Source organism: Mus musculus, chromosome 3 (assembly GCF_000001635.26).
Source record: "Mus musculus strain C57BL/6J chromosome 3, GRCm38.p6 C57BL/6J".
Lineage (NCBI taxonomy): Eukaryota > Metazoa > Chordata > Mammalia > Rodentia > Muridae > Mus > Mus musculus.
Window position 1 is genome coordinate 124,007,025 of NC_000069.6, and position 72,089 is coordinate 124,079,113.

A 72,089-nucleotide genomic window follows, 5' to 3' on the forward strand; every position below is an offset into this window, starting at 1 on the left:
AGGTACATAGCTAACTGGCAACCATTTCCAGAGTGCTAATACACTAAAATGCAGTTAAATAGCTAATGTCAGTAATAACTATCTATAAAGTTCTGGCCATGTTTACTAATTACAAAGTACAATTTAACAGCAGTAACAGCAGCAGCAGCAGCAGCAGCAACAGCAACAGCAACAACAACAACAACAACAACAACAACAACAACAACAACAACAACAACAAAAGCTATCTTTACCCATTTGTGGGGAAAGAAAAAGCTTAACTATCTAAGAATCTCTATGAGGGATTGGTGTGGGAACAGTAATCTATATCCACAAGTCACTTCTCACAGACCCTCACTCCTCTCAGTGCCCTTTGCTGTCTAACTTCTCATTAGGGTTCTTGCTCCCACTGCCCTGGAATAGCACCCATGTCCTCATTGAGGAGCAGGTTTGAAGAACTTAAGACTGTGAGGATTGCTTCAAAGATGTTGAAGACATGATACCCTGTGTCCATGATATCCTTGGTTAGTATCAAGACTTGGAGCCTTAGTCTTTTGCACTGGCCATTGCTTCTGCCCCATTTTGCCCTTAACCTTATTATCCATGCTGAAAAATAGTGTTTTGCTACATATTTGTTGATTAGTTCATGATACCATCAAATTTTTGTGTTAGTGGAGACTTGAAGCAATCTTTAGCAGTTTATATTTTCTCATTTCACCAATGACAAAATGAGGTCTTAAAGAAGACAGCTTGCCCACCTTAAAGAGGGGTGCAAGACTCCTTACTAAAATAACATTTATTTAAAATTATTTAAAATTTTATACAATGAAGAAAACATCCAGAACATTTGATGGCCATGAAAAACACAACATATGGTTTTAAGAGATGAGTTACAGAGTTATAGTTTCCACTTCTAAGACAAGATAAATGGACATATATAATGTTTATTCCATATTTAACTTGAGATGGAGTGTCATCTGTTTTGTGGATGGAACATAACACAGGAATGAATGTTCACCTGAGTGGCATGAGATTCTCTCGAAGATCCAACTTAGATTTTATTATCTTGTTGATTTTTTCTCAATATGCTATCTATACTTCATTTGTATGTCCTCAGAGTAGAGTAATTTTATGAATCTCAGAAAAATTCAGATATGTATTTTATATAATTAATTTTATTTTATAGATTAATATACCAAAATCATATTATATGAAGTTAAAATCCAGATAATTAGATACTATTTATTGTTAAAACACTGTTTTGTTAGGTCTTATGTAGCCCATGCTGGCCTTGAAATTATTATGAAACTGAATTTTGCATAAGCTTGTGTTTCTGAATCTCTTTCCCCTTTCCTCAAAGTGTATACTGAGGTTGGGTGACACTACTCATCCTAACAGTGTCTCCAGCCTATTAGTAATTGTAAAGCTATAACAGCTAATTTTAAGGCTTTGGGGGAATGTATTCTGAATGAGCACATGGAATTGTTAAAAAAAAAAAAGTTACGAACTGTGGTCAGAAGTTTAGAAATTGGACAATGCTCTATAAAGAGATTATAAACGTTAGAAATGATAATATATATATTTTTTAAAAAGCCAAGAACCTGAATTTCTGTGTTAGTTGAGCCTTGAAGAACTCTTCAGCAGAGTCTACATTTCCTCATTTTACCAAGGACAACATGAGGTCCTAAAGGAGACAGAGAAGGGGGAGAAGAGAGAGAGAAGGAGAGGGGGAGGGAGGGAGATAGAGATAGAGAGAGATAGAGAGTATCTTTTTCTATATATTTTGCATCTAGGTACACCTACATGGAATGTTACTCAGCTATAGATGAATCGTTTCTCAGCTGTAAAGAATGCTGCCAGACCACTGGGAATTCATAAGTGCCACTGAATGTGTCCCAAGGATGGTTTACCTGTTATCCTTCAACACACACTCTCTTAAAATTGTTCTTTCTGTTTATAGCTAGGGAAGACTGATAATTCATTTTTCCTCATGGAAGTGCGAAGAGTACGACATTCCCGCACTATGACAGGTAGGCATTACAAAAGAAGAGTCCAGATAAGTACAACCTTAATTTCTCCATGTTTAATGCCTGGACACTGTGGTGTCTCTGGCAATAGGGTCTTAATCTCAAGTTATGGAGGAGACCTGTGTTACCTATTTTACCTCATTTTATGTCAACTTGATGCAAGTTAGAGTCATCTGAGAGGAGACAACCTCAACCGAGAAACTGTTTCTACAAGATTGGACTGTATGCTTGTATTTAGGACCTCTCATAAGCAGTGACTGATGTGAAGGAAACAGTCCATGGTGGGTGGTCACACCTCTGAGAAAGTCATGAGTAGCAAGTTGGCATGCAGCACAAGTCTGTGGCCTCTGCATCAGCTCCTTCCTCCAGGTTCCTGACCTGCTTAAGTTCCTGTCATGAGTTCTTTCAGTGAAAAAGAGTGATATAAAAATCCAAGCAAATGAAAACTTTCCTCCTCCAATTGCTTTTGTTCAGAATGTTACATCACTGCAATGATAGCACTAATAAATTATGCAGTAGCATAAAAAATAGCCTGTAGATTTTGGATGTCTGAGGTACCTCGCTAGCCAATAGTGAAAAAAGGGGTAACCTATACCAAGCACTGGGCTTTTTATGTCATAACCTGTGGTGTCTTCTATGGGTGTACTCACACTTTTATAGAGGGACTTCATTTAGATCAGGTTATTTTCATATTATTGCGTATGAGTATGTGTATGCATGTGTATATTTGTATGTACACATATTTGCATACATATGTATATGTGTGTATATGTATATTGATGTATATGTGCATGTGCATATATGTATATATAAGTTTTAGGAACCTTCTACAGCATTATGTCTTTATCTTACTTTTTCAAAATGTCTTTAGTGTTAGTTATATTCCTGAGATTAGCTTCTTTAAGCTTCTTTAATAATTCCTGTCCCATTATTCCTCTTTCCCCTACTCCCATAGCCATTACAAATTTCCTGACATCTATCACTATTTTATATTCAACTAAGACATGTGTTAAGATTCAAATATAACATCCATATATCATAGAAAACATGCATTTGCCTTTCTGTGTCTGGTTGGTTACCTTTCTCGGGATGATTGCTTACAGTCCATCTATTTACTGCGGATTCCATTATCTACTCACAATTTTCAGACATCTTGGCTGTTTCAATTTCTTTACTGTCACATAGAGCACTAATAAACATGGAGGAGTGAATATCTCAGTAGTAGAATATGTATTCTTTTGTGGTTTTGGCCCAAAGTGGACTCATCATTTTGCAGTTTTGTTTTTAGCTTTTGAGGGACATCACACCAATTTCCAAAGTGGCTGCACCAGGGTTCTCTCCAGAATTTTCATTCTCGTCTTTCACTAGATTCACACCTCTTTGGTTATTTTTTAAATCTTAGCTGTTCTGACTTCAACCAGTATTTTAAAGTCTTCATTTCTCTTATTAACACGTGCTAACTACTTTAGGCCATCAATCTAAGAATAAACAGAGCACAGTAAAGCAATGTACACAGAATCATCTTTTTATGTGGGTCTATGAATACATGGCTATAAAAATTGTGTGGTGGTTTGAATAGGAATGGCCCCTATAGGCTCATATACTTGCTTGCTTGGTCATTAGGGAGCGGTGTTACTTGATAGGGATTAGGAGTTGTGGCCTTGTTGGGATATGTCTGGGCTTGTAGAGGAAATATGTCTCTGAGGGTGGGCTTTGGGATTTCAAATGCTCAAGCCAGATTCAGTGTCTCTGTCTCTCTTCTCATCGTGCTGCCTGTGGATTCAGATGTAGAACTCTCAGCTACCTTTCCAGTACCCTGTCTGCCCTCATGCTACCATGCTCCTTGTAATGAGGATAACAGACTAACTCTCTAAACTAAAAGCTAGCCCCAGTTAAATGTTTTCCATGAAAAGAAATGCCAATAATCCAGCCCCAGTTAAATGTTTTCTGTTAACAGAATTGCCATGGTCATGGTGTCTCTTCCCAGAAATAAAACACTGATTAATAGACACAGTATCCATTTACTAAATCAACACACACACACACACACACACACACACACACACACACACACACACACAACTGCTTCATCGGGTTGAAACCCTAAACATATTTTCTACTAAAGGTACTGTAGTCAACTGAAGAAAGGTGGTAGGAGGAAAGGTGGTTCACTCCAAGGAAGAATACACCAATCAGTGGTCCAGTGCCAATAGTCAGACCATTTATTTCCCTTACTGGGAGACACAGAACATGTTGGATTAAGTGTTGCTTTACATTTTAGTGTAGAATGCTTCTTTTTAGTCTCAGCAAGTGTCTTTGGGTAATTCACTCTATTAATCCTTTGATAAGACCTCTGAATCATATCTGTCTCTTTCTTCTTAAGGCATCTGGGTTCCTATTCTACCCTGCTCAGTGGTACTAAGGCACTCCTATTTCTGTGAGGTTTTCCCATTTCCATAGAGCTGCATCTTCAATGTGGTTGTGGCTCATGACTACCAAGCTGTGGATTAGATTCTTGTCCCCTCTCAGAGCCTAATTCCCTGGGTAGGGTATGGTGTGGTTTGCTTTTGGGGGAAAATAACCGCTTTCAGAAAGTGGGTAAACTCCTATTTGCTGATCAAACACTACTCATACCCTTGGTGACTTACAGATTTTATTTTATCTATCTTTAACTCTTAGTTGATACCTGCATTTTTACTATTCTCCCTTGTCTTCAGTTGGAGCATCCTGTTGCTGCCAGCACTGCTCTTGTCTCTCCCTAGGGATTTGCTTTACATCTTCACTCCTTAGGTAAGCACTACAGACCACTTGGGGATTTCTGACACACTTTGCAGCTTGTTATTGGAGGGCATAGGGGGTTAGGTGAACACAGTTGATTTAATTGGGTGAGCTCTTTGGGGACATTGATTTTCTGACAAGGACCCTTGGGGACTAAGCAGACTCCTTGCAGGGTTGACTCTTGGAAGTAGTGACAGCAACCGCTAACACTGAGTAAAGCTGATGGCCTTAGTTGCCATGGAGAGAGTAGAGGAGGAGGTGAAAGGCCTTAGAATGGTAAATGCAGATGCTACAAAGAATGTACAAAGCTCTTCAGGGAGTTGTGTTGAGGTAGGGCTCCAGCGCATGTTACTCAATGAAGAATATTCAGAATGTGCTATTTCCCAGGCTCATTAATGACACTTAGGTACTTCATGGTGACTCTCCTCAGGCCTTGGGAGCAGAGCTGACAGAATCAGGCAAAGGGATGATATGGTCCTGACATGACAGAGATCAGAAAGACACCCCTCAGTGAAAGAAGCAGAGTATAGCTGTGGGAAGAGGATGGAATACTGGCAGCTTTTATGGTTACTGAAATCTTGGCATGCATTTGTTATAGCATCTGTCATACTCAGAAATCAGCGCCCTAAAGGGTGCTGAGTTCTCCCAATTCTCAAACCTGAGCCTGAAGAGAAAGGTGGTTGATAGAAACTCACAGGAGGGGCACCAACTTTGAATGCAGGTGCCAGGTGGCAACAAAATGCAAAATTCCCACGAACTTTTTTCAGTTCTGAAAACCAAATGCCTTTAAAGTAGAAACTAACCATGAAGCCATGCATTATTTAAAAGCGAAAATTGCAATGAATATTTAGAATTACCGGCTACCTACCTAAAATGTCAAAAGAAAAATAAAAACTATATAGGGATGCACATACTTGTATAGTATACAGACATCTTGCTGTGTTTAGTCAGAATTTTAACCTGTTACTTTTCCTGTTAACTGAAGCTCACTTGCCTGTGATATGCACCCACTTTACTACACTCTGTGTGGAGTCTGCCCTGCCCTGTTTACTTACACTTCTGACATTCTATTGGTTATGCCTAGAATGGATGTTGAAACTTGCCTGACCATGATAATTGGTTGTTAATTAAAATATTGTACTGAGTTTTGAGAATATGGAAGTATATTGTATGTGTTTTCACTGAAAATATGAGCTTAAAATAGATACACCTGTTTGATACAGCTGAGAGATATACTGGCTAAGTTTGCATATTGAAAAAAAAAAGCTCTGCTGTCTTGAGAAACATTTGCTTGAGAAATATTTCCCAAGATCACTTTTATAAATAGCCTGGGATAAACAGCTGTATGTTCTACTTATGCACCGAGAGACAAAGGACAGTGTATTTAAATGTCTGTGAGTCTGGAGAACTATCAGAGTCAGGGGTACTAGTTGAAGTAAACTAAGAGAAATAAGAGATGGTTAACTGAGATGCTTTAAACTTCAAAGTGTTAGTTAACTAACTATACTAGCTTCAAATCCATAAGAAACCATTCCTACTCCTTCACCTGGAGGATGCAGATGGCAGAGGTGTATCAGAATCTGAGGTAGTGAAGTGACAGACAAGATTGATGGCTCTCTTGAACTTTGTCTCATTTGATCCCTTTGAGGGTAATGTCTAATGTCAAGGAGCTTGAAGGAAGTCTCTCTTAATTCTTTAGGGTTTGAACTTTACTGTACCATGACTTAGAAATGTGTTGTATTGCCACAATCTGCCTAAGTATTACTGAGCCATGTTGGCCACACTTTTGCATTTTGCTTGCAGGAAACATTGTTCCACCATGGTTTATTTATTTTCACTTCTACATACCTTCTCTTTGTCTCCAAGTGGATGTGATAGATTGTGTTGGGTCTTTTGCTTGTTAACATAATTTTTATGACTTTTGGATCCCTGTGTGTTGGTGTGATTTTTATAAATGTATTCATCAGAAAATAATGGGTTTCATCGCAATATTTACCCACAATGTCCTTTGATAATGTTCATCTCGTTCTCTTCCTCTTTCCCATTTTCTTCTCAACACTTTTCCATTCCCTACTCACCTACCACAGACATGCTCTACCAATGTGAGCATTTCCATGCCTTCTAAACTAGTTTCTACACAAAATACTTGTTAAGATATTTCATTCAGGTCCATAGTTCTCTCTTCCTCTGTCATTGCTTGCAAATGATATCATTTTATTTTTTCCTTATAGATGAATGACTTTCATATATATAGTGTGTGTTGTACATATATATTCAGATATGTATGCATATATGTACTACATAATATATTAATCACATATGTACTCTATATAAATTATATATGTACACACACACACACACGTGTTATGTTTTCTTTCTCCTCTCTCACCGATGTTTTTTGAGGGACAGATCTTACCTTTCTACCCAACTGTGAGTTTGTCTTACATTATTTTCTTGAGATATGTTAACCTAAAAAGTTTTCATCATATAGCAGAGTGGGACTTTTCAAATGATTTCTCTGCATCTGTTAAGACCATAATACACTCCCCCCCCCTTTCTGGTAATGTGGTACCATAGCAGCTTACTCATTTAGTGAATCCTCTACATCTACATGTCCCCAGAATGAACGCCCATGTTCAGGGGGTACTACCTTTTAAATTGTTATGTAATTTGCTTTATGGCTCATTTTCTTAAATAATGTACATGTTGTTCTTGGGGGATGTTGTCTGGTTCTTTTATTCTTGACAGGGTTTGGTATCACAGTAGTGGGAACTGTGTAAAGCATGTTTGGAAACATCCTCTCAACTTCAGTGTCTGGCATTAATTTGAGAAAGGCAAGTGTTAATGTAATTAGCTGTGAAGGTAACGGGTCATGGAATTATCCTAGGAAGAGACTGCTCACTGGTGATTCTATTTTCTCGTCCTTCTCAGATTCCTTTACAACTCAGTCTTTGTGGCTTATGTGTTTTTAGAGGGTTTTTAATTTCTGTTTGGCTATGTGATTATCTTGAATACAGTTTGGTGGTAGATTCCCACTAATTTTTTATGTATCTCTTCTGTATCAATTATGTTGCTTCCTCTTCTATTTCTGGTTTCATTTGAGTTCATTTTCATTGTTCTTTGCCATTGCAAAGATGTGCCAATTTGTATTTAAAACAGTTTTAGTAATGTTTTCATTATTTCATAAACTCAATTACATTTAATTTTTGCTCAGTTCTTTCTTATTTAATTTGTATTTGGAGCTTAATTTTCTCCTTTCCTAGACTGTTGAGATACAACATCAGGTAGTTTATTTGCTCATTTCAAGAACTTCCCCTCTTAATACAAGTTTAGCTGCATCCTGCAAAGCTTGGTATGTGTGTGCTCATTCCCATTTATATCAATGTCATTGTTTGTAACCCTCTTGATATTCTTCTTCAGCCTATTATTTGCTCAAGAATTCTGTTTTGGTTTTCATGATTGTGAATTTTCCAAATTTCTTCGAGTTACCAATTTGTATGTCAGTTTTTAAAAAAGATTCCCATGATCTGATGTAAGCTTTAATTATCAATTATCTGTTAGTGCTTCAAATGAATATATATTCTGTGAATGTCTGTATCGTGAGGCCAATTTAGTGTTAGCTAGAGCTCGGGGGTTGAGCAGACTATCTCCCTAACATGTGCAACATTCTGTGTTAAACCCCAACACTGAATAAAGAAAGAAGGAAGTGAAAAGGTAGGAAGGAAGAAAGAAAGGAAGGACAGAAGGACAGATGGAAGGAAGATAACACTGGAGTAGACGTTTCTTTTCCACTTGGATTATTTGTCCATTGTTTGAAGAATGGCATTCAATATACTGCTGGAACCGTACATCTTGTTTTTCTCCTGCAGATGAATTAGCATTTGCTTCGTGCATTGATGTGCTCTGATGCTGAATGTACATGTATATCCTCATAGTTGCCATATCTTCTTGATGATACTTCTACAACACAATTACCTCATTCATTTCTAGGGTTTCATAATTTTGAACCTAAAGTCTATTTTATTTACACAGCTGTAACAACACTGTTTTGATTTCTCACATAGAGAATATTTTGCCATGGCCAATACATCCATGAATATCACAGGGCTCTTGCACATGTTAGGTAAGATATTCTCCTCACCTATTTCTTTATAAGTTGTCTTAGACAAGGTGTTTTGTCATGGCAACAGAAAAGAAATTAATCTTTTAATTAAGCAGAAAACTATAGCATGAGATAAAGCCAAGGAGGATTATCTTCTGGGTCAAAATAAAGCCACAAGGACAGGGAAATACAGAAGAAATAACTTAAATAAGAGGCCAAAGAGACTATTTGTTCAGGCTCTTCTTGCAGTGCATCACTAGTACCTCACAAAACAATATATTAATAATGATGAAGGAAAATGTTCATCCTTGAAGTGAACCCATAATCTTTTGTCTCTATTTTGGTCCATAATGGCCCAGGAGCCTGACAACAGGCAGGAGTCGCTGCAGCAGGAACAGAAGGCTGAGACCTGACATGATTTATCAGAAGTACAAAGCCGAGAACAAAATGGAGGTGGTGAAGGGTTTTCATCTCATAGCTCACCCAAGTCACATACTTTGTCCTGTATGCTTACCAAGTCACAGCTATGCGGTATCTGTTACCTTTCTGATTATTCAGGAGTATATAACTTATTCTTTCCTTCTTTCTCTTTGATAAGCATGCTCCAACATTTTGTGGTTCCTTCTTCTTTCTCTAGGGCCTTGCCCCTGCCTTCTGGCTGCTTGTCAACCATGTGTCTGACCACCATCTTGGCCAGTTTGAGTGGCATAGGTTTTCCTTCTTATCTCTCTGCTCCTCTTCTGAGCAGCTGCTTAGGTTTACACTTGTTTATCCTGTAGATTTTTCTTTTAAATGCCAATAAAATTGTCCTTTATCTTCTGTTTGAGTTCATTCATAATTTCTTTTTATCAATGATACTATGATCCCCCAAAGAAAATCTTGATTTTCCCCACATTATCTGGAAATCCAAATTGGATCCTAAAATTCCAGTAGTATTTTTGGTGGCCTTCACAAGGATATTACTGAAAAGCCTCTGAAGACAAAAGCCATAAAGTCCTTTATCTATATTGCTGTACGTCTCTAAGCTGCTTGCAGGATGCTCTGTCTTCCTGGGAAGAGAAAGGCTCATTTCTTGCAATGCCTCTCTGTTAGTGTTGTTGTTGTTGTTGTTTCATTTGTTTGTTTGTTTTGTCCAAATATTTGTGACTGAATTATGACCACATGATGGGAGGTAAATAGTTGTAAGTTTAGCTGTCTATGTTTCCCTCTCCCCCTCCCTCTCCCTCCCTCTCTCCCTCTGTCTCCCTCTGTCTCCCTCCCCCTCCCTCCCCTCCCCCCCTCTTTCCCTCTCTCTCAGCTTAAGATTTTCTTCTTTTCCTACATACCATTATCACAAAGAGCTTTGGTGGCTTTGGAGGGTACCGTAAGGACAGGAAGAAAACAGAAAGCTGCTTTTTGTGTTCCAGTCTGGGAATTTCTTAGACCCCGAGATCCTCAGTCAGTTGCTTTACTCAGTGGATAAAAGTATCACATATGGACACTAAGGTTTTAAACCAGGATTAGCTGTTTTCACAAGTTCGTTTCTCAGGAATTTAAACTTCAGTCAATATGGAGGATCACATATCTGCCTATTTTCAGACGGTGTCAGGGCCACTCTCTTCTTCCCAGTTTTTCCATATTCATTAAGATCAGCAGCACTATGTATAAAGTTGGACATACCTTCATGCTTTTCCAGTTTTTTCTTAGTTTCCTTTTTCTTCAACAGATATCACTTGGTGTTCATAATTACAGTTTGTGGTAAGAAATGCATATTCCCTGTACTTGAGTTGAAACCACAGAATTTCTTCTAGCTTTTGTGCATTGCTTCTCAGGCCTACATGTTTAGGTCATCTGCACTGTCTCCTTCTACATCCATGATAACAGAACTCATGTGTCTTTTTAAAGAACAGGGTGGGGTTGCTATTTCCAGGCACATGCGCCCTGAAGAAAAATATGGCTCCTTTATCATGGGGTTGAGCTCACCACAGCCAGAAAGTGACAATGTGGCTTTTTCAATGTCTTGGTTGGTGACTTCACCAGCATGGAGGCAACCACCTTTGCTGATCAATGGCATCACCAATTACTTAAAATAAAACAGTAACACCAATACATTTTCTAGTACCACTGAGCCCTCAGAAGATCACCATACCCCTAGACTTTCCTGTGACCCAGGGATTTAATAATGAATCCCAAGCCTCACAAGTTTTCAGGTTCATAGATGCCTAACAGGAAACCAAGAAGACACTCCATTGAAGCCCTGTTGCCATGCAATAAGATTTATATATCTTTATAAACAAACTAAGTAGATAATACCAGACAGTGCTTTTCTTTGAACATTTATTTAGAAACTCATTGAATTAGCTACTGTTCAGTTGGTGTGATAAGTTACCATAATCATAATGACTGTGACCAATTTTCCTAAGCAACTATGGAAGGATAAGTTTATTTTGGCTGGTAGTTCCAGAGGGATTAGTGTCCCTTTAAGTAGGGAGGCATGGCATCAAGCAGCAGGCCTGAGGGCAGAGTGGCAGGCTGACAGATAACATGTCCATTCTCATAAGAAAGAGTGACCTGGAAGCACGGTGTGGTTATATGCACCCAAAGCTTTCACCACCCCTTAAATGTCCCAAAGCTCCCATCAAACAGTGACACTAAGTGTGAACAAAGTGGTCAAATATGAGCCTAGAATTCTTGTTCAACTCAGCATATTCACAGTTATATTTATGCTTTTAAAGATACTTATTTCATAATTCTGATAAGTCAGTTTTGGAGACCCAATTTTGATGTCAAAATATAAAGATTAAGAAAGATAGTCCCCTATGTCTCATTCTATAGGAGTGTGGGGATCTAGCTTTGATGAACACTGGATAACAAACACAGATGGCGTAATCAATGAAAAAAAAGCCTGCAAATTTATGCACAACCCAGTGTGTCTGACACATCCCACTGATCAACCTACTCTCCAACAGGCTTATGCTTTTCATCTAGCTTGCCCCAATACTGTAGAGCACACTGGACCTTTCTTTCAGCAAATCTAAGTTCTGTCTTTCTCCCCTATTGCAACTACCTTAAACAAACCTTCTTCAAAGAACTCTGTTCTTTGTTATTATTTTGTTTCATAAAATTTAGGATAATTACTGTACTTATTGTCTGTCCCAGTGGTGGGAGGATCATAGACCACATCATTCCTATTAAGAAAGATACCCATCATCCCCATAAAATGTCACCTGTATACACACAGGCACACTCACACGCACACACACACACACACACACACACACACACACACACACACGCACTTCTCTGGAAGACAGCACTGTTTCTATGTTCCCCTCTAGTCTTATTTCCAATCTCATTTTTGTAATTGGACAAGTTATACATTGTTGTCAAGTCTTATAGAATATATAATCTTTTTTAATTAGGTATTTCCTTCATTTACATTTCCAATGCTATCTCCCAAAAGTCCCCCATACCCTCCCCCCTACTCCCCTACTCACCCACTCCCACTTCTTGGCCCTGGCATTCCCCTGTACTGAGGCATATAAAGTTTGCAAAACTGATGGGCCTCTCTTTCCAATGATGGCCAACTAGGCCATCTTCTGATACATATGCAGCTAGAGACACGAGCTCTGGGGGGTACTGGTTAGTTCATATTGTTGTTCCATCTATAGGGTTGCAGACCCCTTTAGCTCCTTGGGTACTTTCTCTAGCTCCTCCATTGGGGGCCCTGTGATCCATCCAATAGCTGACTGTGAGCATCCACTTCTGTGTTTGCTAGGCCCCGGCATAGCCTCACAAGAGATAGCTATATCTGGGTCCTTTCAGCAAAATCTTGCTGGCGTATGCAATGGTGTCAGTGTTTGGAGGCTAATTATGGGATGGATTCCTGGGTATGGCAGTCTCTAGATGGTCCATCCTTTCATAATCTTTTAAGGACATAAAGTTACTAATAGTTACAGATAACCTGAAAGTCTATTGCACAAATGATTTTCCATTTCGCAATACCTTTCTCTCAACATCGCCTGTGAAGGAATTCATCTGGTAAAATGAGCTTTATGTTTTTGGTTCTCTGTGTACATGGTAGCATACATTCTTGCCCTTTTCCTTCTGGCATGTCTTAGACATATGTATTTCTGATATAGTGTAACACAGATAGTTATGAGGTCTTTGAATGTCATAAATCCCTGGCAATGCTGGTCAAATCCAAGCACTCATAAATTTATAAAACATTACACATGTAGCCATTAAATTCACAAAGAGGAACAGTTCAAATGTAAAGCAAATGGAGTAATGATTTCTCTCAAGGGATTATGATCATTCAGGTTGCGTGCAGTCTTCAATGTGGAGGGATACTTCAGTTTTAGTGTTCACTCAGAAACTGTGTATAGAGTGATTTTGCTAAACTATAGGTGAATTTTTTTGAAAATAAGATGGCAGATTTAAGAAATCAATCATAATGACAAGCTTTTCAATATGACAAATTGGTCAAAATGAATATTACTGATCATAGCTTTTCAACTATTTGCAATTTTGTGCTTTGTGGGGATGATTTTGCAATTTTCATGTACTTTAAATATTTTCAACCTTTTATCCTAAATTTATGAAAAGGCCTGACTATTTTTTGTGGAGTCTAGGAAGACTCAGAAAATTTGTACCTCTTTCTTAGCATTTTGTTTCAATTTTTCTTCTCTAAACATGTCAATGAATGCACATTATTATTGCACATATTTCCTTCTGGTTTCAATTCTAAAAGCAGGAGTTGCCTGAAACGGCAATGGTGTAACAACATGAAAGGATAAAAATTATGCTTTTAAGATGCTTCAGAAAAGCTCAGCACAATAGCGTAGCACATGAACAGCCCAAACAATACAAACATGATTAAGATGATTAAGTAGAAATCACAGGCAGAATATGGATTAAGTCTCTAAGCAGAAATCATTAGAAGAGACAGAAAAGGATATTCAAATGGTGTTTAAAACTCTGGGGTGCCTTCTGAAAAGCCACCTGAAGGCAAAAAGCAAAATATAAAACAATATGCACACACATAAAAATACCCACTATTGCTAAAGGTGAATGAAAATAAAATTCAGAAATGTAAAGGGCACAAACTTCAGTCATCTACATGCACACAAATTTTTCAATGGATGTAAACAAATTGCGACTGTCTGGAAAGACATTTCCCTTTTTCCAAATTCGTTTATTTCTAATGTTTGTTTTGTTTTCTTTTTTAGTCACTTAATATCACTAATGTTCACATGTAACTTAACTCTGTTGGCTTTTCATGAATAAATAATAAAATTTACTGTAGTGAAAATTAAATGATGTAAATGAAAATCTCCATAATAGCAAAGTGGCTACATTTGGTATACTGCTTCAGTAGAATACATAGAATATATTTTATTTGTGGCTTTATATATGGAGCTGTATCATCACAGACGAACTTACATATCCAGTAAAATGGGCTAACGTTATGTTTACTGGACATCTGTGTTTTCAGTCACTAATGGACATCTATTACTCACATGTCTGTTTTGTCAGGGGTAACTGCTTCAAGGAGGGTAAGCACAGCACAGAACAGACACATGGCTGATGATAAACTATGCTAGCCAGTGCTATCATTGGGGAACAAACTACAATTTACAATGGGTGTTGCTGTCAGACACAGAAAAAATTCCAGTTCAACCTTGGAGAAAATGAAATGATCCCTTAATGTTTTAGAGAGCAGTAAAGAAACAGTATTCTCAAAAACTAATTACACAAATAAGACAGTTTAATTCCCCATAGATCATCAATGAGTAGTATCTTGAGTATTTAAAAATTACCTCATAGAAACCAATCATTTCATAGAAAGTGCATGAACAAGAATGGTATGATTTTATTTAACTTACCTATCCTAGCTAGATTCAGATTTCCACTTGACACGGCCCAGAGATACCTGAGGAAGTTTCAGTTGGGAAATTTCTTAGATTGGATTAGCCTATGGATATGCCTCTAAGGAATTTTCACTTTTATTGTTTTTAGATTTTATCTTCAATTATTTTTATACAATATATATTGATCAGGTTTTCTCCTCTCTCAATCCCCCCCACACACTCTCAAATTTCCAAAAAACAAAAGTGAAAATCGAAACAAATGAAAAAAACAATAAGATACCAATACCAAAAGACTTTGGTGTTGGTTAACTACTCCTGGTGAAGGGATCTGCATTGTATCACGATTGATAGACACAGTGACACTCCAGTGGAGAAAAGGGAATGAATTTTTTCCTTCCTAGCAAATTCTTTTTCTTTTTTTTTATTTAGGGAGGAAAGGGTTTATTTTGCATTACAATGGATCATAAACATCATACAACATCATAAACAAACATAATAAACACCATAAAGGGAAGTCAGAGCAGGACCTCAAGCTGGGTACCTGGAAGCAAGGACTGAGGCAGAGACCATAGATGGAGGAATGATATTTTTCTCTGTGGTTTGCTCAGTTCTCCAAGGGTGACATGGTTCACAAAGGGCTATGACCTTCCTAGCAAATATTAATTGCAAATAGTTTCTGGGTTAGGAGTAGGACTTTGCATCCAATTACCCTATTCATTTTTGGGATTGGTCTAGATTGCAGAACTTGTATGTTGCCACAGTCTTTGAGAGTTTGTTTCTTATGCATCAATTCTGTTTTGTCTGGAAGACATGCTTTCTGGATCCACATACCACTTATGGCTCTTACAACATTTATGCCTTCCATGCTCTACGGTTGAGGAGGGGTTCAATGGAGACATCCCACTTAGGACTGAGTGCTTTGAAGTCTTTCATTCTCTTCACATCATTCCAGTTGTGGGTCTCTCATGATATTTGTGCATCAGTTGCACAGACACTGCATCAGTATATCTGAAGTCAGGTCATTATTATAAGTGCAGGGTTTGTAGCTGTGTGATTGCTACTTCTTTCCTACTGTAGTGTGAAGAGTACCTTCCAACACTGTGAATAGTTAATAGAGGTGAAACTTCTAGTTGGGCACCCAACAACTTTTTCTTATATGATGACATAAGTAGGTATTGTCTTTAGCAGTACAGCCTTGTATCAGATTGCAGAAAACAACCAATACCGTTGACAATAGCTTGTGATGTTTGTATGTCTGGGGGTGGTGGTTACCTTGGCAATAGCCTGTGGTGTCTGTATATGTGGGGGTGGTAGTAACTTTGGCAATAGCCTGTGATGTTTTTCTGTGTGGGGGTTGGTGGTGGTCCATGGGACAACTTTGGCCAGTGACTCAACAAAATGCAACCAATTCCTAGCATGAGAGTTTTACCTGATGCATAAGATATCTAGTTCAGGCATTGTCTTCCCCATTATATGGTGGCTCAATTTAAATTCCTTTTATAAATGTATTTATTGTAGGAAGCTTCTGTGATAGTAGATTTCTACACGAATCTTCAAAAGACCTTTAGTAACAGCTGTCCCTCTACACATTTCCTCCTTTACTCTGCTCTTCAATCTATTCTACTTTCAACTCTCTTATTCTAGTTTCCTTTTTATCTCTCCATAATACTATATTCTATTTCTCCTCCCTTGGCATATTCCCTTCTCCCAACCCTTGTTACTTACTAGGCACCTCTGCATTCATTTGTATTGTAATACATATATCCAAAGCTCAAAAACTAACATCCACATGTAAAGGAAAAATGTATAATATTAGTTTTGGGGGGTCTGGATTATCATCATTCAGGATGAGGCTACCAGATCCACCCATTTATTTGTAAGTAAATGATTTCATTTCTCTAACATCTGAATAGTATTCCCTAATGGAAATGTGCCACATTTTTATTATCTATATATCAGTGGGTGGACAGCTAGTCTGTTTCCAACCTCAGGCTGTTAAGCATAGAGCAGCAATGGGCATCAGAGTTGATGTGGGAGGGGCCAGCCTACTATGGGCAGCACCATGCCTATAAAGGTAGGTCTGGGCAGAGGAAGAAAGCAAGCAGAGTGATTTGGAGAGTAAGCCAGTAAGTAACCTTCCTTCATGGCTCTTTCTTCAGTTTCTGGCTTGAGTTTCTGTCCTGGCTTCACTCAGCGATACATTGTTACCTGGATGTATAAGATGGACTAAACCCTTTCCTCCCATAAGTCACCCTTGATGATTGTGTTTATAATAGAACAGAAAGCCATTTGTAAGATCAAATAATTTATTAATTTTTATAGTTATATATAATTCCCAAAGATAGACCCTGTTCTACTTTTATTATTTTTTTCCTTTTCTTACTTTTAATTCAGGGCTAAATTAGATACTTAAACATAAATTAATTCTTTTCTCCCAGGTATATTCTGTATGCTTCAGATTAGAATTATTTACTATTTCTTAGCTAATATGGTTTGATTTACCTGGTCACAATGTGGTTGTATCTTAATAATGCAAATGATATGGGCACATATAAAATACCAAGTTTTAATTTAATTATTTTATATTGTAAATTAAAACATAATTACATCAATCACCCTTTCCTTTTCCTCCCCCCCTGTCCTTCTCCATTTCCTTCACTAAGCCCTCCCATGTCCCCACTCTCAGTAAACTGACACCCTTTTTTTCTTTGATTGTTTCTGTTATACTCCCACACATAAATAATAAACAAAACAAAAAAAGAGCCAAAAAAAAAACATGCTTGAGGCCATTTTTATTGTCTCTGTATATGGTTTCAGGTCTGCCCACTTCATATTGCATAACCAATTAAGACACTCATCCTTTAAAGAGGCTGATCCTCCCACTTTCAGTCAATAGTTGCCTGTAATTCTTTGTCTGGGGTTGCAGCCACGTACAATTTTCCCCTTCCAGTTTATCATGTTTATAGATGTTATCATACAAACACCACTGGATTGTGTTTATGGAATCATTTCTAAGAGAAGGGTTCACACAGCCCACCTACTGGCATCCTGGTTCTTATAATATCCCTACTGCTTCTTCTAGGATGCTTCTTGAGCTCCTATTTATCCACTGGGGTTAGACCTCCCCACAAGACAGTCCATTGATCTGTGCACTGAGTTCAGGTATGGATTTCTGTAATGGATTTCTCTTCATTTTCTGTAGAGACTTTCTTTGATGTAGGGTGATAGTTATACTTATCTGTGGAGATAAGGATAAGATTTAGAATGTGGTTAAGGAATGATTGGTCTAGCTCTTCTGAAGTTCATGACCTCACTAGCCCCATGTACTTGCCTAGGTTTCTATTACCAGGAATGTCTTTCTTTTTGGGGAGTGGGCCTTAAATATTGATTGCCACCAACATCTGAGTACCACTATTGCTCCTTTATGGTTATCCTGCTATGCTGGTCTTTGTTGTTTCTAGCTGAGACAGCTGGGTAGGACTACTAGTTGCTTGGCAGGCTACTTCATACTTTCTGGTACAATTGAAGCTGTAGAGTAGGAAGAAGATTAGATCCAGATCAAGTAGCCTGAGTCTTATGTCTTATGTGTGCAGTGCCTTCAGCAGTAGGGGCTTACCTTCAAGCTCTGAGATGCATCCAAGTAAATTTGCATTACCAAGAGCAAGCACATAAAAGAAGGTTTCTCATGACTGGAAATGGATATTTTGTTAACTTACGATTCTATCTTTGTTTAAGATGTGTGTGTGTGTGTATGTGTGCATGTGTGTGAAATATGGATTTAGATAATGAAAATTCAAGTATGGGAAAATGGGCAATTAAAGTAAAACATTAATTTAAAAAAAGAGAGAGAAAACATGTCAGAGAAAAAGAAATATTGTTAGTAGTTGCTCTGGTTTTTGAATACAGTGCAGCTCCTGATTTGGGTTAGGTATAAAATTGCCCAGAATATTGACAACATGTCTCCAACTCTTTGAAATAACTTCTTGTCTTATGACAGAATATTGGTTACTTACATGTTAAATGGTCATGTTTTATAAATATTCTAGAAGCCTTTCTGTACAAGCCAGTAAACAGACAAGAAAGCCTTCACCCTGAATTTCTTTACCCCTTAAGCATGCTGGCTTCCCCATGGTCATTTTCTTCAACAACAGGGATGAAGAGTCATATCAGGGATGACTGGACAGGGCATTGGGCAGAACTTTGATCCCTAGGAGAGCTTACAGGCATTTTTTTTTAATTTTAGATTTGTGAAAGCAAAGAAAACCCTTCTTTTCTTACAAAATTATCGCAAGATAGCACAGAAAAAAACTCTATAGCTGAAAAACACAGTATTATTTTGCAAAAGAAAATTGTGTCAAAATTGAGTTCCAGTTCTTCTACCTATCCAAGTGTGCTCCTCACTCTCAGATAAAGGAAGAGATTATGAGGTAAAAGGCCCTTTCAATTATAACTGCTGCGGTGGGAGCATTCATTTTAAAACTTTTTCCTATTGACAGAAAATTCAAACGCAATGCTTTAATTGTCATTTAAAATGGAATAATCATTGCCTTTCTTTATATAGATTATACATTTGAAAGCTGAATGACAAAGATTAAATGGAACCTAAATTCACTGTGTGATTGACGGCTAATCTGTGGTTCAGACGCACAAATCAGCAGTGCTTTGATTAATCTTATTCAATTCACTCAGGACAGAACATGGGGGGAGGAGGCAAAGAAGAGAAATAGAGAAATGGGGTGGGGGGATGGAGAGGAGGAGGGGAGGATGAAAAAGAGGAGGAGGAGGATGGAAAAGAGGAGGGGGAAGATGGATAGGAGGAGGGGGAGGATGGATAGGAGGGGGGGAGGAAGGAGAGGAGGAGGGGGAGGAAGGACAGGAGGAGGGGGATAAGCATACAACCGCTGCAAATGGCTTCAAATAGTAGCTGATTGGGTGATTGTGTTGAGATGTATTATTAAAAGTTAGCATTTCTTTTCATTTCAGTGCTATGTTACTATTTTTATTTGTATCAAATAAAAAGTATCAAACAAAGGTGCACTGGGAAGACAATAATAGTTCAGAATAATTTGACTTCTAACCTAGCAATGGAGTTAGACGCAGTCCCTGACTGGCAGACAAATAGGGCCATGACTTGATAACAAAAGTGGCAAACTTCCAAGATGCCTGGTTTCTTCTTTACCCTCCTGACCCGAGACAAATCCTGGTGCTTAAAAACAACTAACCTGGATCTTCGAAATCTCTCAGACACTGAGCCACCAACCAGGAAGCAGACACCAGCTGATAGGCGGTTCCAACACATATACAGCAGAGGACTGCCTGGTCTGGTCTTAGTGAGAGAAGATGCAGCTAATCCTTGAGAAACTTGAGGTCCCACGGAGTGGGGAGGTTTGGGGTCAGTGGGGAGGGTGGGAACATCCTCTTGGGGACCCAGTGGAGGTATAGGATGGGGAACAGTTAGAGCGTGGACCAGGATGGGGATAACAACTGGACTGTAAAAAAGATTAAAGAATAATAAATAATAAAAAACAAAAAACCAAAAACAAAACAAAAACCAAAAACCAACAAAACCCAAAAATCAAAGGCCTCTTGGGCCTCCTGCTGTAGGGCTTTGCTTATTGTTATGGTTAAATAGGGTCAGAGTATGTTTACACAATAACCGAAGGCCAGCACCACTAATAGTCTGAACTAAATTTTACGCCAAAGATACACCCATCTTATTAAAAGATTCTGCAAGGATGACTAACTTGTTAGAGCTGTGAATCTGAACAGCTAGAAAACCTGAATGTTGCTCTCTAGGGATTTTGACTGAGCTCACTTTATCAGTTAAAGAATTAAAAGGAGAGAAAAATAAAATCAAGTGTTGCAGGTCGCAGCAGAGAAATCTAGAAACCAGCAAACAGGAGCAGACAGAGCCAGCAGTTGAACAAAGGCTTTTGCTAGGTGTGAGGGAAAGCAAACATTCAGTGAACACAGACAGAAAGTCTCTCTGCAAAGCCAAGTGGGGACTCACGAAGCCAAAGCCAGGGCTTTTCAAGGCTTTTAAGGTCTTCCTGACTTAATTTAGGGTTGGTCAGCTTGAAGAAAGACACTAGTTGATTGGTGAACAGGTACTGTGTAACAAGTCCTGACCTACTTGAATTCGTTGAGCCAGTCCATCAGCAGGGGGCCTACTGGAGCATCTACAGCAGGAACAGCTCAAGAGGCCTTTATTTAAAGGTGACAGGCTTAAAGTCAGGAGGGTAAGGAAGAAGTCTGGAGTCTTGGAAGTTTACCATCTTTGTTACCTAGTTATGGTCCTATCTGCCTAACAGAGAGTTTTTCTAATTCTTTCAGTAGGTTAGAAGCGAAATTATTTTTAACTATTTATGTGTCTTCCCAGCCTACCATAGTGTTTGACCTAACACTGTGTTATTATCTGGTGAAATTATTGAGTTGAGACAACTCAACTCTACTGCCAGAAGGCTTAGAATACCATTGGATATTATCCGAAGCTGAGGTTTCCCTCTTTGAATATAACCTGAAATTACCACTAAGGAGTTTGAATGGCTCCTCAGGTTACTCCATTCTTGTTCTGTTGACATTACAAACAAACAAACAAAAAAACCATACCAGCATCAGCATTTAGGAGCAATGTACTTGGTGTAGTTAAATCTGTGCTCCCGGGGCAATGGACTCCAGCATTCTGCTCCAGAATAAACTGTCACCTGTTCTCCTCAACGATGAGAGCTGAGCTTTTGTATCAACAAGGACTTGGGAAAGTCAGAATAGGATCCACACAGATGTGACATTGAACGAAAGTAAAGGGAAATAGAAAAAGAAAAAAGAAAAAAGAAAAACTCTATGGAGGGTTATTGTATTTAGTTCTTTATTACACTGTCTATCTTTGAACTTCCTTGAATATCAGTACAATGGAAGCAGTATCTCCCAGTCTTGTGATCTGTACATAAATGTAGTGAGCATGGACTACTTTAATCCAGATTAAACTCACCTGTCTCTTTCTTAGGACATTAATGGTAGAAGCCTGATATGACTATCCAGAGGAAGGAGCTCGCATCCAACCATTGAACTGAGCTTGGGGTCCCCAATGGAGAAGGGACTGAAGGCGCTGAGGGGGTTTGCAGTCCCATGGAGGGAGCAACAGTGTCAACAGAGCTCCTAGGAACTGGATCACCAACTAAAGAATACACATGGAGCGACCCATGGCGAATGCAAAATATGTGACAGAAGATGGCCTTGTTGGACATCAGTGGGAGGAGAGACCTTCAGGTCCAGGGGTGTACAATGCCCCAGTGTAGGGGAATTCCAGGTCAGGAGGATGGGAGTGAGTGGGTAGGGGGTAAGCACCCTCATAGAGGCAGGGCAAGGGGGGATGGGACAGGAGGTTTCCATAGGGGAGACCTGGAAAGGGGAAAACATTTGAAACATAAAGTATCCAAGAAAAAAAAAAGGTTAATGGTTTAATACTGATAAACACATGACTTATTTTTTTCATTTCAACTTTCAAATGGCAGGCTCTAGTTACGAATGGACAGTTATTTCTAAATCATATACTTTCCTGGCTTGCTTATAAACTTCTGATTTTTGTCCCTCATCCCTCTTCTCTTTCACAGACATAAACAAACAGTATTTTCAAGAAATTTCTGTCTATGCCCATACACTAAAATTCAGTCTTCTGTCAGTAATTTAGTGTAGACAGCTAAAATATGTTTTCTTTCTTTCTTTCTTTCTTTCTTTCTTTCTTTCTTTCTTTCTTTCTTTCTTTCTTTCTTTCTTTCTTTCTTTTCTTTTCTTTTCTTTTCTTTCTTTTTTTTTTTTTTTTTTTTTTGGAGACAGGGTTTCTCTGTCTCTGCCTCCCAAGTGCTGGGATTAAAGGCGTGCACCACCACGCCCGGCACGTTTTACTTCTTATATAAGGATGGCAAATCAAAGGAGTGGATTTGTGATTGAAATCCCCCATGTGTGGGGCTAGGATGCTGGACTCATTGCTGCTGTGGTGCTGCCTATTCTCTCGACACCATCATTTTCTATCCTTGCTTCCTTCTACACATTTTCCTTATCTGTCTCTTTGTGTTTTCCTTCTCTCGCTTTCTCTTCCCCATCATCATCACCACCACCACCATCATCTCCTTTCTCTCTCTGTCTCTCTCCCTCCCTCCTTCCCTCTCTCCTTCCCTCCCTCCCTTCCTCCCTCCCTCCCTCCCTCCCTCCACCCTTCTTCTCTCTCTTTCTCTCTGCCTTTTTATCCTCCTGTTTCCCCACCCCATGGTCTCTCAATTCCCTTTCCCCATTCTTCTCATTCCCATTCTTCCCATGCCTTTCCCAGACAACTGGTTTTAAAGAGGAGAATGGTTAGGATTATTTAACTACAGCCAGATTGGCTTTGCCATTTTCTGTAAATTAATATTGATTGATGCTAACAACTCGCTTTTTCCCCTTTTCTTTTTCTCTTCCTTAGAAATACAAATTGCAGCATGATTATTTCACAGATGGAGCACTGTGAGATGGAGATTAGGAAATAGAAATAGGATGGAGGATGTCATAACACCCAAAGCATTTTCTGTAAAACATTCGTTATTATAACCCTAAGTATATTTTGGTATGAAATCCTTGCATTTGCAGTTATTCATTTCATAAGGTTTCCTCTTGGGTCTAGATGTGCATTTTGCTTCTTAGCTCCAGGCAACTGCTGCATTTTCTGAAACATATTGATACATATTTTTCCTAATTTTTTCCTTGTTGCTTTTTTATAAGTTTGCAGCCTAATGATCATTCTACTTTTTCTGAATTTGAATAAATGCAACTCCCTCTCCCTCTCCCTCCCCCCCCCTCTCTCTCTCTCTCCCCTCCTCCTCCTCCTCTTCCTCCTCCTCCTTCTTCTTCCATGGTATAAATCTGTTTTGAAGAAGAAGAAGAAGAACAACAAAAGCCATTGATGTCTAATGTTTTCTTTCAGCAGCTGTTATAAAATGATAGCATGTTGAAAAACATGTTAAACATCCTTTAGAAAAGTCTTATCTGAATCATGAATATTAACTATGAGCACAAATCATCAGGTCAGAAAAGACAAGGGGTCAGTTGCTACCAGGAGGAGTTGAAACTTGATCACTGGTGTGCCGGCTCATGTGCCCTCTGCATCATTTGGCTCTTCACATGTCTATTAAATGCCAGAGCCAATTCTTCCTCTAAATTTGCAAGTGTGGAGGGCAGATTCAATAGACTTGCATTTCAAAACATGATAAAATACTCTCCAGGTTTATTTTAGACATGGAGTCTGAGAAACTAAACACTCTCTGTGGAGGGCTTCAGCCAACACTCCAGCTGTTACTGCAGTTCAGCCAGTCATGCTTCCTCATATTCCTGGTTTTCAGATCGTCCAGATAATGTGCCTCCTCATTCAAACAGTCACCACCTGACAGTGTCTCAGTGAGATCCCTGAGCTCTGATTTTAAGGAAAACGATATAGCTTTCCTTTAATGCAAGTTTGGCAATGTCATGCTAAATGTCTCCACAATGACATACCATGGCATACTTCTTAAACCCTTTCAACTGCTTTTTAGGCAAATCGGAGTTACCTTGAGATATTTGTCACTTACAATGGATATATACTTGATATTTTTGCTACAAAATTGGTATCATGGACCTTCAAATCTGGAAATTGAAGTTTAGTCATGATTTGATGAAATAATAATCTGACTGTTATAGAGAAATTAAAGAAGTATTGCTCATGACCATTTCAAATAGTGTAACATGAATAATTTCATTAAAATAAGTGGTAGATGGTATAGAATAAGATGTGTTTTGAATGAACTATGGGCTTGTCAGTGAATGATAAAGCTTGAGAGAACAAGTCACATGCTTAGGACCTACTTGGTTCTGGGTATGTCGGAGACTGAGATAATTTCTACAACCTATTTAACAGTAGGTGTTTGTGTCAGATGTGCTGACATTTACCTTTAAGAGGCAGACATATCTATGTGAGTTTGAGGCCAACCTAGTTTACAGTGAGTTCTAGGTCAGCTAGATCTACATAGTGAGATGTTATCCCAAAAAGCAAGCAAGCAAGCAAGCAAGCAAGCAAGCAAGCAAGCAAGCAACAAACCAAACCAAACCAAACCAAACCAAGCCAAACCAAACCAAACCAAACCAAACCAAACCAAACCAAACCAAATCAAACCAAACCAAAACAAACCAAACAGAACCAAACCAAACCAAAACAGTGTGTTCTGTTTGAAATCTCATAGCTCATGTACCTAAAAGCAACCATATGGTTTAGCTGATTTCTAAAATACCAGATAAGTTCAAGCAGTCGTATGTTCAGTATGTTCTCCTATGCAGAGGTTGGATCAGTTCTTCAGGAAGGAGAAATGGTCTTCATCAATCAGCATAAGCTCTGACTTTTCTGTGTACTTCTACTGACAGCAGGAAGTACCCTATATCACCATGGCTGTCAACCTGTGTTCACAATCCCTTTTAAAAATCTCTATCGGCCCTTCCGCTCGACTCGAGACTCGAGCCCCGGGCTACCTCGCCAGCAGAGTCTTGCCCAACACCCGCAAGGGTCCACACGGGACTCCCCACGGGACCCTAAGACCTCTGGTGAGTGGATCACAGTGCCTGCCCCAATCCAATCGCGCGGAACTTGAGACTGCGGTACATAGGGAAGCAGGCTACCCGGGCCTGATCTGGGGCACAAGTCCCTTCCGCTCGACTCGAGACTCGAGCCCCGGGCTACCTTGCCAGCAGAGTCTTGCCCAACACCCGCAAGGGTCCACACGGGACTCCCCACGGGACCCTAAGACCTCTGGTGAGTGGACCACAGTGCCTGCCCCAATCCAATCGCGCGGAACTTGAGACTGCGGTACATAGGGAAGCAGGCTACCCGGGCCTGATCTGGGGCACAAGTCCCTTCCACTCGACTCGAGACTCGAGCCCCGGGCTACCTCGCCAGCAGAGTCTTGCCCAACACCCGCAAGGGTCCACACGGGACTCCCCACGGGACCCTAAGACCTCTGGTGAGTGGATCACAGTGCCTGCCCCAATCCAATCACGCGGAACTTGAGACTGCGGTACATAGGGAAGCAGGCTACCCGGGCCTGATCTGGTGCACAAGTCCCTTCCGCTCGACTCGAGACTCGAGCCCTGGGCTACCTTGCCAGCAGAGTCTTGCCCAACACCCGCAAGGGTCCACACGGGACTCCCCACGGGACCCTAAGACCTCTGGTGAGTGGACCACAGTGCCTGCCCCAATCCAATCGCGTGGAACTTGAGACTGCGGTACATAGGGAAGCAGGCTACCCGGGCCTGATCTGGGGCACAAGTCCCTTCCGCTCAACTCGAGACTCGAGCCCCGGGCTACCTTGCCAGCAGAGTCTTGCCCAACATCCGCAAGGGCCCACACGGGACTCCCCACGGGACCCTAAGACCTCTGGTGAGTGGAACACAGCGCCTACCCCAATCCAATCGCGTGGAACTTGAGACTGCGGTACATAGGGAAGCAGGCTACCCGGGCTTGATCTGGGGCACAAACCCCTTCCACTCCACTCGAGCCCCGGCTACCTTGCCAGCTGAGTCGCCTGACACCCGCAAGGGCCCACACAGGATTCCACACGTGATCCTAAGACCTCTAGTGAGTGGAACACAACTTCTGCCAGGAGTCTGGTTCGAACACCAGATATCTGGGTACCTGCCTTGCAAGAAGAGAGCTTGCCTGCAGAGAATACTCTGCCCACTGAAACTAAGGAGAGTGCTACCCTCCAGGTCTGCTCATAGAGGCTAACAGAGTCACCTGAAGAACAAGCTCTTAACAGTGACAACTAAAACAGCTAGCTTCAGAGATTACCAGATGGCGAAAGGCAAACGTAAGAATCCTACTAACAGAAATCAAGACCACTCACCATCATCAGAACGCAGCACTCCCACCCCACCTAGTCCTGGGCACCCCAACACAACCGAAAATCTAGACCCAGATTTAAAAACATTTCTCATGATGATGATAGAGGACATCAAGAAGGACTTTCATAAGTCACTTAAAGATTTACAGGAGAGCACTGCTAAAGAGTTACAGGCTCTTAAAGAAAAGCAGGAAAACACAGCCAAACAGGTGATGGAAATGAACAAAACCATACTAGAACTAAAAGGGGAAGTAGACACAATAAAGAAAACCCAAAGCGAGGCAACGCTGGAGATAGAAACCCTAGGAAAGAGATCTGGAACCATAGATGCGAGCATCAGCAACAGAATACAAGAAATGGAAGAGAGAATCTCAGGTGCAGAAGATTCCATAGAGAACATTGATACAACAGTCAAAGAAAATACAAAATGCAAAAGGATCCTAACTCAAAACATCCAGGTAATCCAGGACACAATGAGAAGACCAAACCTACGGATAATAGGAATTGATGAGAATGAAGATTTTCAACTTAAAGGGCCAGCTAATATCTTCAACAAAATAATAGAAGAAAACTTCCCAAACATAAAAAAAGAGATGCCCATGATCATACAAGAAGCATACAGAACTCCAAATAGACTGGACCAGAAAAGAAATTCCTCCCGACACATAATAATCAGAACAACAAATGCACTAAATAAAGATAGAATATTAAAAGCAGTAAGGGAGAAAGGTCAAGTAACATATAAAGGAAGGCCTATCAGAATTACACCAGACTTTTCACCAGAGACTATGAAAGCCAGAAGAGCCTGGACAGATGTTATACAGACACTAAGAGAACACAAATGCCAGCCCAGGATACTATACCCGGCCAAACTCTCAATTACCATAGATGGAGAAACCAAAGTATTCCACAACAAAACCAAGTTCACACAATATCTTTCCACGAATCCAGCCCTTCAAAGGATAATAACAGAAAAGAAGCAATACAAGGACGGAAATCACGCCCTAGAACAACCAAGAAAGTAATCATTCAACAAACCAAAAAGAAGACAGCCACAAGAACAGAATGCCAACTCTAACAACAAAAATAAAAGGGAGCAACAATTACTTTTCCTTAATATCTCTTAATATCAATGGACTCAATTCCCCAATAAAAAGACATAGACTAACAGACTGGCTACACAAACAGGACCCAACATTCTGCTGCTTACAGGAAACCCATCTCAGGGAAAAAGACAGACACTACCTCAGAGGGAAAGGCTGGAAAACAATTTTCCAAGCAAATGGACTGAAGAAACAAGCTGGAGTAGCCATTTTAATATCGGATAAAATCGACTTCCAACCCAAAGTTATCAAAAAAGACAAGGAGGGACACTTCATACTCATCAAAGGTAAAATCCTCCAAGAGGAACTCTCAATTCTGAATATCTACGCACCAAATGCAAGGGCAGCCACATTCATTAGAGACACTTTAGTAAAGCTCAAAGCATACATTGCACCTCACACAATAATAGTGGGAGACTTCAACACACCACTTTCTTCAAAGGACAGATCGTGGAAACAGAAACTAAACAGGGACACAGTGAAACTAACAGAAGTTATGAAACAAATGGACCTGACAGATATCTACAGAACATTTTATCCTAAAACAAAAGGATATACCTTCTTCTCAGCACCTCACGGGACCTTCTCCAAAATTGACCATATAATTGGTCACAAAACAGGCCTCAATAGATACAAAAATATTGAAATTGTCCCATGTATCCTATCAGACCACCATGGCCTAAGACTGATCTTCAATAACAACATAAATAATGGAAAGCCAACATTCACGTGGAAACTGAATAACACTCTTCTCAATGATACCTTGGTCAAGGAAGGAATAAAGAAAGAAATTAAAGACTTTTTAGAGTTTAATGAAAATGAAGCCACAACGTACCCAAACCTATGGGACACAATGAAAGCATTTCTAAGAGGGAAACTCATAGCGCTGAGTGCCTCCAAGAAGAAACGGGAGACAGCACATACTAGCAGCTTGACAACACATCTAAAAGCCCTAGAAAAAAAGGAAGCAAATTCACCCAAGAGGAGTAGACGGCAGGAAATAATCAAACTCAGGGGTGAAATCAACCAAGTGGAAACAAGAAGAACTATTCAAAGAATTAACCAAACGAGGAGTTGGTTCTTTGAGAAAATCAACAAGATAGATAAACCCTTAGCTAGACTCACTAAAGGGCACAGGGACAAAATCCTAATTAACAAAATCAGAAATGAAAAGGGAGACATAACAACAGATCCTGAAGAAATCCAAAACACCATCAGATCCTTCTACAAAAGGCTATACTCAACAAAACTGGAAAACCTGGACGAAATGGACAAATTTCTGGACAGATACCAGGTACCAAAGTTGAATCAGGATCAAGTTGACCATCTAAACAGTCCCATATCACCTAAAGAAATAGAAGCAGTTATTAATAGTCTCCCAACCAAAAAAAGCCCAGGACCAGATGGGTTTAGTGCAGAGTTCTATCAGACCTTCAAAGAAGATCTAATTCCATTTCTGCACAAACTATTTCACAAAATAGAAGTAGAAGGTACTCTACCCAACTCATTTTATGAAGCCACTATTACTCTGATACCTAAACCACAGAAAGATCCAACAAAGATAGAGAACTTCAGACCAATTTCTCTTATGAATATCGATGCAAAAATCCTCAATAAAATTCTCGCTAACCGAATCCAAGAACACATTAAAGCAATCATCCATCCTGACCAAGTAGGTTTTATTCCAGGGATGCAGGGATGGTTTAATATACGAAAATCCATCAATGTAATCCATTATATAAACAAACTCAAAGACAAAAACCACATGATCATCTCGTTAGATGCAGAAAAAGCATTTGACAAGATCCAACACCCATTCATGATAAAAGTGTTGGAAAGATCAGGAATTCAAGGCCCATACCTAAACATGATAAAAGCAATCTACAGCAAACCAGTAGCCAACATCAAAGTAAATGGAGAGAAGCTGGAAGCAATCCCACTAAAATCAGGGACTAGACAAGGCTGCCCACTTTCTCCCTACCTTTTCAACATAGTACTTGAAGTATTAGCCAGAGCAATTCGACAACAAAAGGAGATCAAGGGGATACAAATTGGAAAAGAGGAAGTCAAAATATCACTTTTTGCAGATGATATGATAGTATATATAAGTGACCCTAAAAATTCTACCAGAGAACTCCTAAACCTGATAAACAGCTTCGGTGAAGTAGCTGGATATAAAATAAACTCAAACAAGTCAATGGCCTTTCTCTATACAAAGAATAAACAGGCTGAGAAAGAAATTAGGGAAACAACACCCTTCTCAATAGTCACAAATAATATAAAATATCTTGGCGTGACTCTAACTAAGGAGGTGAAAGATCTGTATGATAAAAACTTCAAATCTCTGAAGAAAGAAATTAAAGAAGATCTCAGAAGATGGAAAGATCTCCCATGCTCATGGATTGGCAGGATCAACATTGTAAAAATGGCTATCTTGCCAAAAGCAATCTACAGATTCAATGCAATCCCCATCAAAATTCCAACTCAATTCTTCAACGAATTGGAAGGAGCAATTTGCAAATTTGTCTGGAATAACAAAAAACCTAGGATAGCAAAAAGTCTTCTCAAGGATAAAAGAACTTCTGGCGGAATCACCATGCCAGACCTAAAGCTTTACTACAGAGCAATTGTGATAAAAACTGCATGGTACTGGTATAGAGAAAGACAAGTAGACCAATGGAATAGAATTGAAGATCCAGAAATGAACCCACACACCTATGGTCACTTGATCTTCGACAAGGGAGCTAAAACCATCCAGTGGAAGAAAGACAGCATTTTCAACAATTGGTGCTGGCACAACTGGTTGTTATCGTGTAGAAGAATGCGAATCGATCCATACTTATCTCCTTGTACTAAGGTCAAATCTAAGTGGATCAAGGAACTTCACATAAAACCAGAGACACTGAAACTTATAGAGGAGAAAGTGGGGAAAAGCCTTGAAGATATGGGCACAGGGGAAAAATTCCTGAACAGAACAGCAATGGCTTGTGCTGTAAGACCGAAAATTGACAAATGGGACCTAATGAAACTCCAAAGTTTCTGCAAGGCAAAAGACACCGTCAATAAGACAAAAAGACCACCAACAGATTGGGAAAGGATCTTTACCTATCCTAAATCAGATAGGGGACTAATATCCAACATATATAAAGAACTCAAGAAGGTGGACTTCAGAAAATCAAATAACCCCATTAAATAATGGGGCTCAGACCACCTCACACCAGTCAGAATGGCTAAGATCAAAAATTCAGGTGACAGCAGATGCTGGCGAGGATGTGGAGAAAGAGGAACACTCCTCCATTGTTGGTGGGAGTGCAGGCTTGTACAACCACTCTGGAAATCAGTCTGGCGGTTCCTCAGAAAACTGGACATAGTACTACCGGAGGATCCAGCAATACCTCTCCTGGGCATATATCCAGAAGATGCCCCAACAGGTAAGAAGGACACATGCTCCACTATGTTCATAGCAGCCTTATTTATAATAGCCAGAAGCTGGAAAGAACCTAGATGCCCCTCAACAGAGGAATGGATACAGAAAATGTGGTACATCTACACAATGGAGTACTACTCAGCTATTAAAAAGAATGAATTTATGAAATTCCTAGCCAAATGGATGGACCTGGAGGGCATCATCCTGAGTGAGGTAACACATTCACAAAGAAACTCACACAATATGTATTCACTGATAAGTGGATATTAGCCCCAAACCTAGGATACCCAAGATATAAGATATAATTTGCTAAACACATGAAACTCAAGGAGAATGAAGACTGAAGTGTGGACACTATGCCCCTCCTTAGATTTGGGAACAAAACACCCATGGAAGGAGTTACAGAGACGGAGTTTGGAGCTGAGATGAAAGGATGGACCATGTAGAGACTGCCATAGCCAGGGATCCACCCCATAATCAGCATCCAAACGCTGACACCATTGCATACACTAGCAAGATTTTATTGAAAGGACGCAGATGTAGCTGTCTCTTGTGAGACTATGCCGGGGCCCAGCAAACACAGAAGTGGATGCTCACAGTCAGCTAATGGATGGATCATAGGGCTCCCAATGGAGGAGCTAGAGAAAGTAGCCAAGGAGCTAAAGGGATCTGCAACCCTATAGGTGGAACAACATTATGAGCTAACCAGTACCCCGGAGCTCTTAACTCTAGCTGCATATATATCAAAAGATGGCCTAGTCAGCCATCACTGGAAAGAGAGGCCCATTGGACTTGCAAACTTTATATGCCCCAGTACAGGGGAATACCAGGGCCAAAAAGGGGGAGTGGGTGGGCAGGGGAGTGGGGGTGGGTGGATATGGGGGACTTTTGGTATAGCATTGGAAATGTAAATGAGTTAAATACCTAATAAAAAATGGAAAAAAAAAAGAAAAAAAAAAAAAAAAAGAAAAGAAAATATCACTTAAAAAAAAAAAAAAATCTCTATCGGCCAGCAGAGTCTTGCCCAACACCCGCAAGGGCCCACACGGGACCCCCCACGGGATCCTAAGACCTCTGGTGAGTGGAACACAGCGCCTGCCCCAATCCAATCGCGCGGAACCTGAGACTGCAGTACATAGGGAAGCAGGCTACCCGGACCTGATCTGGGGCACAAGTCCCTTCCACTCGACTCGAGCCCCGGGCTACCTTGCCAGCAGAGTCTTGCCCAACACCCGCAAGGGCCCACACGGGACTCCCTACAGGATCCTAAGACCTCTGGTGAGTGGAACACAGCGCCTGCCCCAATCCAATCTTGCGGAACCTGAGACTGCGGTACATAAGGAAGCAGGCTACCCGGGCCTGATCTGGGGCACGATTCCCTTCTGCTCAACTCGAGCCCCGGGCTACCTTGCCAGCAGAGTCTTGCCCAACACCAGCAAGGGCCCACACGGGACTCCCCACAGGAACCTAAGACCTCTGGTGAGTGGAACATAGCGCCTGCCCCAATCCAATCTTGCTGAACCTGAGACTGCTGTACATAGGGAAGCAGGCTACCCGGGCTTGATCTGGAGCACAAACCCCTTCCGCTCCACTCGAGCCCCGGGCTACCCTGCCAGCGGAGTCGCCTGACACCCGCAAGGGCCCACACAGGATTCCAGAGGAGATCCTAAGACCTCTAGTGAGTGGAACACAACTTCTGCCAGGAGTCTGGTTCAAACAACAGATATCTGGGTACCTGCCCTGCAAGAAGAGAGCTTGCCTGCAGAGAATACTCTGCCCACTGAAACTAAGGAGAGTGCTACCCTCCAGGTCTGCTTATAGAGGCTAACAGAGTCACCTGAAGAACAAGCTCTTAACAGTGACAACTAAAACAGCTAGCTTCAGAGATTACCAGATGGCGAAAGGCAAACGTAAGAATCCTACTAACAGAAATCAAGACCACTCACCATCATCAGAACGCAGCACTCCCACCCCACCTAGTCCTGGGCACCCCAACACAACCGAAAATCTAGACCCAGATTTAAAAACATTTCTCATGATGATGATAGAGGACATCAAGAAGGACTTTCATAAGTCACTTAAAGAATTACAGGAGAGCACTGCTAAAGAGTTACAGGCCCTTAAAGAAAAGCAGGAAAACAGAGCCAAACAGGTAGAAATCATTAAAGAAAAACAGGAAAACACATCCAAACAGGTGATGGAAATGAACAAAACCATACTAGAACTAAAAGGGGAAGTAGACACAATAAAGAAAACCCAAAGCGAGGCAACACTGGAGATAGAAACCCTAGGAAAGAGATCTGGAACCATAGATACGAGCATCAGCAACAGAATACAAGAAATGGAAGAGAGAATCTCAGGTGCAGAAGATTCCATAGAGAACATCGACACAACAGTCAAAGAAAATACAAAATGCAAAAGGATCCTAACTCAAAACATCCAGGTAATGCAGGTCACAATGAGAAGACAAAACCTACAGATAATAGGAATTGATGAGAATGAAGATTTTCAACTTAAAGGGCCAGCTAATATCTTCAACAAAATAATAGAAGAAAACTTCCCAAACATAAAAAAAGAGATGCCCATGATCATACAAGAAGCATACAGAACTCCAAATAGACTGGACCAGAAAAGAAATTCCTCCCGACACATAATAATCAGAACAACAAATGCACTAAATAAAGATAGAATATTAAAAGCAGTAAGGGAGAAAGGTCAAGTAACATGTAAAGGAAGGCCTATCAGAATTACACCAGACTTTTCACCAGAGACTATGAAAGCCAGAAGAGCCTGGACAGATGTTATACAGACACTAAGAGAACACAAATGCCAGCCCAGGCTACTATACCCGGCCAAACTCTCAATTACCATAGATGGAGAAACCAAAGTATTCCACGACAAAAACAAATTCAAACAATATCTTTCCACGAATCCAGCCCTTCAAAGGATAATAACAGAAAAGAAGCAATACAAGGACGGAAATCACGCCCTAGAACAACCAAGAAAGTAATCATTCAACAAACCAAAAGGAAGACAACCACAAGAACAGAATGCCAACTCTAACAACAAAAATAAAAGGAAGCAACAATTACTTTTCCTTAATATCTCTTAATATTAATGGACTCAATTCCCCAATAAAAAGACATAAACTAACAGACTGGCTACACAAACAGGACCCAACATTCTGCTGCTTACAGGAAACCCATCTCAGGGAAAAAGACAGACACTACCTCAGAGTGAAAGGCTGGAAAACAATTTTCCAAGCAAATGGACTGAAGAAACAAGCTGGAGTAGCCATTTTAATATCGGATAAAATCGACTTCCAACCCAAAGTTATCAAAAAAGACAAGGAGGGACACTTCATACTCATCAAAGGTAAAATCCTCCAAGAGGAACTCTCAATTCTGAATATCTACGCACCAAATGCAAGGGCAGCCACATTCATTAAAGACACTTTAGTAAACCTCAAAGCACACATTGCACCTCACACAATAATAGTGGGAGACTTCAACACACCACTTTCATCAATGGACAGATCGTGGAAACAGAAACTAAACAGGGACACAGTGAAACTAACAGAAGTTATGAAGCAAATGGACCTGACAGATATCTACAGAACATTTTATCCTAAAACAAAAGGATATACCTTCTTCTCAGCACCTCACGGGACCTTCTCCAAAATTGACCATATAATTGGTCACAAAACAGGCCTCAATAGATACAAAAATATTGAAATTGTCCCATGTATCCTATCAGACCACCATGGCCTAAGACTGATCTTCAATAACAACATAAATAATGGAAAGCCAACATTCACGTGGAAACTGAATAACACTCTTCTCAATGATACCTTGGTCAAGGAAGGAATAAAGAAAGAAATTAAAGACTTTTTAGAGTTTAATGAAAATGAAGCCACAACGTACCCAAACCTATGGGACACAATGAAAGCATTTCTAAGAGGGAAACTCATAGCGCTGAGTGCCTCCAAGAAGAAACGGGAGACAGCACATACTAGCAGCTTGACAACACATCTAAAAGCCCTAGAAAAAAAGGAAGCAAATTCACCCAAGAGGAGTAGACGGCAGGAAATAATCAAACTCAGGGGTGAAATCAACCAAGTGGAAACAAGAAGAACTATTCAAAGAATTAACCAAACGAGGAGTTGGTACTTTGAGAAAATCAACAAGATAGATAAACCCTTAGCTAGACTCACTAAAGGGCACAGGGACAAAATCCTAATTAACAAAATCAGAAATGAAAAGGGAGACATAACAACAGATCCTGAAGAAATCCAAATCACCATCAGATCCTTCTACAAAAGGCTATACTCAACAAAACTGGAAAACCTGGACGAAATGGACAAATTTCTGGACAGATACCAGGTACCAAAGTTGAATCAGGATCAAGTTGACCATCTAAACAGTCCCATATCACCTAAAGAAATAGAAGCAGTTATTAATAGTCTCCCAACCAAAAAAAGCCCAGGACCAGATGGGTTTAGTGCAGAGTTCTATCAGACCTTCAAAGAAGATCTAATTCCAGTTCTGCACAAACTATTTCACAAAATAGAAGTAGAAGGTACTCTACCCAACTCATTTTATGAAGCCACTATTACTCTGATACCTAAACCACAGAAAGACCCAACAAAGATAGAGAACTTCAGACCAATTTCTCTTATGAATATCGATGCAAAAATCCTCAATTAAATTCTCGCTAACCGAATCCAAGAACACATTAAAGCAATCATCCATCCTGACCAAGTAGGTTTTATTCCAGGGATGCAGGGATGGTTTAATATACGAAAATCCATCAATGTAATCCATTATATAAACAAACTCAAAGACAAAAACCACATGATCATCTCGTTAGATGCAGAAAAAGCATTTGACAAGATCCAACACCCATTCATGATAAAAGTGTTGGAAAGATCAGGAATTCAAGGCCCATACCTAAACATGATAAAAGCAATCTACAGCAAACCAGTAGCCAACATCAAAGTAAATGGAGAGAAGCTGGAAGCAATCCCACTAAAATCAGGGACTAGACAAGGCTGCCCACTTTCTCCCTACCTTTTCAACATAGTACTTGAAGTATTAGCCAGAGCAATTCGACAACAAAAGGAGATCAAGGGGATACAAATTGGAAAAGAGGAAGTCAAAATATCACTTTTTGCAGATGATATGATAGTATATATAAGTGACCCTAAAAATTCTACCAGAGAACTCCTAAACCTGATAAACAGCTTCGGTGAAGTAGCTGGATATAAAATAAACTCAAACAAGTCAATGGCCTTTCTCTATACAAAGAATAAACAGGCTGAGAAAGAAATTAGGGAAACAACACCCTTCTCAATAGTCACAAATAATATAAAATATCTTGGCGTGACTCTAACTAAGGAAGTGAAAGATCTGTATGATAAAAACTTCAAATCTCTGAAGAAAGAAATTAAGGAAGATCTCAGAAGATGGAAAGATCTCCCATGCTCATGGATTGGCAGGATCAACATTGTAAAAATGGCTATCTTGCCAAAAGCAATCTACAGATTCAATGCAATCCCCATCAAAATTCCAACTCAATTCTTCAACGAATTGGAAGGAGCAATTTGCAAATTTGTCTGGAATAACAAAAAACCTAGGATAGCAAAAAATCTTCTCAAGGATAAAAGAACTTCTGGCGGAATCACCATGCCAGACCTAAAGCTTTACTACAGAGCAATTGTGATAAAAACTGCATGGTACTGGTATAGAGAAAGACAAGTAGACCAATGGAATAGAATTGAAGACCCAGAAATGAACCCACACACCTATGGTCACTTGATCTTCGACAAGGGAGCTAAAACCATCCAGTGGAAGAAAGACAGCATTTTCAACAATTGGTGCTGGCACAACTGGTTGTTATCGTGTAGAAGAATGCGAATTGATCCATACTTATCTCCTTGTACTAAGGTCAAATCTAAGTGGATCAAGGAACTTCACATAAAACCAGAGACACTGAAACTTATAGAGGAGAAAGTGGGGAAAAGCCTTGAAGATATGGGCACAGGGGAAAAATTCCTGAACAGAACAGCAATGGCTTGTGCTGTAAGACCGAAAATTGACAAATGGGACCTAATGAAACTCCAAAGTTTCTTCAAGGCAAAAGACACCGTCAATAAGACAAAAAGACCACCAACAGATTGGGAAAGGATCTTTACCTATCCTAAATCAGATAGGGGACTAATATCCAACATATATAAAGAACTCAAGAAGGTGGACTTCAGAAAATCAAATAACCCCATTAAAAATGGGGCTCAGAACTGAACAAAGAATTCTCACCTGAGGAATACCGAATGGCAGAGAAACACCTGAAAAAATGTTCAACATCCTTAATCATCAGGGAAATGCAAATCAAAACAACCCTGAGATTCCACCTCACACCAGTCAGAATGGCTAAGATCAAAAATTCAGGTGACAGCAGATGCTGGTGTGGATGTGAAGAAAGAGGAACACTCCTCCTTTGTTGGTGGGAGTGCAGGCTTGTACAACCACTCTGGAAATCAGTCTGGCGGTTCCTCAGAAAATTGGACATAGTACTACCGGAGGATCCAGCAATACCTCTCCTGGGCATATATCCAGAAGATGCCCCAACTGGTAAGAAGGACACATGCTCCACTATGTTCATAGCAGCCTTATTTATAATAGCCAGAAGCTGGAAAGAACCTAGATGCCCCTCAACAGAGGAATGGATACAGAAAATGTGGTACATCTACACAATGGAGTACTACTCAGCTATTAAAAAGAATGAATTTATGAAATTCTTAGCCAAATGGATGGACCTGGAGGGCATCATCCTGAGTGAGGTAACACATTCACAAAGGAACTCACACAATATGTACTCACTGATAAGTGGATATTAGCCCCAAACCTAGGATACCCAAGACATAAGATATAATTTTCTAAACACATGAAACTCAAGAAGAATGAAGACTGAAGTGTGGACACTATGCCCCTCCTTAGAATTGGGAACAAAACACCCATGGAAGGAGTTACAGAGACAAAGTTTGGAGCTGAGATGAAAGGATGGACCATGTAGAGACTGCCATAGCCAGGGATCCACCCCATAATCAGCATCCAAACGCTGACACCATTGCATACACTAGCAAGATTTTATTGAAAGGACCCAGATGTAGCTGTCTCTTGTGAGACTATGCCGGGGCCTAGCAAACACAGAAGTGGATGCTCAGGGTCAGCTAATGGATGGATCACAGGGCTCCCAATGGAGGAGGTAGAGAAAGTACCCAAGGAGCTAAAGGGATCTGCAACCCTATAGGTGGAACAACATTATGAACTAACCAGTACCCCGGAGCTCTTGACTCTAGCTGCATATATATCAAATGATGGCCTAGTCGGCCATCACTGGAAAGAGAGGCCCATTGGACTTGCAAACTTTATATGCCCCAGTACAGGTGAACACCAGGGCCAAAAAGGGGGAGTGGGTGGGCAGGGGAGTGGGGGTGGTTGGATATGGGGGACTTTTGGTATAGCATTGGAAATGTAAATGAGCTAAATACCTAATAAAAATGGAAAAAATCTCTATCTTCAAAAATTATTTATATTACCATTCATAGCAGTAGTAAAATTACAGTAATGAAAGACCAATGAAATGATCTTTATGGTTGGGGGTCACCACACAATGAGACCTGTAATAAAGGGCTTCAGAATTAGCAAGGAAGATAACCACTGACCTATGATATAAGTATGATCCTATTTTCTACAGGAGATATCATAATCACAATAATTTTCCACCTTGCGAAGCATTGCCAGTTATGATTCTCGGCTTCTCCAGCAAGGTATTACTTCTCTTTTCATTATTTTATGAAGAACCTCATCTGACCCATGGTGTTAACACAAGCTCAAGCCTGGGACATAAATGATGATCATATCAGTGGACCTTGATATTACTTTATATTAGTTATTTTAGGAAATAAATATGGGGGTTAAATTTTGTGGAACTAGATGTTAAAGGGGAGGAAGGAAGACTTACCAGTGACTCTGCTTCAGTGCACAAAATTGAACATCTGGGAACTGGATGATTCCCATGGATGTAGAAGATAACCCTGGACTAAATAATGGCTGAAAGAGTGGAGATAAGCTATTCTTAGAGGGAGTTGATATAAAAGTACTCAATTAATCAAACAGAGGGAAGAAATGGGACAGATTCATAAATATCTTTCAGAAACATATCTGAAATGTGACCTCACCAGACATTCCCAATGACCTCTTTCTCAAGGCTGTGAGAGCCTAAGATGAAAGGAAGGAATTTTGTCCTGTAAGAGGGAATGGAATTAGTGAGGAATGGTGGGTTCATGAAAGGTAGCTTAGGACACACTTTGAACTTCATGTTTTCCTTTTGTAAAATTCATATGATACTTACACAATATATAAAATGTAAACATCTACAAGTCATAAAATCTCAGATCCTATGTATTTATCAGTATTTTATTGTACATAGTCACTATTAAATATTATCACATCATTTAGAATATAATAATAAGTTATTTTTAATTTCTCCATGATGTAATTAGTTATACAAATAAACTGAATGAGCATTGATTTTTGAAATATAGTTTAAAATCTTAAAATGTTCTCCTATGTCAAAGCAGAAAATATCTGTCACAGGTACAGTGCAGTATTCAGGAGTTTCAGTAATGGCAGCTTAGTGTTCATCTATGATCTTAGAAGTTTGTAGAGAAATTATGTCTACATCAGGCAAATAAAAATTCAATGGAAGTGAGAGCTACAGTGTGAGAAGAGTTCACTTTTAATGCTATCTACTAAAATTCAACTCATATTCAAAGGATCTGGCCTTAGAGTTCCTGTAATTGTCTATTTCTTTGTTTTAGCATAACTACAAGAAATCCCAGGTTTTGTCAAGGAAGAGGAGAAGCAACAACTGTTGGTTCCAGCATCTCCTTTGCCCTGTAAATTCAAAGCCAGCAGGTGTAGTCAATGCCCTTGCTGCAAGAGCAAAGAGAGCAATCATTGGAAACTCACCTCTCTCATAGCAATTTCCAAATTCAGGTGTTGTGTAAGTGTGTGAACCCATGGAGCATGAATGCTAGTCACAAAAGTATCTTTACCGCACCCGGGTTTGTGGTGCCAGATGGTGCACCACAAGTGAGCCACATGAGACACAGGCTAAAACACACAGCTCAGGAGTCCTTCTGGACCCACATATTCCTTCCATACATTTGTCTATAAGGGGAAGAATCAGTTTTCATTTATATCAATTGTATCTCATACCTTTTCATAAATGGAAGATAAGATTTCTTCCAGAGGCTTTATTCTCCATTGATGAGTATTTTCTCCTTGTTCTCCATCCATTTAAATCACTGGCCTGTCTTGATAACTTATAAGGCATGGCACAAATCACAAACTAAAACAATACTGTGTCAGTTACATATTATGTGGCGTGTACACTATACACATGGTGGGCACTATACTAAGCAGTGCAACTAAATAAGAATTCTATTGTTTTATATTATACAATGAAAGTGAGCTGAAAAAGAGATAAAGCAGACAGAAGAAAAAAGGCAGGGGTATAGACAAAAAGAAGGAGAAGAGAGGAGAGAGAGAGAGAGAGAGAGAGAGAGAGAGAGAGAGAGAGAGAGAGAGAGAGAGAGAGAGAGAGAGAGAAGCAAATGCATGACTCTTAGGCTCCTGGAAAATTGTTTCTTGTTTCTGCATCTAGTCAGGAGTCTGGCTGCTATTTATACCTCTCTTTATCTGGTACAGGAAGATTTTCTTTTCTTCAGGTTCTTTTACTTGGTGAAGTGAACAAAATATTTTCTTTTCTGAAAGGTTAGCCCTACCAAGCATAATCTCACCAACCTTATAGGAGTTTCTACCCTTACAACCAGTTATATATAACAATTCATGTATGACAAATTATGCCATGTACATGACTTTAAGGATGCTTTTTAGTGGAGTCATGGAAAACTACTATTTTTAACTCATTTCAGTCGAAACTGACTTTCATCCTACCTTTCTCCATAGAAGCAATTTGTACTACTGTTCTTTAGTGCCTCTGTGGGTCCCCAAGCCAGCGTCTAAACAGCAAAGTCAAATGATACTTATTTCCATATTCCAAGTTTCCAGCCATGGCTGTGCAACATCTTGTCTCCTTTAAATAGTGATCAAGAGGAAACTTTTTCTATCTGTTTCTAAAGTTGTCTCAGCCTTCTAACAACTGTCTCTAGCTCCTCAAAGGCCCTGAGATTTGTGACCTCACAGAGGCTTGCGATTAGGTACCTGGCAAAGAGCATTATGATGGCCGTCGGGCAGGTTCTGAAGAAGTTGAATTGTATCATAACTTGAATTAAATCTGCCTTAGGAGACCATGTAACTATGCAGTTACCAAGATCTCCGTTTTCAGTTGCTTATTCTGGATTGTTTGGAAGAGCAACTATGCCAGCCTTTCTTTTATCAATTAAATATTTTTGCCCAGTTCTACATCAATTTTAATAACATCATTAAAATTAGGACTCCAATTCAATGATGGTTTGCCCTGATCTATTACTGCTAACCTTCTGAAATTCACTGATATCTTAAGTATATATATTTATACAATAGAAGTAATTCTTTAAATTATTGAAATGAGAAGATAATTTGCAATAGGACACTGAAAACTTATTTCCTTTGTAATATAATGCTTATTTATGAGTGTCTTCAAACTATCTCATATTTGACTTTTTATAGAAATCAAAGAAAAATTCATGATCCAGTTGGATCATCTATTGCTCTCTCTCTCTCTCTCTCTCTCTCTCTCTCTGTGTGTGTGTGTGTGTGTGTGAGAGAGAGAGAGAGAGAGAGAGGGAGAGAGAGAGAGAGAGAGAGAGAGAGAGAGAGAGAGAGAGAGAGAGAGAGAGAGCTGTGAAACTTATTAACTCAACTTACACTGAAATAATACCAAGTTGTTTCACACCTGGCAGGCTGAGAAGGATAAGCAAAAAGTGCAACTCATCTTTCTCTCAGTCTCAGTGGCTGTTGGCCATGAGCTCAGGATTCCTCTGATGGCAGGACAGTGTGTTGTCTTCTTCTTTTCCTTTGCCCCTTCTCTGCAGGACTAACAGATACACTGACTGCCATTCTTAGAATATCTTGGAAATGGAGTTACTCCTCAGAATTCAGTCCTTTGCCATGCACACACAGCCTACTTTATCAGCATCCCTTGTTTTGATCACACTTTTCCTTCCTTCCTTCCTTCCTTCCTTCCTTCCTTCCTTCCTTCCTTCCTCCCTCCCTCCCTCCCTCCCTCCCTCCCTCCCTTCCTTCCTTCCTTCCTTCCTCCCTTCCTTCTTATATGGATAACTACCAGAAGGTGACACACACACTTGGGGGGAGTCTTCCCACAAAAATTTTGGCAATCAGGACACTGTCTCAGTTGAGTCACTACTCTTTTTTTTTTTTTAATTTATGGACAATTGACATAAAAATCAGCTATCACAAACCTACTGTGGTTTAGCAATTTATATACAATTGTATTGTTATGGTTAACTGGTTAATCTCAATAGCTATTTCTGTAAACATTCAGCAGACATCTCTTACGGATATAAGTCTAGATAAGTCTGTCTTCATAGAAGAGATTTCATACACAGATTTAAAAATATCATACAGAATGCTAGTTTAAATAATCAGCTTTGCCTACTATAATTTTTATTCTTTTATGGTAATAGATGTTGACACTTTATGACACTGGAAAATACAATAGTAATCAAGATTTGTGTGTACCTCTGTAGTAACTTCTTAGGGCTTATCAGAAACTGACAATAAGAATGGATTGAAGGTTTATGGGAGCTCTCTAAAAACCACAGCCCTTTCTTTTCTGCTCATGACAATTTGAATACGGCCTTACCAATGTGTACAATTAGCTGTTGACTCTTAAAGTAGTTTGATTCATGAAACTATATAGACAGTTATCTCCTGTCCCCTATGATAGTAATCCACATAGTTCTTCCTATCTATGTTTCACCATCAAATAGTTATTTTCCCTTTTTGTGAAATATAGTTCATTTCTAAAATCATCTCATGTGCATCTCCTTATTTCTTGTATATTCCTATAATAAAATAAAAATGTGAGAAATATTAGCCTCAAATAGAATTTTCCCATTTAGTAAGAAACTTGTTTTGTATAGATGTGACCAGCACAGATATGATATAGACATAGGGAAATATAGGGGAAAGAAAATCAGGGATTTTATACAGAACATAATAGTTCTCATGTGAAATAGTTCAGTGATATAAAGAGCAGAGGCATCCAGACACTAGTGGTACCTTAGGAGCACATAAAACATAGTACACAATGTAAAATTATTTAATTGTAACTTATAAATAAAATCATACCTTGAACAATTGGAAATGAAAAAATATATGGCAGAAACAAAGCTACTTAACAATGAACATGCAGACAATGTATGTGTGTGTTTAGCCATCTCTAAAACAAGGATATATATGAGAGATATTTGCTTTTTTAAAATTGAAGCATAAACAACTGTGGGTATGCTCTTATAGAATAAAATCTTGATATAATAGTATAAAACTCTAGAAATAATAAGAATTGAAAATTGAAAAAAAACATATACTATTACGTTTCTGGTTTTTAAACTTATTGGAAACCTGCTATGAACAACGGATCAATCATCTAAGAAGTCTGTACTACATTTTAGATTGGCTTTGTTTGTGTAACGTGATATGGTGTGGCACATCTGTGGAGGGCTGAGGACACCTTATGGTGGTGTGCCTTTTCTCTTTTCCTATCAGGTGTCTCTGGGAACGGAACTCAATCTTGGTTTTCTGCCATCAGCAACATCTTTTTGATAACTGTTTCATAAGGATGTCCCCAGGAATTCTGCTTGTCTTTAATCTTAGTACTTGAGATGCACAGGCAGGTGCATCTCTATGCGTTTGAGGCCAGCTTGGTTCACAGGGTGAGTTCTAGGCCAGTCAGGGCTATAGAGTATGACTATGTCTCAATAATATAAAAATGAAAATATCACGATGACATATATTATGCTACATACTGTGAACTAGTAAATATAGTGATTTCATGAGGAAGGACATTTTTTATCACATTTTAAAAGAATTACATATAGTTAAAGAGGTATGGTTAAATGTACTCTAACTAGGGGTTCCTATCAATAGACTATTTCTCTTTTTAAGAGGCTGACAGGAGAGAGTAAAATTGAACCAATCGATTCAGTTAGTGGAGAAAATAATTACTTGGTGGAGCAGTTACGTGAATCCCCTAGACCAAGGGAATGGTTATCCTCCACATTTCCATTTAAAAATTCATGCATTCCGTGTGAAAAACAAACATGTTAGACAAATCTGACATTATTATAAATTCAGATATTTTACTCTGTTTACAATTAAACATTAATGCTACAGAGACAATATTAATGCCACAAGCAATCTCCTGGCAAAATCCAAACTTTCAATAGTTTGTAATTGAAACACCATTGAGGAGTTTTAAATTTAACTTCAGAGGGGGAAATGCTGCTATAACTCCTTGAGAGGAAGCATCTCTGCATGATCTAAAGGGGCCTGTAGTGGGCTGTGTGTTGTGTTGTGCAGTGGGCTGTGCAGCGTGCTGTGCTGAATGCAAGAAGATACACACAGAAGAACAAGCACCCAGACACTCCACACAGGGGAATCACCTATGTGGGAGAAAGAGAATATGGTTGCCGGTTTATGAATTGATCACTCACCATGCAATAAGAAGTTTCTCTGCCCAAGCGTGTCAGCACAAATTGATGTACATAATTATAAATATATAGAGGCAGTCTGACAATTTGAGTGTTTAGCAAAACATCAATAGGTGTCCTTGCCCTCCGGGTCTTATGATAGTCATAGCCATGGGTTTTCCATATCTATAAAGTAACAGGCATGAATTTCCTCATATAATTGCAGGCCTGGAATCTAATCAAGAGAGCAATCAGTTATGCCCCCCAAAATCTTGCAACTGTTGCACCAGTTGGCACTGCTGAATGGGATCGTTACTCATTGCCCTTTTCTCACGCAGAAGCCTGCATAGTGCCTTTCAACACCATGAAAGCTAGGCAACAGGGAGAGGGCTTTCTGGTCAGTCTGTCTTGATTTCTACAATCAAAGTGTGTTGTGTCCTCAGCAATAGAGACTTTCCATCTAATTATTGTGAGTGAGCATTGGCAATGTGTTGTCTTAAGTCCCTTTAAGCCCCCCTCCCACCAGCTGATAACTTGCAGGGAGATGATACAACATGATCTACTAGAGTGGTACCTCTCTTTGAACTCCTGATTTTACTTACATTTTCAATGAAAGGACAAACTAGTGGCATTCACATTCCCCACCTATCTGGCTTTATTCTACTTAAACCTTTGGTTCCTAGTATCTCTATGTTGTTTATGTTGTTGTATTTTTTGTTTTATTTTGTTTTGTTTTGCTTTGTTTTGTTTTGTTTTTACATTGGCTGTAAGAAAATGGGTCATTGTGTAGCTTTTTCAAACACATTATTTTAATTAATGCTTTCGCTATTCCCATTGCTTCGTACCCTGCTCAAACCTGTCTTCAGTTCTCTCTACTTTGATTTCACCTATCCATGCTCCCTAAATGCATCCTTCTTGGCCTGTTAGTTCCTGGGCTTTGACATGTACTCCAGGTTAAACACACACACACACACACACACACACACACACACACACACCTGAAACATGAACCCATATTTGAGACAGAAGATGCAGCATTTTCTTCTGAGGACCTCAGCAGATGTGACATTTCACGAGTTAATTTTCAAAATCCTATTATCCTAACATTACACCTGAGTATGTCTTAACAATCCTCTGAGGGGAAGAGGTCTTTGTACAGTAAGGTATTTGCATGTCAATCCCAGTACACCTCATCGGTTTGCTTCAGTGTTTCCTGGATATTTATTAAGACAGTGAATGCTGCTGATTTGATTGTTTTGGTCTATTATGTTGCAATTAATTGCCACTTTTTTCTTTTTTTAATTAGGTATTTTCTTCATTTACATTTCCAATGCTATCCCTAAAGTCTCCCCATACCCTTCCTCCTATTCCCCTCCACCTCCACTCCCACTTCTTGGCCCTGGAGTTCCCCTGTACTGGGGTATATAAAGTTTGCAAGACCAATGGGCCTCTCTTTCCAATGATGGCCGACTAGGCCATCTTCTGATACATTTTTCTACAGCAAATTGACTCTAGCATACCTTTCCTTGACTTCCTTTCTAAGTGTGCCTGACCCTCAGGGGTGATTGGCTGTTGTAAATGGCAGCTTTATGTTTGTTCATTGCTGTAAAATTTAGGGGAGATTTGCTCCATTTTCTTAAGTACATCATTTCTTTTTCATTTTTTATTAGATATTTTCTTCACTTACATTTCAAATGTTATCCCAAAAGTTCTTATTACCACCCCCCCCCCCGGCCCAGCTCCCCAATCCACGCACTCCCTTTCCTGGCCCTGGCATTCCCCTGTACTGGGGCATATGATCTTCCCAAGAGCAAGGGCCTCTCCTCCCATTGGTGGCCAGCTAGGCCATCCTCTGCTACATATGCAACTAGAGACACAGTTCTGTGAGGTACTGGTTAGTTCGTACTGTTGATCCTCCTATAGGGGTGCTGACCCCTTTAGCTCCTTGGTTACTTTCTCTAGCTCCTTTAAGGGCCCTGTGTTCCATCTAATAGATGACTGTGAGCATCCACTTCTGTATTTTCCAGTACATCATTTTATACAAGGATTTCTCTCTCTTGGTGCTCTGATTTCACAGAAGGTCAGCTGCTTGACAGTACTCCTTAGTCTAACACTGCTTACCTGTCCTTTTGTCTCTGGGTTTTCTTGTTGCTTTCTCCCCCACCCCACCCCAGAGGCTTCTATTAGAAAGTGTATAATGAATTCTCCTCAACTTGACTGATTCTGATTCTCCAATGTTAAATTTACTTTGATGTTTATATAATATACTCGGCTTACCTATATCTAGTTAAATTTTAATACTTAAACTCCTACTTATTTTTAAAATTTCCATTTCTGGCAAGAGTAAGACATTGCCTGTTAAAATTTATTTGTAACCATGGCTATGGAGATAACACCGGTGTGGTTTTGTATCAAGCGCCATCTTCTCTCTTAACAACATGCCACATTCTTCTGCTAGGCTACATTAGTACAGCCAGATTGTCTGTTGTACAGCATCACATTGACAAGGTATAAGGCCTTTTGAGGAAAATGGTTTCAAACAAGTCTATATAGGGGTGTGATTTAAAGAAGATTCAAACTCCAGGAACCTAATTATGCTGGTTTGAATGACAATGGCCCCATAGGCTCATGCAGTTGCACGCTTAGTCCACATTTGGTAAATTGGAAGAACGAGGAGGTATAGCCTGAAGTAGGCGAGGACTTGTTAAAGTGAGATGTGTCACTGAGGACAGGCACAGCAGATCAGATTGTAAATCTCTCAGTTACTGTATCAATGTGATACCTGTCTGCATGCTGCCATGATAATAATATACTACTAACCCACTGAATCTGTAAGCAAGCCTCCAATTAACTGCTTTCTCTTTAGAATTGCCTTGGTCAAGGCATCGCTTCACAGTAATAGAACAGTAACCAAGACAATAATCAAATGATAATTTTAAAACAAGGAAATAGACAAATGGCATAGAATCCACTCTAATACAGGTGAAGTTAACTGGAGCTGAAGTCTGTGGGTGAAAAATCAGAGACATGTGTGATATCTTGGTATTTTTGTCACTATTTTCTTGTAGAAAAAGTCACCAGGGGTTTATATATATATTAATATATACTATAACATACAAACTTAGAGAAATCATGACATAGAATAATGTATATGGTGAATAAGGGAGCTTAACATATGCAGAGTCAGAGAACATTATGGTCCTGAATCTGAGAGCTATAAATTCTATAAATTTAAGGAGAATATCTATATTGTAGCATGGGACAGATTTTTTTTTTTGGAGACCCTTATTTTTTTTCTGTCAAAGTCTCAATTTAACCCACATTAAGATGCATAATTAGTTTTTACGAAAGTCAATTAACTGAAATTACTAATCATCACTGAAAAATACTATTGTAGCAACATCTAGTCTGTTATTTGACCAAGCAACTGACATTTGTAATCTGGAAACATTGACACATATAAGTAACCAGTCCAGCTACAGAGTCAATTTGAATTGTACAGCAGGAGTAGCATCCAACAAGAAGAGGGAAGTGATGAATTTGTAAGTGGCTTTCATGATGCCATCATGAGGAATAATCACATAGTATGAAGGTTGTGACACATGGAATTTAGTACAGTGGGGCTCCATAATGCCAGCACGCAGCATTGTGATGCATAAATCAGCATTGCGATGTCAGAGCATAGCCTTGAGATGGCACAAGCTGGCAATGTGACCTCAGGCTTCACGTTTGTAATGTTATAATTTAGAAGTGGGACATCACAGATCAGTATAGATATGAGATAGTGGAGCACTGCCATATCTGGATGGAGTGCTATCATAGCACAAGGTACACTGTCATGGCACAATGAATCATGGTGATGTGCAATAGCACACTATTATGTCACAACTAACCAGTATATTGATGAATATTTTAACTTTGTTGTTTTTTTCTTGAGAATTTCATACATGTACCTAGCCAACCTTCTACTGAACCATGGTAACCTCTCCAATTTGCTTCTGGTCATTGTGTTTAATCATAGCAATAGAAAGTCTAACTATGGCACCTGCCTTCCATCCCATATTCCCAAGGTCCTTTCTGCTTAAGCCTTTCCATCCTGAGTATTCAGTCTCCTCATTCCCATATTATCTATTGTCTACTTAGTCCCCTTCCTTAAAGTACCCTGCCACAGCCATTTTCAAATTCCTTGACTTCTACTTGAACTCCAAGTTAAATATACAAAATGAAAGATTTCAAGGAATTATCCATATATGGGAGAAAATACGGAATTTGTGTTTGTGGGTCTTGGTCATACTTTCCAATCAGAAGACTGGCCAACATATAAAGTAGTGAAGAATATATGTATACAAAACTGTCAAAGAAGAAAATCAACAAAAGTGATTTCAACAGTAGTTACATGAATAAATCACATTACTTAACTTTAGTTTTTGTTTCCCTTTGTGTGTGGTTATTGCGGTTTTACAAAATATTTGAACATTTTCTTTATAGACCCACTCAGAAATTATAATAGCGTGTATCTGGCAGTGATAGTTGTGATTTTTACTCTATCAATTCTAGGCAGCACTAGTACCCACATTATTGAGCATGTATAACTTTTCAGCATTGTTCTAAGTCTTGTTTGATACCCTTATGACTATATGATTTTCATTAGCCTCCTTTGACTTTCGTTCTACATTATTAAATGTTTTCATCTCCACATTAAGACAAGTATTTTTCCAGAGTTTAATTTTTATATAGCTCAAGGACAGCTAGGTTAGTTTTTTTTTGAGATTTAATTTTTTAAAAATTAATTTATTTTTTATATTCCATATTTTATTCCTCCCCACACACCTGATCTACGCTCTGACTGTTCCACATCCCATACCACCTCCCCACCCCTTGTCTCCACATGGATGTCCCCACCCTCCACTCTACCTGACCTCTAAACTCCCTGGGGCCTCCAGTCTCTTGAGGGTTAGGTGCATCATGTCTGAATGAACACAGACCCAGAAGTCCTCTACTGTATTGTGTTGGGGGCCTCATATTAGCTGGTGAATGCTGTTTGGTGGTCCGGTGTTTGAAAGATTTCAGGGGTCCAAATTAATTGAGACTGCTGGTCCTCTTATAGGATTACCCTTCTCCTCAGCTTCTGTCAGCCTTCCCTGATTGAACAACAGGGGTCAGCTGCTTCTGTCCATTGTTTGGGTACAAATATCTGCATCTGATTCTTTCAGCTGCTTGTTGGGTCTTTCGGGGAGCAGTCATGATAGGTTCCTTTTTGTGAGCCCTCCATAGCCTCAGTAATAGTGTCAGGCCTTGGGACCTCCCCTTGAGCTGGATCCCACTTTTGGCTTGTCACTGGACATTCTTTTCCACAGGCCCCTCTCCATTTCCATCCTTTGTCTGCAAAACTCAGGATATCTTCATTCTTAATAACTGAGTAGCATTCCAATGTGGAAGTTTTAAAGATATAACTTCCTGGTCTTCTTCATTTGCAACTGCACAATGAGAAATATTCTGAGTATTTCAAATTACTAGATCAATGTTTTCTGCCGAACCATGTGTAAGTAGATATGTTCTTCCTAAAAGCCCATTCACCTACAGTTTAGAATAGAACAATAACAATCATTCCTAGTCGTCAGCTTTATGGTTATCAAAATTATACGACAAAGTGACAGTCTTCTTCATATCTGTACCATGAATTTCTTGTTTTATAATCATGCAGTAATTAAAAATAATCTTACTACCTTTCCCTTAACCATAGAAGACACCCTCTATTTCTTTGTTGAAATACACTGTTTTCAATATTACAGTTTTAATCACAAGTAGTAGGCAGGTGTCTTCCTTTTTAAATAATTGATTTTTTTGAACACATTTAAATGTTGAAAGTCAACCAGGTACATCAAAGCTGTTTTTAGAGATCCCTTGTGGTAATGTCTAGAATTTGATACATTTTGTAAGTTTGACAAAATACAATTTTCATTGACATAAGATTTTTTAGAAGATGTCCATAGAGATAGTGTATCATTATAACTGAATAAATATTGCTACATATATCAGAAAAATATTGCTTGCATTTTCTTTTTAAAGACAGGGTCTAATATATCCAAGGCAGTTCTCATATTTTTCCATGCTAAAAATAATCGTGAACTTCTAGTCTCTGTGTTTGGGATTACAGGTGGAGGTGTATAGCAGCAAACCTTCTTAATGTGGTGCTCCAGATTAAACGCGGGGCTTTCTGCTTGTGAGGCATTAATTCTACCAAGTGAGCTTTGTTCTCAGCCCTACGGGTACATTTTTGATAGCTGACTTTTAAATGCTTTTTTTCTACAATGACACAACTTAATTTCTGTCTTTCAGTCTTACAAATTGAATTAACAATGGTGAAGAAATCTGTGACAGATGGCAGTACAAGTGCTGTCAGCACAAAATATTCTTCCTAAGATTTCATTTCTGTCCAAGATTTCCTTTTTGATTGTATATATTATTTTTTGAGATTCTAATGTAATTACATCATTCCTTACTTCCCTCTCTTTTCTCCAAACCCTTACTTTTTTCAAAAAAATTGGCACTGCCTATTCATGGCATCATGAATATATACATATAAGAACAATACATACACATACATAAATAATTTTAGGTATACACACACACACACATAAAACATATATATACCTAAATACAATCTGCTCAATCTGTATAATGTTACTTGTGTGGATTTTTTCAGAGCTGATAATTTGATATTGAATAACCAGGTGTTGTGTTCTTCTCTATGGAAGACTGTTTCTCATTCTCTCAGCATTCTTAGTTGCTTGCAGTTCTTTGTGTAGTGTTGAAGCCTGTAGTATCTACCCTATTCACTTTGGCATGTCTATTGTTCTTGTCCTTGTTCAGCTCATGTTAGGGCAGCCATGTTGGTGAGACTGTGTGTATCTTCTGATATGATTAAAAGGCACAATCTCACAACAAATTGTCTTATCCTTGGCTCTTACAATCTTTCTGCATCCTCTTCCACAACATTCCTGTATATATTCTTCATATATTCCTTCCCAACTCATCTAGATTAATTGTGCATAAAATAAACAAAAACTGAAGCCAGTTTTATAAACTTTATGCCTATATATTCTAAAATAACAAAACACATGAGTCCTGTTCGTGTATATATTTTTATTAAGACTGCTATGTGTTTGAAATCATTTGGAGGTCACAGGTTTAACTATTAACACATTAATTCTAACTCAGGGAGTGGACAAGTAGACATAATATTGCTCAGCCATTTATATTTCCCTTCCTGTTTCTTTCACCATCATATTGCTGTTTTGTTGACCTGCCTTGTAACATTAATTAGTATCACACCTGCCTCTGTCCTGTGAAGAATTTTCTACCTAATTAAAAAAAATTACCACACTTGCTTTCTAAAATCCTCTCTTTAACTTTTGTACCATCACAGTCTCTTGATTTTTTTTTTCTGCTTCCATATTCTTTGTTATACCTTCTTTTCCATTAAAAATACTTATTTAATGTCTCTGTATGTACATGCTTCATAGCATATGAAGAACAGAGGACATTGTGCAGGTGTCTGTTGGCTTCTTCATCTAGGCTGTTCTGGAGTTCAGGTAATGAGCTTGATGGTCAGGCTCCGCTCAATCATTTTGAAGGCTCCTGTTTTGTCTTTTCATGCATTCTCTTTGTATTTTTCTTCATTTACATGTTTTTACCTAGACAGTATAATATGTGGATCTTTCTTGGTCTTTCATAAGAACTGAGGGATATTCAAACCACTGTAAATGCATCAACCTCGAAACCAACATTTTGTAATTAAAATGACCTTTCCTCATTTCCTTCCTGTCTTAGTATATTAAACCATCACAGATTTTCCACACCTTACAACTGAACATCCCTCTTATCGTCTTGTTCTCTCTGAAGCGTATGTTAGTTAAAAGCGCTCCCAACACTTAAGTTGGTTAGTTTTCTCAATTTATTGCAAACATGAACCTCAGCTAAGGTTCCTCTTCCATCAGACTGGCCTATCGGAAAGTCTGTGGAGCATTTCCTTATTTACTGATTTATTTAGAAGCATCTAGCCTACTTTGAGCAGTGCCATCTGTAGGCAGACTGGCCTGAGCTATGTGAGAAAGACAGTTTAGCAAGCCAGAAGAAACAAGCCAGTAAGTAGAATTCCTATGTGTTTTATTCTTCAAATTCTGCTGAGTTCCTGTGTAGGCTTCCTTGGATGATGATCAGTAAATAGCCAATTAAATAAACCCCTCCCTCCTCAACTTGGTTCTGGAGTTTATCACAACAAACATAAGTAGGACAAAATTCTACCTCTCATCCTTCCTTTTTCTCATCCCTTCCCTCCTTCCTCCTCCACTTCCTTCTCTGCCTCCTCTTCTTCTTTTCTTCTTCTGCAATTTTCTGTTAAAAGCAATTTTCAAAGTAGCAGTTCCTTGTTTTATAAATAAATTAGACAGAAACTGTAAGATTTATATGATAAGATTTACAATATAATAACTGGGCAGCTTTTAATTTATTTTAATTCTCTAAGCTAATCTGACTACCTCCCGGACAATATCCTCAAGATACTTGCATTTTAGTAGTGATCTGACTCTAGACATGGGTTCCAGGTATTTTCTTATGATGTCTTCTCAACCACTTCCTTGTGGCTGAATCCTCCCTGGCTAGTGGAAGTCCATCCTAATGATCTCTTCTGCTCAGCCATTGGCTGATCAGCTTTTATCAACAAATCAGAGAATAAATGGGGAACATGTTTACATAACATTGAAACAAGAGATACTTAGAATAAGCATTTCAATGCCATGTCCAGATTGCAACAAGATATGGGGACAGAGAAATCAGCATTTGAATAATATAAGGATAATCTTTACACAGTTTACAAAAACATTAAGCCTACGATTTTCTATTACACTAATATAAGACCCAGATTATTGAAATATCTTACAATATATTTCATCCTCTCATCTATATTGTTGAGCAGATTAATGGCTTCCAGTTTAAGCTGGTCCCATGAAGTATTTTGGTAACTTTTATACTTGATAGTCAACAAAACCTGATTTCACAGTCATGAACAATGAGTGAAGCATCCCTCACATTCCAGAGTTGTAATTCTCGTTGCCCAATCCTTTGCACGTCATCAGTCATGTGAGAAGGGAGATCCTCCTGTCTCCATGTCATTCTTGATGATGCTCCCTTGTTGCTGCTGCCATCTGTTCAATCAAATTCTGTGAAGCTGTGTGTAAGAAGTGACATCATAGCGCTATCCACAGAGACCAAGACCTAGATTCTGGCAGAATGTCATCTAAGGACTTCACAGCTTTGGAGATGGGAGTAAATCTAACTTTGCTACTAAGGCAGGAAAACAATTTTCTTTCACGCTAGTAGAGACCCAAAGTATACTATCCAGCTGGTCTTCCACTAGTCTTTTGAGAGTTCATGACCTTCAGGCCTTAAGCATAGGTGTCCCCACAGAATCATGCAACTCAAAGGAAACCAGCCTCCATTAGCTTCTTCAAACCACATTTTGTTGTTTTCCCAAGATTTTTAGTCAATTTCTCTTATGTACTTTATGGGTATGAAAGATAGATGCCTTTATTTAATCAAAGTCAGTAGTTATTAAGTCACATACAGTGGGTAGAAAGAGGCAGCAGATAGCTGTTCTACAACAGCATCAGGAATGAAATACTGTTTGCCACTGTTATCTGAATTCATTTGCCTGTGGCATTCTCTAGGCTTATTTTCTAGACGCTCTCCTCTGTCTGATTCTTCTTTGTTGTCTACTTATCATTTTTCTTAAGTTGATAGCATTGCTTCCAACATTACCATAAAAAGGAATTCATCAGTTTTAAATGCTTTAAAGTCATTCAGCTTCCATTTCAAGCTGAAACCATTTCTTCCTTAAAAGTGGATGGTGCAGCAATGGACATAATAAAGAAATACGTGGTCACAGTCTGTGAGGGATAAGTTGCCAACACTTAAAGCTAATACCTGGAACCTCATATCTTACTCAACCCTCTGTGTGCTGAGCTTTTTTTTTTTTTTGATGCATAAACATCCATGATAAAATATGCTGTGTCAGACACATGCAAGAAGATTAATAAAAAATAAAAAATGACAAACTAGGACACATTGAAATGTGCAAACTCAAAAGAGAGTGTGCTGAGTAAAATCAATGGAAGAGAAAAGGATGTGGTATGGAACATGCTTCATGTACAATATACATTTGCTTAAAATATCCTTTTGTAATATAAACCCATGTGCAATAAATGTCATGTTAAAAAATTTAAAAATCATAATAAAATATTTAAAGTTTATTTAAGTGAATTTTTAAATCTTTTATACTTAATGTTTTTGTGAGCCAATGTTGACCACATGTACCTGAATCCCACACATGCAGTGCTGTAGGTGAGATGCGATTAGTGTAAATGACACTGTGAACATGGCTGTGGCAAAAATCTATGTGGAGAACAGGTTTCTCACATCAGATAGATGAACTGAGGGGATAAGAGTGAGAAGACTTCATAAAAATGGTAATTTCACCGGTCTTCATTAATTACTCAGAAATATCTGGTTCTTTCACCATTATCACTTGTAGAAAATAAAAGTCTTTATGTATGTGGAGCATACTTGCATTGTGTAAACTTCAGTTGTGTGTTTTTAATCCCATGTACATGTATGTGTTAGAGAGAAACTGTTGTGTTGAGGATAAAAGAGTTTGTCACTAATTCAAGTTCTTATCACACTGGGGAGGAGACTATCAATTATGTACTTGTAAGTTTAATCGAATGCACACTAATGGTTCCATTGCAAACTCTAGCATTCTGCTTTTACTTTGTTTTATAATTATTACTGTTTAAAATTTTATGTAGCATTTACTCATGAAAAGTCCTAGGATTCAGGACATGCCTCCCAGAAGACCCTGCAAAAAAATAATAGAAACTCTTTAGAATTAATGAAAACAAATACATAGCATAGACAAATGTACAGGACACATCGAGAGCAGTGCTAAGAGTATGTTCACAGCACTAAGTGTCAACATAGGAAACAAGGGATCTTACACTAGCAACTTAATAGTACAAGGTCTAGAACAAAAAGAAGTAAGTACACCAAAGAGGAGTGGACAGCAAGAAATTATCAAACTGAAGGCTGAAAGCAGTAAAATAGGAACAAGAAAAACAATGCAAAGAATCAATAAAACAAAGAGTTATTTCTTTGAGTAAATCAAGATAGACACACCTTTATGCAAACTAACACTAAGACACACAGAGAATACCCAGCTTAACAAAATCAGAAACAAAAGGGGGACATGACAACAGACATCAAGGAAGTTCACAGAATACTAAGGACATTCTTTTAAAAAGCTCTACTCCACCATCTTGGAAAAACCTAAAAGAATGGACAATTTTCTAGATAAATACTAATTTAAAATGTTAAATTGAGGTCAGAATAGCTATTTAAACAGAAAGGAAAGGAAGAAATCAAAGTATTGTTTTTAACAGATGATGTGATAGTATATATATTTGAGCCTAAAATTCCACCAGGAAAATCTTACAGCTGATAAACACTTCCAGTTAAGTGACTGGATACAAAATAACTCAAAAACAAAACAAAACAAAACAAAACAAAACAAAACAAAACGACAACAAATAGCCTTCCTGTATACAAATGGCAAATGGACTGAGAAAGAAATTAGACCTATTCACAATGGCCTTTAATAATATAAAACATCTTGGAGTAAACCTAACCAAGCTAGTGAAAGACTTGTATGATAACAACTTCCAGACTTTGGAGAGAGCAGTTGAAGAAGAGATATCAGAAGATGGAAAGATTCCCATGCTCAGAGATTGGTCAGATTAACATAGTAAAATGGCCATCCTCCAAAGTACAGTACACAAATTTAATGCAATCCTCATTAAAATCTCACCATAATTCTTTTTTTTTCATTTTTATATTAAAAAGATTATTTATTTCTTTGGAATCATACAAATATCTAGTTTTCTTTTTTCTTTTTTCTTTTTTATTAGGTATTTTCCTCATTTACATTTCCAATGCTATCCCAAAAGTCCACCATACCCTCCCCACCACTCCCCGATCCACCCACTCCCACTTTTTGGCCCTGGCGTTCCCCTGTACTGGGGCATATAAAGTTTGCAAGTCCAATGGGCCTCTCTTTCCAGTAATGGCCTACTAGGCTATCTTTTGATACATATGCAGCTAGAGTCAAGAGCTCCGGGGTACTGGTTAGCTCATAATGTTGTTCCACTTATAGGGTTGCAGATCCCTTTAGCTACTTGGGTACTTTCTCTAGCTCCTCCATGGGGGGGGGGGGCTGTGATCCATCCAATAGTTGACTGTGAGCATCCACTTATATGTTTGCTAGGCCCCGGCATAGTCTCACTAGAGACAGCTATATCAGGGTACTTTCAGCAAAATTTTGCTAGTGTATGCAATGGTATCAGCGTTTGGAGGCTGATTATGGGATGGATCCCTGGATATGGCAGTCTCTAGGTGGTCCATCCTTTTTTCTCAGCTCCAAACTTTGTCTCTGTAACTCCTTCCATGGGTGTTTTGTTCCCAATTCTAAGAAGGGGCAAAGTGTCCACACTTTGGTCTTCGTTCTTCTTGAGCAAGGGAAACACTTCTTCATTGCTGGTGGGAATGCAAACCTCTATAGCAACTATGGAAATCGATATGACAGTTCTTCAGAAAATTGGGAATCCATCTTCTTCAAGACCCAGGTATACCATTCTTGAGTATATACCCAAAGGACACTCCATCCTACCACAAGGACAATTGCTCAACTATGTTCATTATGGCTGTATTCATAATAGTCAGCAAATTGAAACAACCTAGATGATCCTCAACTGAAGGATGCATAAAGACAATGTGGTTCATTTACACAATGGAGTATTACTTAGCTGTTTTTTTTTTTTAAATCACATCATGAAATTTTCAGATGATTGGATGGAACTAGAAAATATCATCTTGAGTGAGGTAGCCTCTCTCAGAAATACAAATATGCTATGTATTCACTTGTAAATGGATATTAACCATTAAGTAAGTGATAATCATGCTACAATCTATAGTTCCATAGGGGTTAGGTAATGATGAAGGCTCTAGAAGGGGATGAGTGGATCGTCTTGGGAAGGAGAAATAGAATAGATTTTGCAGGTGGAGTGGGAGTGGGTGGGGATAGGAGAGGGAGGGATCAGGTTGAGAGTCAGGATGGAGGAAGATATTATTGTAGAAATGGCTGGAATTGGGAGGCAATCAGGGTGTGGTGTGGAAATCTAGTGCAAGGCAAATTTCTGGATGATTCTAATGAGGACTCCTAGTAATAGAGGATACAGAGTCTGGACTGGTCATCTCCTCTAGCCAGACAAGGTTTCCAGTGGTTAGACTGGGCTGCGTTTGGTTCAGTTGGTGGTATAGGAGTTTCCATGCGGAGCTCTCCAAAGAACTCATCCTGATATTAGGGTAGAAAGTTGACCTCAGAAAACTGACAATACAGCCCCATTGCTAAGGATGACATCCATACAGCACATTCAACATAGAGAAATCAAACTGTTAAAGAGATCCACAGCTACCCATTATGCAGAGAGTCGAAATTAGAAGTCTCCACTGGGTTCCTCTTTTCAGAGATCAGAGAATCCTGTGGATGGGGCAGAATGATTGTAGGAAACAGAGGGAATGGAGGATGTGAGGAGAACATGGTCCACTGAATCAACTAAGCGGGACTGTCTCATAGGGGCTCACAGAGATTGAAGAGGTAAGCATAAGGTCTGATTGGATCTTCAGCAGTCCTCTGCACATATGTTGTGTCTGTTAGCTTGGTGGTTTTGTGGGACTCCTAATTGTTGGAGTGGGTGTATCTCTGTCTCTGGACTGTTTCCCTCCAGTTGGATTGTCTTGTTTAGCTTTTGGTATGAAGGCTTTTGCCTTGTCTTACTGTGTTTTGTTTTGTCATGTTTGGTTGTTGTCTCCTGAAGGTCTGCTCTCCTTTAAAGAGAGACAGACTGGGAGTGCATCTAGGGGTGGAGGGGGGAGAGCAAAGGTGGGAGGGAAGCTGGGAGAAGTGGAGGGAGGGAAAACTGTGGTCAGGATGTATTGTGTAAGAGAAGAATCTATTTTCAATAAGAACAAAAAAGAAAAACACTATGATTGAAAACAATTCAGTTGACTGCCTAAATAACTAAAAATCCATCTTTGTATCAAAGTGGTTTATGACAGGAAGAAAAGACAAATATATATGCGTGTAAAATAGGTGCATTTCCCCCATTACAGCATTCTTGTTATTATGAAAAATTTCTTTTAAATTTTATCATGAGAGAAGACAGAAAAGTGGTTAGTGAGAAAAAAACTACCTCAAGTATATTTATCTTGCCCGCTAGTGCCACCAACTGCCATAAGAAGGGGAAATCAACTTTGTTTATTGTTTTATCCACATCTCTGTGTATCTGTGTGTTTGTGTGTGAAGGGGTTCTGGCAGAGGCCAGAGAGGATGTAGAATCCCCTAGAATTAGAGTGGTTGGTAACCCCCTACCATGAATGTTGGGAAATGAATTAAGCTCATCTGTAAGATCATGAAGTGCCTTTAACCTCCTAAGCACAAAGAGGGCAACTTTAAACACTCAGTTGATGCCTAACAGATGTTATTAGTTTTGCCTGAAGTCAAGTGGCTGTGAGACTAATATGAAGCATCTGACTTATTTTTGACTAGTGTTAACAAATTTTGTGTAAAGTTCAAAAAGCAGAGACTCATTGACAATGAAGGGTATAAGGTAGTTTTCTATAGAAATTGAGGATTATGGGAACATGATAAGACAGGTGGAATACTGAAGCTGGTGAGTGCAAGGGCCGGCACCATTACTTATGAGACACTGATGACTTCCACTTGAGGCACCTCTGCTGTGCCCTGGTTGATAGACTGATGCAATCCTTCTTTATGATTTGTCCTTTCGAGAGCAGTATGTGAGCAAGGTAAAGTCTGATAGAGCTAGAGTATGGTCACCACCTGCTTCTGAGTCACTACTGCTCCCACAAAGAAAGAGCATGTTAAATGGTGCTACAAGTTTTTAGGCTGGTGCTTACCTTTCAATGACAAGGTCAATATGGCAGCAAGTAGGATTTCATTATAATTTAAATATAGCCCTTTTTTTTTCTGGACCTTGTGGTACAGGTCTGTAATCTCTGCTACCGAGGAGGAGTGGAGGTTGGAGAGTGGTAGATATCTGTCTCTCCAGGTTAGAGAGCAAGTTCAAGTTCACCTTGAGAACTAATGAGAGAGCTAGAATACAACCCAGCAGTGGGACACCCGTCTGGCATTAGGTTCAATCCACAGGATGCTGCCAAGATGCATGCTATTACTGTATCCTCATTATTGTGAGCCAGACTGACTGACAGAGGATGCTGTGCATTCCCTGCTGCAAACTACCAAACACAAAGAGGTCAGCACCAGTGCACCGGAACAGCATGCTACTCAAGAAGAGTTCTCCTCTAACATGAGTTTTGTTAAAGCCTCCTGCCACATCCATCAGATTTCCATTTGGTTTGATTGGAGTGTTGAAACAATGAGACTGTTGATTTTGCTTGTTCTTACCCTTCTTCAAAATCCAGTTAAAGTCTAATTTCTCTTCCTAGAGACTTTCATGAGCACATGTTGACATGTAATGACATGGGTACAGAGACCTATGTGTATCTGTGCGGATAAGCACATTCTGCACATATGGATCCATGAACACAATTGTGGATGTGCACAGACAGATACAGAATTCTATGCATGTCTGTGTGCATAAATACACTTTGTACATATAGAACCATGAGAACCCTTGTGTATGTGAGCTGACATGAATACAGAGCCATAAGGTGTGGGGAAGGATGAGGGATACTTTTGTTCAAAATGCTGTTTTATTATAGCACTGGATCTCTAAAATTTGTAATGGTTCAATGTCTTTAATAAACAGTTAATATCTGTGCTCCCGAGAAAGTCCAATATCCTAAGCTAGTCAAAATGCATCATTTTTAATACTCAGAATTCCCGAGGTAGAACAGTGATATTTTTCATATAAAAATTCTGCCTTTGGGGCATCAAGCTTTTTCAGCTTTAAATAAGACAGAATTGATTTTGCTGCAGCAGCCTAGTTTTTTTGTGTGGACCTATGTTAAGATAGTTTTTTTTAATTAAATGTCAAATCCAGCTTGGCACCAGAGATGCAGGGTGTGCTTGATGTTTGAGGAAAACTGTCAGCCTGTCTCTCCATGTCAAATTGCCAGCTGCCTGCCCATAATTAGTTTGGGCTAAGGGCTCACTGTTTGGCTGAACCTCATATCACAAATGGCTCAACACTGTGTGACTTGGGGGAGAATGGGAGGCAAACTATTTGTCTTTGAGAGACTGAATTTTATACCTTAAATTATTTAAGGTTACTTTGGAAACTTTTCGTATAGTTGCAACAATAAGTCAGAAATAGCATTCAGAGGAAGGCATGAAAAAGGAAAGTGGAAATCCGGTTTAAGGGCAATTCTTAATGACTTACCGGATCTGTTACTATTGTATAAAGAGAAGACTTTAATTCAATCTGTCATGTGTTTTTAAAATTAATTAGTATGGTTTTCTTCTTTGTTTTTTGAAAATTCCAAGCTGAAAACTAAATAGTCAAGGTACCTGACTCCTGTCTTAATTCTTTAAAATGCTCTCTCTAAGATGATTCATTTTTTTTCAAGATGACATCGTCTTCTAATAAATTAGAAGGCAGCTGCAATTATCCATGTAATTAAAGCCTCCAGCTCTTCATAAAAGTCGATAAACCAAAAGGAAAAGGATGAAGCACTTTCTTTACTTAGGAGACCAAGAAAGAAGAGACACACTGTGGGCTCAGCAAGGAAAAGCAGGCACTGAAAGAGAACTAACTGACTGATAGATGACAAGATTGCCTTCCCCTGAGATAGCAGTTCTGCCCAGGCAGAACTAGGAACTACTTTTTATGCTAAAGGCCTTTATTTATTTGGCTTGTTTTTTGATCAAAATGCACAACACTCTCCTCTTTCCTTTAGAATTCGCTTAATTTTAATCCTTGTGCTTTCAACTTTTCTGTTCTCTCATTTTTAAATTGTAAAAAGAGGGGTTTAAAACTGTAGCCTGACAATAGTTTGCTTTTATTACATCATTAGTCTATTTATGTGTGATATAACCACTAATGGGTTCACATTTCATTTGTCACCCACTTTTGGTCTCTCTCTCTCTCTCCTCTTTTTCTTTCTTACATTTGATTAATTTATCTTTTTCTATTTTTCCCTTCTCTTATGGTAGAACACATGCATATCTGCTTTAGATGGTTGTAGGAATTTAAATGTAAATATTAAACTTGTGAGATTCTGCAGTGAATGTCTCACTTAATCTTTTTCCAGGAAAATAGAAGGATCCAGGTTCAGTCATCCGATCTGAAATGTGTAATGACACTTTTTGGCACTGGAAGATTCTGCTGCCCAGGTGTTTAATGGAGTTGGCATTTGTCTAGGTTTATGCACACTTCCTTCCACTGCCTTCTGTGTCTTTTTCCTTCCTTTACAATAGGTCATTTTTTGAGACTACTTTGCATTGGTGGTCTTAGATTTCTTTTTGCAAAGTCTGCTGGTGGCATGCTGCTATTTTTGTTTGTTTGTTTGACTGAAAAGTTATCTTTGTATTTCTCAAGCACATATTTTACAAAAAAAAAAAAAAAAAAAAAAAAAGGCCTTTGTTTATCCTACCCTAACCATAGCAAAACCAAATGGAGCTCTATCTCTTTCTACTCCATATTATCTTCTCATCTTAGTCGAGTTCTCCATCCTGGAGATTCCAGCGCGTGGACAGCCTCCTCTGACATCCTCACACTGCTCACATGGGAGGAATGAAGCCCAAGCAGAGCTTGAGAAGAACTTAGAAAAGGCTCACACCATCCACTGGGTGGAGCATAGGGTTCCCAATCCCCAGTGAAGGAGCTAGTGAAAGTACCCAAGGAGCTGAAGGAGTTTGCAGCCCAATAGGAGGAACAACAATATGAACTAACCAGTACCTCCAGAGCTCCCTAGGACTAAACCACCAACCAAAGAAAACACATTGTGGGACTCATGGCTCTAGCTACATAAGTAGCAGAGGATGGCCTAGTTGTTCATCAATGGGAGGAGAGGCCTTTCGTCCTGTAAAAGTTCTATGCCCCAGTAGAGGGGAGTGCCGAGGCAGGAAGCTGGAGTGGGTAGGTTGGTGAGCAGGGGTAGGGGGTGGGGTATAGGGGGTTTTCACACTGGAAACCAGGAAAGGGGATGACATTTGAAATGTAACTAAAGAAAATATCTAATAAAAAAATTCATAAAAAGAAAAAAGTAAGTCAAAAAAGAGTTGCTCTGGTCATAGTGTCGCTTCACAGCAATAAAATTCTTTTTTTTTTTTTTTTTTTTTTTTAGTTTTAAACAATTTTTTATTAGATACTTTCATCATTTACATTTCAAATGCTATCCCAAAAGTCCCCTATACCCTCCCCCTGCCCTGCTCCCCAAACCACCTACTCCTGCTTCCTGGCCCTGGCATTCCCCTGTACTGGGGCATATAAAGTTTGCAAGACCAAGGGCCTCTCCTTCCAATGACAGCCAACCAGGCCATCTTCTGCTACATATGCAGCTAGAGACATGTGCTCTGGGGCTACTGGTTAGTTCATATTATTGTTTCTCCTATAGGGTTGCAGACCCCTTCAGCTCCTTTGGTGCTTTCTCTAGCTCCTCCATTGGGGGCCCTATTTCCATCCAATAGATGACTGTGAGCATCCACTTCTGTGTTTGCCAGGCACTGGCATAGCCTCACAAGAGACATCAGGGTCCTGTCAGCAAAATCTCAGCAATAAAATTCTAACTCAGACAAGAAAAAATAAAGAAAAAAAAAGAAAGGAAAAGAAAGAAAAAGAAAAAGAAAAAAGAAAGAAAAAAGAAAAAAGAAAAGGAAAAGAAAAAGAAAGAGAAAGAGAAAGAAGAACATTCTGATGGGGGAGAGGTACCAAGGCAGAGTCGCTCACAGTGTTCTAGCTTAATAGGCTGTGTTCACTGTTCTGAGTTGCCATTGCTGTCCTGAAGACAGCACTCACACTGAAGTCATTGTCATCATGAATATGTCTGCTTACTCTTAAGATCTTATGGGTTTCCTTAGCTTTCTGAAACTCATTGCTCTGTGTCTCATATACATGTATTTTACTTACTTAATGTATCGCTAATTGGCTTGCATCTAAGGATTAGAGACATTCCTGAATTCTGCTACACCCTCTCATTATTTCTTCAAATCTTGCTTTAAATCCATTTTATTCACACAATCATTATCTATTTACTGAGTGATGACTCTGTTAAACATTCTGTGAGGCTTTGAGAATACAGAAGTAATCAAAGCAATCCCAAGGTTGTGCTGGCATTCTGTTGCTGATAATAAAAGTATAAACAGCAAAAATTGGTAGCATATAGAGTAATGATAAGTTTGGCTCTTCAAATTTGTTCCTTTACTATACATGGTTGTTTTACTTTCCATGATATAAACAGGCTAAAAACATTCAAGACTACCAAAGCAGCCTTTCAGAGAATACAGGAAGCAATATTTTAAGCAGAAGAAAATGAAATGAATAAATATACGAATACAAATTTCTGTGTCTATTGGATGATACTGTGTGTTTAATTGTAGGGTTTTGATCCCTTGCATTATGAAGCAGGGTTAGAGGAACCTAGATTACATAGTACACTGACACAGCTGCCTCTCACTCCAGTTTCTTAGTGGTCACCTTTGAAAAAAGTGTTTAATTTATTAATTCTTTTTCTAAAAAATAACATTTTTGCATATTCAGGTATCTGTGTGAGGGTATCTTTTACATCCTGACAAGCAGATGATGGATGGATGAGGTCCCACTGGAACTGCAGTTGTAGATTAGATGCAGGTGCTTCTGCTAGAGCAACATCGTTCTTCATCAATGAGGTTTCAATTCATTCCTAAGGTTAATATTTTGACAATGCCGAACCTATCTTTTCCTCATTGTTACATCTATGAAACATTTCTGTAAAAGTACAAGTCCATTGCTATTAGATCCATAATTTCATCTAAGACCTACGTCTTATATTGAGGGTAGTTTTTTAAATTTCTGTTTTGTTTTTGTTTTTGCTTCACATTTACCTAGATTTTGTGATGTATGAGTTCTTTATTGTCACTTGATTATCAAGTTATCCCAGCACAGCTTGATGAACAGGCAATTTTGTGGAGTGTTGATGCTGATGTCCTTGTTTTTCTAATGAAATGATCCCCCAATGTATAGATTTTCATTTTACCTCCTCTAATTTATTTTCTGTTAAACAGCCAATAGGCTGCTGCTGCCCCCTCTTCCCCCCACCCCTTGTCTTCCCACTCCTCCTTTTTCTTCTTTTAGTATGACCATTTATTAACAAAGGGAAGTAATTGATTCAAATAAGAGTTCAACATGCACCCTTTACTTAATGCCTTGTTTAATTTTTATTTATGTTTATATAATATAATTGTAAAGTTTTTAAAAATATAACATTTGCCAACTGATTTTCTTATTGGGCAAAAGAAAAACAGATATTAAAGTTTTACCCAATGGAGGAAGTATTTGTGTTTGTTAAAAGGTATACACTTTTAATTTCAATCTCAAACTTTTTGCCTAAGAAAGAGCATTTTATGACCACATGTTATTTCTCCAAAACTAAATTAGAGCGAGAAAGGAATAAGCATATTCACTGCTAGTCTTTTATCTTCATTTAAAGGGTATGCCAATGTAGTTTTGCACTTTTGTAGAGATAATCTCTTGTACACTATGTAAAAGCATTCACCTGTCAAGAAAATGTTGACTGTCCAATGAGCTAAAGCAGGGTTAGAAGATGGGATATCTGGCACAAAGAGAGGAATTCTGGGGTTGGGTGAGACAAGGGGAGATTCTCCTGGACACCGTAATCTGAGGACTAGATAACCAGGCATGCGGCATGACTTAGACTACCTTAAGCGGGTTAATTGAGCTATGAGCTTGTAGAAATGATTATTGGACTAAGCATGTGTACTGGCTAGTTTTGTGTCAACTTGACACAGCTGGAGTTACCACAGAGAAAGGAGCTTCAGTTGAGGAAATGCCTCCATGAGATACAACTCTAAGGCATTTTCTCAATTAGTGATCAAGGGGGAAGGGCCCCTTGTGGGTGGGACCATCTCTGGGCTGGCTGTCTTGGATTCTATAAGAGAGCAGGCTGAGCAAGCCAGAGGAGGCAAGCCAGTAAAGAACATCCCTCCATGGCCTCTGCATCAGCTGCTGCTTTCTGACCTGCTTGAGTTCCAGTCCTGACTTCCTTTGGTGATGAACAGCAGTATGAAAGAGTAAGCCGAATAAACCCATTCCTCCCCAACTTGTTTCTTGGTCATGATGTTTGTGCAGGAATAGAAACCTTGACTAAGACAGCATGGATTCACACAGAAGAGGTCTCTGAGTAGTTTCTCCAGGGAGCATATATGCAGTTGGGAAAGCTGGCAGTTACACTCCTGCACCAAGTCTTATCCCAACTCTGTGGACCCCCATATGACTCTGAGCTGTTCTCTTAAGTTACTCCTGCCTCACTTACATAGGGACTTAGTTTTCTGCTCATGATTATGATTTTTCATAATCTGTTATGAAACTGTTATGATCTTTCTACAGAGCAAAGGATGTTTTCCTCCCAAATGTCTGTATCATTGCCCTTTTCTGTTTAGTTTGGTTTCATGGCGATACCTTAACACAGGGTGTAACCTGCACCCCAAAAGCCAATAAATGGTTGCTTCTCTCTCTCTCTCTTTTTTTTTTTTGAGGAAAAAATAAAATCTGTTTAGATAACATTTATATTCATATCTATTTTTAGACACCCCCTAAAAAGAAATGGTAACAAACCATTTAAAACCATGTGAAACCCTCTAAAAATCCAAAACAAGAACTAAAACTTTGTAAAAGCTATTAACTTTCAGTAATCTTGGATCAAGCATTAGTGTTTCACGGTAACATCATCTCTTTCTTCTTTAGATTGTACTTTATGCTACAGTTATTTTTATTCTGGTAAATTTCCCCCACAGCAGTTGTGGCTTCTTAGTTGTTCTTTCCTCTTACATAAGCCTTTAGCTTCTTTTATTTCTAGCTTACACATCATATTCTTGGAGAACGATATCCTTAAACAGTGGGGCTGTAACTGTGACTCAGTGGTGGACTACTTGCCTAGCATGCTGGATACCCTAACAACATACAAACCCTGACCCTAAAGAGCAGAACACCAGAGTATTTTAGTTTTCCTACAGATTTGGGGTCTTCTATCTTATGGTTTGTAGCATAATATGTTACTATTCCCTGATGGTTATTTTTTTCCTCCTCCAGTTTGTTTTTGTATTAAGTTGATGGATTTCTTCTCACCATGGTGTGTCTAGATTTGAGCCTATTAGGCACAGGGTATGCTGATGACTTAAAATTCACCATTTCACATTGCTTTAGACAGACTGAACAAAAAGTATGACCAGTATTTGAACGAAGCTTTAAAAGACGTGAGTGTGAGTGTTTGGGTGTGAGAGCACAGTATATTTGATGAGCAAGATGACTACTATCATATAATCATATATATTATGTGCTTACCGTGTTGTTGGGTATTCTTCATGTCAACCCACAGAATTCAGCCCTGAGTCCATGCAGTTCTCAGCATGCAAACCCTACAGCAACTTTTCTATAATTGTGTTCCACATGACACTTTCCTTCCAATGGGAATTTTTTTCTTTTTGAGATTTGAATGTGATTACATTCCCTCTCCCTCCAAACCTCTTTTATACACCTCCTTGCTCTCTTTTAAATCCATGTCCTCTTTTGTCATTTATCATTGTTGTTAAATGCATGCATGTGTGTGTGTACACAACCTCCTCAGTCTGTACAGTGCTTGTATTATGTTTTCCGGGGTGACCCTTTGGTACTGGATAACTGCTGGGGACAGTGGACAATGACAGGGACTGCCAGGCAGTGCGGGCATCTGAGGTGTCTCCATCCAGACCTACTTCTGGCAGTTCCTGTCATTGTATGCTGTCCCCAGCAGATAACCAGTTTGGTGTGCTCTTCCCTGGGGAAAACCTATTTCTCCTGCTCTCAGCATTCCTTGGTTGCCTGGAGCACTTTACGTAGGGTTGAGTGAATATATTTTTAACTACTTATAATTCTGTTACTGGGTTGTTCCAAAATATTGAATATATTTTTTCTTGAATCCACACTGTGTTATTTCTATGTAAGTAAAATCCTGCTCACATATAATGGTAACTGTATTAGCCTATCATAAGTGAGCAGATATGACTAATTCAAAGATAATTCCTATTCTGACTGTTGGAGACATTCTTCACTCTGGAAAATGCTTCCGTTCTCAGCAAACTCAAAGGCTTAGAGTTAGATTATTTCAACATATTGTGGTAATTACAACTTCATTTGGATAAGGCCTGGGATAGCTGAAATATCTATAACCTGTCAACTCATTGAAAAGTACCAAAAGAATTATTTTCAGAGTGGATAAACAAAGAAAATAAAATATGCATATATAATTATCCTGCATATCTCATTTAAATCTTCCTTTTCCTTGAAATTTATAACTTGACAAACTTTTTACACAACCAAAATATTTTCCTTATTTGATAAACATGGATATTCAAATCTTTGGGGTAAAGGAGGCAGCACCAACTCTAACTGCAGAGTTATATGGCTAGATCTCAGAGCTAGTTTTGGGAGAACTCACTCAGAAAAATAAAAGAGCTATAGAATAGCTGATGCACTTTAATTGTTTTATGCTTGAGACTGGAAATATATTAAGAAATGAGGGAGAGTGAGACCTTAATAGCACTGGTAGTTTAATGATATTCAGTTATGCAGAGGAGAGACACTGGAATAGTATCTGTGATTTACAAAAACGTAATTGTTGCCAGAGAGTTCATTTTCCTGACTTCCCCTATATTACATAGATGATTCTTTCCCCCAAGAAGACACATATGGGAAATGCTGGCACAGCTGGGGGCTCCTTTTTCCTTCACTAATCGTGAACTTGGATTAACTTGTTTCATTTCATTTTGAATTCATATTAGAGCTGAATTTTTTTCTGTGAACAGTTTAAAACCATATGTAAGCTATCCTCCTTTAGAGGAGTAATTGCTAAAAATAAAACTGCCAACATGATCTTATAGCAGCAACCAACCATATATAGGAAACGAGCAGAAGGAGTGTCATTTTGTATGCATACTGTGTATGTAAGCCTGTGGGAACCCAAGGGCTTTCCTCTGCAATAGCCTTAAACACAGGTTGAAGTAAAGACTGTTTCCCGAGGAAGCAAAGCTAATCTGCAGGAATATTAAAAAGTGCGTGCTGCCAGCCAGGACCACAGCATGTTTACAATGAGGATGGATGGATGGGAGACCATCTCAGTAGGACAGCTCCAGTGGAGAAAATGTTGCTGCAGTTTCCTGGCTACATCTTCTGCTGTGTGCTTTCCCTTGGCACAGTGACTATTTCCTCTCTCAAGACTAAAACTTGGCATGGGCTGGGTGTCTTACACAATGTCATATAAAGAATGACTCAGATGTAGGAACACGCTCAGGCATTCATATAAGAAGAAACTGCAAGATAAGAGTGTCGTGTTAAAGTGAGGCCACAGGGAAGTTTTGCACAGCTAATCCAGGACATTTGTTTATTCCTAATTCCCAAATACCATCACGCATTAAGTTGTTTCAATGCAGACACTTACAAGCACAGTTCTACACTAAAAACTGCTAAGGGTGTTATCTACAAGTAGAGAGAGTATATGATATGTGTGTGTGTATGAAATAAACATAATATAATTACTTGAGAAGGTTTCAAATCTCAATAATAATAAAGTAGTCAAATAAAAAAGAGATAAACTATGAACAGTAACACTATCAAAAAGAAAGTTATTACCTGGATTGTATAATAATCCTCAAACATTAGTAATTAAGGAAATATATATTGTTTTAAAGTGAAGTACCATTTTCTACTTAATAAAATGTCACAATGAAATCTCTGGCTGCCACCTTGTACATAGAAGTATAACATTTGATTCTCATCTGCTTCTGGTAAAACTACAAGCTTCTATAATCACTTGGAAAATATCTTAGTGATTCCTTAAAAAACTAGAGGAATACATGCTCTGTGACTCAGATATGTACTCTTCCATATTGCCATAAGAGATGAATATGGACATCCAGGAATGTCCATCGCAGCTTTATGTGTAACAAAAGCAAACGGGGAGGACGACCTCATCCTCACTGTGCGAGGAGACTCAGGATCAGAGTACCAGTTCATAGGCCAACTGACCAACGAAGCCACGGCACTGAAGCCTTACACAGAAAAGACTGCCAACTAGATGATTCTGATACATAAACAATGGAAAGAAAATCCATTCAGTAATAAAAAGCAGATTAACCACTGTTTACAAGAAAAGATTTGAGAGGAGAGCAAGAAAGGAAGGACAAAGATTATTACAGAGAAATCTGAGGAACACACACCACTCAAAACACTAAAAAGTTACACATATCAAATAGATGAAATATTTATATATACTATTAGCTACACACACACACACACACACACACACACACACACACACACACACACACACACACACACACCACTTAGAAGACTAAAAAAAATTACACATTATAACAAATAGATGAGATATTTACATACACAGTTAGTTCCTTTTATATTAGGACTTACATACCTGTTAGCTCTACTTTTTTATGCATGTACATATATAAAAACTTCATTGCATTGGCCAGTTAACAACTTCTTTACACTGTATTTTGAAATCAGCATATTATTCATCAGAAATACATCTCTATTTATATTTAAGTTAATTAACTCCGTTCCATCAGATTCAGGATGGTTTTCATATGACATGAATATAATTTTACTGAATGTGCTGTGTTTATATGTCATATTAATTTCCCTTTGTTAAGATCATCTTTTTTAGGTCTTGTCCTCCAGAATATAGTATACACCTTCCAAATTTTATGACTAGCTTAGCTGCTCAATAATTTAACTTCAGAAACTTGGTAATTCCTGGGAAATTTATTATATCTCCAAGAGGACAATAAGATTTTTTTAACTTTAAATTAATTATTGGAGAATTTCATATGATGTAATTTGATCACATTCACCCCAAGTTACTTCCAGGTCCACCCATCCCCTGCCTACTCAAATTTATGTCTTCAAGATCCTCAGTTTAATTTTGTTTTAAAACCATCCATTCCAACTTGTGCTGTCCAAATATTCTCCAGAATGAGGCCATCTACTGGCACATGGTCAACCAACTGGGAGCCACACTTTGAAATTGTGATGAGTTATAGCTTGCTTTTGGTAAGATGTCCATTTTCACCATATGATGCGTACCCACTATGATTGTGGGTCGACTTTTCATCTGTCTTCATCAATATCTTTTTCTGTTTCTTTGAGTTTTTATTTTACAAGTTTTCACTTCTACAGTTAAATATATTTCAAAACACCTTATTTTTTTCATAATAGTATGACTATTTTCTGACTTCTTTCTTATAATGCCTATCATTATTATATAGAAAAGGAACTGAATTTTACATATGAATTTTATATCCTGACAGTTTGATGTATGTGTTTATCAGCTGTAGGAATTTTCTGGTGGAACTTTTAGAGCCTTTTATGTAAAGGATAATACCTTTTGCAAATGAGGATTTTTTTTCACTTCTTTCTTTTCTGTTTCTATTCCTGTCATCTCTATAAGTTTTCTTTTTACTATAGCTAATACTTAAAGTACTGTCCTGAATGGGGCTGGAGAAAAGAGGCATCTTTGCCTTTGTTACTTATTTATGAAGCGATTCTTTGAATTTTTCTCCACTAAACATGATGTTGGCTGTAGTCGTGTTGTACATTGCCTTTATTATATTGAGATGTGCTACCATATCCACATTCTCCTCAAGACTTTTACTATGAAGAGTCAATGGCTTTCCTGTATCTAATGAGATGATCATGTAAGTTTAGTCATCGAGTATATTTATGTGGTATATTTATTGATTTATATATATTGGACCATGATTAAATTTTTGGGGGTTGAGTCAACTTGATCAAGGGTATATATTTTTTATTTCTTCTTGATTTCACTTTGAAAGAAATTTGGGGTCTGAGT

The 72,089-nt window shown here is 38.9% G+C and overlaps 1 long non-coding RNA gene across 1 annotated transcript; it reads left to right on the plus strand.

Annotated features, from left to right (window-relative positions):
• Nucleotides 1-492: 492 nt before the first annotated feature.
• Gm40144 lies at nt 493-21,940 on the plus strand. Its single transcript, XR_867623.2, has 3 exons — nt 493-503; nt 1,940-2,009; nt 21,742-21,940. It is a non-coding gene; the product is annotated as a predicted gene, 40144 (long non-coding RNA).
• The last annotated feature ends 50,149 nt before the right edge of the window (nt 21,941-72,089 follow it).